The sequence below is a fragment of the Electrona antarctica genome, assembly GCF_951216825.1.
Source record: "Electrona antarctica genome assembly, chromosome: 12".
In the NCBI taxonomy this organism is placed as follows: Eukaryota; Metazoa; Chordata; class Actinopteri; order Myctophiformes; family Myctophidae; genus Electrona; species Electrona antarctica.
Window position 1 is genome coordinate 2,212,689 of NC_136793.1, and position 72,089 is coordinate 2,284,777.

Genomic DNA, 72,089 nt, shown 5'->3' on the forward strand with positions numbered 1-72,089 from the left:
AATCACTATTTGTGTTAATCACTATTATTGATGTGACAACGAATCGTCAAGTAAAATGATGGTGACAACAACACTTAAAGCCTAACAGCCGATGTGTGAGCTTGTAGTTCGGCTAACATAACATACGGTTTATTTGGCCTCCGAAGTAGTGACGACTAAATGACGAAAACTAAATAAAAACTAAGCTATGGTGACTAAAACCGAGACTAAGTATATTGACAATTTTGCCAAACTAGACTAGAAAATGTCAGGGAGGGACTTGTGGAGAAGAGATCCAGTAGAACTAAAAGACTAGTGGTTTGATGTTGCTGTAGCCCCTCCTATAGAGATCCAGTAGATCTAAAAGACTAGTGGTTTTATGTTGCTGTAGCCCCTCCTATAGAGATCCAGTAGATCTAAAAGACTAGTGGTTTTATGTTGCTGTAGCTCCTCCTATATTCAGCTATAGTGTAGATTTTTGTCCTATCACAGACATTGAATGCCGTTGACAATTAATGGAGAATTTACGTCACATTTGGACGAGCAAATCGTTATTTTTGACATGTTACGTCATGATGATGTACGATGATAAGAGCGCCCCTCACTTCACACGGGTGTGATTTTTCTATAGGTACATGTTTTCCCTTGTTTTCTAAGTTTTTCTTTTTGCGTAGAAATGTATATCTGTGTCTTTAAATTTAATTGAAAATGGAGGACCCTTATGTAAACAATTCTTAGTGCTTGTTCTGGTTTTATCCTCTTTTTTTGTATTTTCATTGAAATGTTCATTCTACAAACTGTTTTGTAAAAAAAACTAATTTGAAAACTAATTTCCAATCGATCAATCAATCAATTAGTTAGGAAATCCCAACCATAGCTGTTTTAAGTCCAATTGTATAAGCTTATAATGATGCCTAATAACAGCTAGGTCTCACCTGGGCTTAAAATGAGACGTGTTATCACTTTGTATTATTTATTTGATCAAAGGTGGGAGTATTTTTTCTAATTTATATGCTCCTTTATCTTATTTTAATTGTATCTATTATAATCGATTCATTTTTTAAGTGCACTGTTGCACTCTATTTGTTTTTAGTCTGTAAATCACTTTGAATTGCCTTGTTTATGAAAGGTGCTATAAAAAATAAAGTTACCTTGCCTGTGGGTATTGTGGGTATTGTGTTTATGTTTGCTACATATGTCTGTCCCTGTTATTGTTTTGTTTTTATTGTTACAGAGTTGTGTTACATTATTTTGTCTCTTCTCTTGGTCACAAAACTGTATATCTCAGTATAGTTGCTTAGAATCTATCCCACAAAAATATAGTCTACATTTAACCGCTACTTTTAACTTAAACTTCATAATGAAATTGTCATAATAAATATAATATAACAGAATTGTTAATATTGTAAGCATAATGATATAATGCGTTTTAATTGGTATTTGGCCATAACTCCCTTCTCTGAGGTTGTTGCCCAGACTGGTGAACCGTGGGTCATGTGGTTGATCCTGACTTGGGGCGATGCACTTCTTAGCCATTGGTGTGCAATGTTACAATGGTAATATGTTGTATAATAACGAGTAATGCTAACATGTATCTAACTTTTACAAAAAATAATAATAACAGGATGTAGGCCTATTTGACTCTTCTTAACCACTTGCAGCCCAGCAAACCTATTCTGGGAGAACATTCGCAAAAAGTAGCTGATCTACAAGCTCACAAGCTGTCATGATGAGGTTGATCTACAAGCTCACAAGCTGTCATGATGAGGTTGTGCAGCCTATATATTGTGGCTCTTTCATTTTGTATATAGGGCTAAAGTTAGTCCTTTATGGCAATGTGTAACACTATTATGTTTTAATGTATATTAATAAAATTAAGGCAACATAAACACATAATAATTGATAAAGTGTGGAAGAAATATTGGTTTTGAACAGTAAAGACATCAGGATTATGTTAAACCTGGCTGTTATCCTGGACCAGATCAGGCTAAGCATTATTCACAGCATTATTTTCCATGGTAACTAGTGTGGCATTCATTGCTTTCATGAAACCGAATCAAGCCTCAACATATCCAGGTCAACTGGCTATCAGCTTTCATGAAACCGGTTAATCGCTGATCCAGGATATATTAAGCCAGGGTATGTGTTAAATCCCGGCTTTGGCGGCTTAATACATTTCATGAAATAGGCCCCTGCTTGTATTGACCTATGTATGGAAAACATATTAATATAATTTATATCTGACATGGATGTACAGACCTATGTATTTAATGGACAGACATCATAGCCTATATTGTTTTTTAATTCAGAAAACTAAAGTGCTTAGGTGTGTCTATAGATGTTTATTTTCTTCTTTTTTACTTGTTAGGCCTACTAAATAATTGGACCAAATTATTATTGTTTACAGCATAAACATAAATGGTTAAACAGTGACACTTGCTGGATATAAACACTTACTGCAGTCATTCTCAAAGACACCCAGCTTGATATTGATCAGGACAAAAGGGACCCTGTTTGATACAATAATTTTCCTCTGGGACTAATTTTACTCTGACAAAAGGAACCAACCAAATGGACCCTTACGTGTGTCTGATGAATTGAAATTGGTGGGCCCTGTTGTAAACAGTCTTTGTATTGAGTTGTGCTTTCATGTAAAATGTACCCATTCTGCAAACTGCTAATAAATTCAGACTTTTATGGAGGCCAGTTTCGAATTGCAGCCGTCCGGGGGGGGGGGGGGGGTACCCTGTGAGTGCTGTAGCAGTGGGTGGAGTTTAGTCAGGAAGCAGAGCAGAGGACTGAGTCTAGACCACAACAACATTATGCCGCTGCGACGGTAAAAGAAGGACCTCATTTAAACGTGGACCATCAGAGACTTCAGAGTGGACCGAAGGAGGAGATGAACTATTTGGGATTTTCAGCTGCAGCGGAGAAGGAACAGATCTACCAGGCAGCCATGCTGAAGGAACAGATCTACCAGGCAGCCATGCTGAAGGAACAGATCTACCAGGCAGCCATGCTGAAGGAACAGATCTACCAGGCAGCCATGCTGAAGCAGCCTGTGATAAAGTTACACAGAATAGGTATGTGCATGTTTTCACGTCACTGTATACACTTTGATTTAATCTGCAACAGAAAGTACATGTACACAAATGTCGTCGCTACTCGGTGGAGAAACGGAGTAATGCTTCTAACTAGCACTGTATATTAGAGCAATTCAATTTCAATTCAAAGGAGCTTCATTGGCATGAGAAAACATACGATTACATTGTCAAAATACAATAAAAAACAGTTGAAAATGGGGGAAGTATATACAGTCACTTTGGGACAAATTGCAGCATTTTCTTCTCAAGACTATTTCAATAGTATAGAAATGTAAAGGTAGCAGCTCTGTTTCCGTGTGCAGTACTGGGTCTAAATGTACAGATAGTAGTCCTTAGGGTGGTTGTATTCCATTAGCTGACTTTATTTTGTCGCAACAGTTCACAAACTTCACACATCTTGTGGTTGTTAAGACAGGAGAGTAAGATAAAAGATCACTATCATTGTCTGCACAACAGGCTACCCACCCCCCACCACCCCTCCCCCCCCCCCCCACCACCCCTCCCCCAGCCAGACCTGAGCCGAGCCAGGAAAACCTCTCCATTGTCCCCCATCACAGCAATTTACAATTTAGGCATTTAGCAGACGCTCTTAATCCAGAGCGATTTACATTAGGCAAGAACAAAAGCATGGGAATACATCACATATATAAAAAGCATTTATCATGAAACATGCGTAAGCTAAGAACGTAACTAGAACATATCTACTGACACTATACATATACAGCTAATCATTAAACAGGGCAGGACATCCCACTGAGGATAAGACAGAAGTTCAAGTGGTCAGGAGGTGAACGCACATCCTGGGTAAATTCAACGGGTGCTCGAACAAAAAAAGAACAGACTCGGAAAAGGAAGAATAAATCTGCACACAGTTTTGAAAGCTCCCCAAAAACGTTATTTACCAAGGCGGGTTAAAACACAACGTTTCGGCCTCTGTGGCCTTCGTCAGGTATATTGGATAACAATGGATATAGTACAGGTGTGTATATATAGGTATAATTGGGCAGGTACAAATCAGTGACAAGCAGTCACACCTGTGGACAGTCCTTATTTGGACTTTAACTCGGCTGTGACACTCAGGACAGAGAATGCAGCCATAAGACAGAAGTTCTCATAATCGGTTCTAGAGCAGAAATAATCAATAAGCAGACGTGGCAACCTGACTGTAGAAAGTAACGGTACAGTAAAGTACTTGGGGGCCATTTTATTGATTCTGAATTGAATTTTAATTCACACATTAATCATGTTACCAAGATTGCCTTTTTTCACCATAGAAATATTGCACGAATCAGAGCCTATTTGTCATTGGACGATGCAAAAACGCTCATCCAGCCTTTGTTTTGTTCTCTGCTTGATTACTGCAATGCACTTTTTTCAGATTACAATTTATCCAAAATGCAGCAGCCAGAGTTTTAACTAAAACTAAGATGAGAGAACAAATTACTCCAGTTTTGGCTTCACTGCATTGGCTTCCGGTTGTTTTTAGGATTGATTTTTTTAAATTATTGTACTTGTTTATAAAGCTCTCAATGGTCTCGCACCTTAATCCTACCTACATGACTGCCTGCCTAAATATGTCCCAAACCGCCCCCTAAAGTCTTCCACTGCTGGCCTGCTCGCTTTGCCTACAAAAATGGCAACTAAAAAATACGGTGAAGCATGGCCGTGGGAAGATATTTACAGTAGGAGGTGCTGTTTTTGATTGATTGATTGAAATATTTATTAACAGTTTGCAGAATTACAGTACATTTCAAGCACAAACTCAATACAATGTTTACAAGAGGGTCCACCTTGTTCAATTCATCAAAACATTTAGAGACGTACAAATAGACACTCAGAATGTTCTGAACTGTATGTCCAGCAGGGGGTGCGCACGCATCAGTGCGCACCGCAAAATGCATCTTCGTGCATTTTCATGCGGAAAAGTGGCTTAAACTTTCCCTCTCCACACGCATGAGCAAAATAACACACTGGTGGCAGTGATACGGTTAAGCAATTTAAATTGGGATTGGCATCTAAAATTGTAAATGCAGCTTTGCCCTCGATGCCCTCAGTGCACGCATACCTGACTAACTAACAACGACCTGGTACCACCCACTTTTAAAACAAACATGGGTTCTCCTTCTACAGCACTGCCACTCAAGTGTGGAATGTCCTTAAAAAATGCAAAACAGACAGAAATGACAAAATCCACCTTTCAGCCAAAGGGAGATGATTGCTCCTCCCTTAGTCAAGTGACTACCCCCATGTCTTTTGTATTTATTTATATATATTTTGTTTTTGTGATGATTTGAATTTTGTGATTTTTGAGGGGTGCCAGCTACATCATAGTGTAAATTGATGATGAAGGGGTGAGTATTATTGAAGATGTATGATGATAAGAGCGCCCCTCACTTCACACACCCGTGGACTTTCCCCCCCTCCTTTTAGACTAACGGCCCTATCTTACCTTTCGCCTTACCCCTACACTTATTTGCCACATTTAAAATAGTTCAACTAGTTGATCTACATCGACACGTTGTGAGCTTGTAGATCTGATCTACATCGACACGTTGTGAGCTTGTAGATCGACTATTTGATCTATCTTAAAAAGGTTTTTAAATAGTTCAACTAGCTGATCTACATCGACACGTTGTGAGCTTGTAGATCGACTATTTGATCTATCTTAAAAAGGTTTTTCAAAATAGTAAAAAATGGCAAATAAGTTTCCAGCAAGGGCGAGTTCCAAAATACAGACTGCCGTAGTCGGTCGGTAACTCCCGTAGTGTCTGTGAGTATCACTAACCTTACCTCTGGTGTAGTGTCTGTGTGTATCACTAACCTTTGAAAAGTAGTCACTGAAATATTTGGGTGCTACATTATTTCTAATCAATCAATCAATCAGTCATGTCTGAGACAGAGTCAGGCCAGGAATGTTCCAACAGCCAATCTGACAGTTGCTGCTGTCGTCCTAAATTTAGACCATTATCAGTTGGTAATAATACAACACAGCTTGCATGTTATTTTAAAACATTCTATTGTGTTTTGTCCTCTCCACATTCTCCATCCCAGATGTCTTTCCGGTCCAACTCAAACATGTCTACAGCAGAAATAGACATCTCAACCAACACCAGAGAATCCATACTGGAGAGAAGCCCTACGCCTGTGACCAGTGTGGGACTAGATTCAGCCTGAAAGGTAATCTGAAACTTCACCAGAGAATTCACACTGGAGAGAAGCCCTATGCCTGCGACCAGTGTGGGAAACGGTTCAGCCAGAGCAGTGCTCTCAAACTTCACCAGAGAATTCATACAGGAGAGAAGCCTTACGCCTGTGACCAGTGTGGGAAACGGTTCAGCCAGAGCAGTGCTCTCAAACTTCACCAGAGAATTCATACAGGAGAGAAGCCTTACGCCTGTGACCAGTGTGGGAAACGGTTCAGCCAGAGCAGTGATCTCAAAGTTCACCAGAGAATTCATACAGGAGAGAAGCCTTACGCATGTGACCAGTGTGGGACTAGGTTCAGCCACAGCATTGCTCTCAAACATCACAAGATAATTCACACAGGAGAGAAGCCATACGCCTGTGACCAGTGTGGGAAACGGTTCAGCCAGAGCAGTGCTCTCAAACTTCACCAGATAACTCATACAGGAGAGCAGCCCTATGCCTGTGACCAGTGTGGGAAACGGTTCAGCCAGAGCAGTGCTCTCAAACTTCACAAGAGAATTCATACAGGAGAGAAGCCCTACGCCTGTGACCAGTGTGGGAGACAGTTCAGCCTCAGCAGCAATCTAAAAAAGCACCAGATAACTCATACAGGAGAGAAGCCCTACGCCTGTGAGCAGTGTGGGTCTAGGTTCAGCATGAAAAGTACTCTCCAAAGTCACCAGAGAATTCATACAGGAGAGAAGCCCTACCAATGTGACCAGTGTGGGACTAGATTCAGCACGAGCAGTCATCTCAAACATCACAAGAAGATGCATACAGGAGAGAAGCCCTACGCCTGTGACCAGTGTGGGTCTAGGTTCAGCATGAAAAGTACTCTCCAAAGTCACCAGAGAATTCATACAGGAGAGAAGCCCTACGCCTGTGACCACTGTGGGACTAGGTTCAGCCACAGCAGTACTCTCAAACATCACAAGAGAATTCATACAGGAGAGAAGCCCTACGCCTGTGACCAGTGTGGGAGACAGTTCAGCCTCAGCAGCAATCTAAAAAAGCACCAGATAACTCATACAGGAGAGAAGCCCTACGCCTGTGAGCAGTGTGGGTCTAGGTTCAGCATGAAAAGTACTCTCCAAAGTCACCAGAGAATTCATACAGGAGAGAAGCCCTACCAATGTGACCAGTGTGGGACTAGATTCAGCACGAGCAGTCATCTCAAACATCACAAGAAGATGCATACAGGAGAGAAGCCCTACCACTGTGACCAGTGTGGGTCTAGGTTCAGGCAGAGCAGTGATCTCCAAAGTCACCAGAGAATTCATACAGGAGAGAAGCCCTACGCCTGTTACCACTGTGTGAAACGGTTCAGCCACCGCAGTAATCTCAAAAGTCACCAGAGAACTCATACAGGACTCTCTAAAGATGTCATGTAGTCAGAGAGCAGGTATCACTGGTGTAGCTGATCTACAAGCTCCCTCGTGACACGTTGAGAGCTTGCAGATCAGCTATTTGCAGTAGTTAAAACAACATTTTGAGTATACAGTAAATGTATTTAATATGGCCTATTTTAGCCACGATACATTATTTATATTTGATTGAGTTTTTAGTTAATAAAGCCTACAAGAAAACCAGAAATGTCATTTTAGATTACATTTCAATGCTACCATGTTCTTTACCAGTGAAATCACTATTTGTGTTAATCACTATTATTGAATCGTCAAGTAAAATGATGGTGACAACAACACTTAAAGCCTCTAATATGCACCCATTACAAAGAAACAGCCGATGTGTGAGCTTGTAGATCGGCTAACATAACATACGGTTTATTTGGCCTCCGAAGTATTGACGACTAAATGACGAAAACTAAATAAAAACTAAGCTATGGTGACTAAAAGCGGGACTAAATATATTGACAATTTTGCCAACGAAAAAAACTAGACTAGAAAATGACAGGGAGGGACTTGTGGAGAAGAGATCCAGTAGATCTAAAAGACTAGTGGGTTTATGTTGCTGTAGCCCCTCCTATAGAGATCCAGTAGATCTAAAAGACTAGTGGTTTTATGTTGCTGTAGCCCCTCCTATAGAGATCCAGTAGAACTAAAAGACTAGTGGTTTTATGTTGCTGTAGCCCCTCCTATAGAGATCCAGTAGATCTAAAAGACTAGTGGTTTTATGTTGCTGTAGCCCCTCCTATAGAGATCCAGTAGATCTAAAAGACTAGTGGTTTTATGTTGCTGTAGCTTTTTGCTGTAGATTTTTGTCCTATCACAGACATTGAATGCCGTTGACAATTAATGGAGAATGTATGTCATAGCAAATTGACAAATTCGACATGTTACGTCATGATGATGTACGATGATAAGAGCGCCCCTCACTTCACACGGGTGTGATTTTTTTGTACATGTTTTCCCTTGTTTACTAAGTGTTTTTTTTCCTTTTTTGCGTAGAAATGTATATCTGTGTCTTTAAATTTAATTGAAAATGGAGGACCCTTATGTAAACAATTCTTAAGGCTTGTTCTGGTTTTATCCTTTTTTGTATTTTCATTGAAATGTTCCCATTCTACAAACTGTTTTGTAAAAAAACTAATTTGAAAACTAATTTCCAATCAATCAATCCCTATAGAGCGTCGCAGTCCCGCCCCCTTTCAGAACGACGAGTAGCCAAGGAAATAATTCCCCGTTTATTTTCCTCAGACTTTTCAAAAAGTATTTATATAAAGTCGTTTATACGCCGCGGACAAAGACAACTCGGATCGTAATAAACACAATGTTTTGGGACGATCAAATAATTATAAAGAAGAAAATAAAGGCAGGACACAACACTATTTTGTTTTGTTTTTCTTCTTATAAATGATTTGATACCACCTGGAACCCAACATTTCCTATATTTTGTTTTTAATTATTATGTATTATTTAAAAGCATTAAAAAAACATTCCCAAAAAAGCTAAGTTTTTCATGAATTAAAAACAAATTAAATGTTTTTTTCCTCTCTTTTTTTCCAGTAATATCATGACGAAATATAAGAAAAAGTGAAAATTGCCGATCTACAAGCTCACAACGCTGCACGAAGCGATGCGTTGTGAGCTTGTAGATCTGCTATTTTAACTAGTTTGGGTCCCGGGGCAAATGTCTAATTTCTCTTTCGGGTCTGAAGTAGAGCCTAGAGGTGCACAATTATGAAATTATGACAGGGTCATATCTGCCGATACCGATTCTGATCGATTCCAATATTCTACAGAGGACCACAATGGAAACAAGCCTATAGGCCCTATTACCCAGGGGGCAAACCACCCTTTTTTTAGGAAACCTGCATTTGTCATAACATACAAAGTTGTCCACCAGAAATAATATCTATGACCCCATAGGATCACAACCTATATGGACAACTCCGTCAATTTTGTTGCGAAAGTCCAATATGGCCGCCCCCAATATTAGCCCCCATTAGTTATAATGGGGGGTGAATAGGGCAAAAATTTAAACTGCGAGATATTTCCACAAAACTTCACAGGTTGATCAATGATATGAATACCATCATTTTTTGTATTGGAAGTTTCCATGATATCCAATATGGCCACCACAATACTAGCACCCAGAAAATAGGTTTGGCTCTAAATTCTGAACCAGATGAGCTAGAAATACAAACTCATGGTTTCTAACCACAAAATATATTATTGTTCTGGGGTGTTTCTTTGCAGAAAGACATCCCTCTGGCTGTATTTTGGTTTTGTTCTACTGTTTGTTGGCATTTCCTCTGTTTATGTTGACAATCATCCCTGGCAGGGACGTGCATCGCCAAGCCGGACATCCCTTCCTTCACTGAGTCTGGATGGTCTCTCAGTGACGGGAATGCAGTCCCCTGTCCATCTACAGAGCCAGCCTGGCCTATGTCAATGAACAAGACAATATCATGTAGCTGTATCAAAGGCTGCCAGAAAATCTGTTCATGTGCCAGGGACTGGAGACAAGATGCAGCAGGAGCTTCACTCCATTCCTGACTGGGAATGTCTCAGATGCATGCATCATTCTGTGTGCTCTTTATGGGCCCAAAACCACTGGCTCAACTCCAGTCCGCTCCTCTGACAAGTGTCCTGCTCACTGACAAGAGTGACATCCTAGCACACTGGGAAGAGCACTTCAGTGAGGTCTTAAACAGAGATTCCTCAATTTCCGAAGAGGATATTGCCACGATACCCCAGCTGCCAATCAAAGCTGATCTGGCTGACCCCCCCCCCCCCCCACCAGTGCAGAGACAGTGAAAGCACTCCAACAAACCACTTCTGGAAAGGCACCAGGAGGTGATGGGTTGCCCGCAGACATCTACAAGAATGGAGGCATGGCACCTGTACCAGGTAATCTGGAAGAGGGGGAAGTCCCTCAAGACTTCAAGGACGCATCCATAGTAGGAAAGGGGACAGGGCATACTGCGATAACCATCATGGTATAGCCCTCCTGAGTCCTGAACATCACAGGAAAGATCTTAGCAAGAATCGTCCTCAACCGGCTAATCAGCCATGCTGAGAATGTTGTCCCTGGATCCCAATGTGGTTTCCAATGAGGCAGAGGTACCTGTAACATGATCTTTTCCATTTGCCAGCTGCAAGAAAAGTGCAGAGAGCAGAAGGGTCTCTATATGGTGTTTGTCGACCTCACCAAGGCCTTTCACACAGTCAATCGTGAGGGCCTGTGGCAGATCCCTGGCAAGTTTGGCTGTCCAGGGACATTGATCTCTCTCATCGCGTCCTTTCATGACAGGATGCCAGCCAGAGTCTAAGATAATGGTGATGCATCCCCAGTCAGGAATGGAGTGAAGCTCCTGCTGCATCTTGTCTCCAGTCCCTGGCAGATGAACAGATTTTCTGGCATAGGCCAGGCTGGCTCTAGATGGACAGGGGACCATCACTGAGAGACCATCCATACTCAGTGAAGGGATGTCCGGCTTGGCGATGCACGTCCCTGCCAGGGATGATTGTCAACATAAACAGAGGAAATGCCAACAGAAACAGTAGAACAAAACCAAAATACAGCCAGAGGGATGTCTTTCTGCAAAGAAACACCCCAGAACAATAATACTTAATAGAGGGAAATTATGGCTAAAATATTTATATATCTCTCGTGGTTAGAAACCATGAGTTTGTATTTATAGCTCATCTGGTTCAGAATTTAGAGCCAAACCTATTTTCTGGGTGCTAGTATTGTGGTGGCCATATTGGATATCATGGAAACTTCCAATACAAACCATTATGGTATTCATATCATTGATCAACCTGTGATCAATGATATGAAAATGTTGCCCTATTCACCCGCATTATAGGCTAATGGGGGCTAATATTGTGGTGGCCATATTGGATTTCCAGCAAAGAAATTGACCGGTGTGTCCACATAGGTTGTGATTCTATTGGGTCATAGATATTTCTGGTGGACAACCTTTGATGTTATGGCAAATGCAGGTATCCAAAAAGGGGTGGTTTGCCCCCCTGGGTAATAGGATCTGACAGGAAATGTAATGTCTCTTTTCTTTTTCTTGTTTGCAGCCATTTTGACAATATGCAAGCTCAAGAAAATATGTTCCTTCTTTGCCATGAATCTTAGCCAATGGATTAATATTGCTTGTGTTTGCCAAAACAGTCAACAATCATGGTAGAAAGTTTATTTTTACTTAAGATTTTACATACTATTTGATTTGGCTTTTGTGGTACTAGACACTTTTGATTTATATTGATCTCATTGATGATTTTTTTAAATATTTTTAATTTAAAAACATTTTTGCTGGTGGTGCTTGAGACCGTTCCGATACCGATATGGCATTTTTATGGTTACGCTACCGATTAATCGTGCATCCCTAGTTTCTGAAGGTAAAAGGTCCACTGCATTAAGCTATGCTTTTACAATTTACAATTTCTTCAATTTCAAATTTATCCTAATCCAGAGCGCACAGGACGAAGTTCACTGTCCTTTCAATTAGTAGCGCCCAGGACGAAGATTAATCAAAAAGACGGAGGTTATTGATATCAAAACCGTCCTAAAGTCGGCTCTTCGGTGCTACTGAAAATTTCTGACGAGCCGAAATCATTTCGGCACTACAGCGGTAAAATAGGAGTATGAATCGGCCCTAACTGTTCAGGAGAGGAGAAAAACTCCGCACACCGTTCTTTAAGCTTTAAGCTCCCATTTCATTATGGGAATCAGGAATCAACGTTCCGACGCCTCCATGCAGGTCTTCATCAGGACGCCTCCATGCAGGTCTTCATCAGGAATCACCGTTCCGACGCCTCCATGCAGGTCTTCATCAGGAATCACCGTTCCGACACCTCCATGCAGGTCTTCATCAGGACGCCTCCATGCAGGTCTTCATCAGGACGCCTCCATGCAGGTCTTCATCAGGACGCCTCCATGCAGGTCTTCATCAGGACGCCTCCATGCAGGTCTTCATCAGGACGCCTCCCTGCAGGTCTTCATCAGGACGCCTCCATGCAGGTCTTCATCAGGACGCCTCCATGCAGGTCTTCATCAGGACGCCTCCATGCAGGTCTTCATCAGGACGCCTCCATGCAGGTCTTCATCAGGACGCCTCCATGCAGGTCTTCATCAGGACGCCTCCATGCAGGTCTTCATCAGGACGCCTCCATGCAGGTCTTCATCAGGACGCCTCCATGCAGGTCTTCATCAGGACGCCTCCATGCAGGTCTTCATCAGGACGCCTCCATGCAGGTCTTCATCAGGACGCCTCCATGCAGGTCTTCATCAGGACGCCTCCATGCAGGTCTTCATCAGGACGCCTCCATGCAGGTCTTCATCAGGACGCCTCCATGCAGGTCTTCATCAGGACGCCTCCATGCAGGTCTTCATCAGGACGCCTCCATGCAGGTCTTCATCAGGACGCCTCCATGCAGGTCTTCATCAGGACGCCTCCATGCAGGTCTTCATCAGGACGCCTCCATGCAGGTCTTCATCAGGACGCCTCCATGCAGGTCTTCATCAGGACGCCTCCATGCAGGTCTTCATCAGGACGCCTCCATGCAGGTCTTCATCAGGACGCCTCCTTGCAGGTCTTCATCAGGACGCCTCCATGCAGGTCTTCATCAGGACGCCTCCATGCAGGTCTTCATCAGGACGCCTCCATGCAGGTCTTCATCAGGAATCATTTATGGAAGTTATCCAAAATGAGTCAATAGCACAGGCTGTGTGTGTGTGTGTGTGTGTGTGTGTGTGTGTGTGTGTGTGCGCGTGCGCATGCGTGTGCACGTGCATGTCCGCACCGACAGAAAAGTATCTAACATGCATGTAATTATGCTAATTATGTCCCCCGTTATTTTATAATTAAAAATTTAAATGTGTTCTACTCTCATGTGGTGTGATTTATTCTGTTATCGCATCTCATTAAGCCACTATTATCCCCAGATAAATTCTACTTAGGAACCAAATGGACCCTTACTTACGGGTCTGTAACTCAGAGAGTGTACAAATGGAACCAAATGGACCCTCATGGGTCTGTAACTCTGAGAGTGTACAAATGGAACCAAATGGACCCTTATGGGCCTGTAACTCTGAGAGTGTACAAATGGAACCAAATGGACCCTTATGGGTCTGTAACTCTGAGAGTGTACAAATGGACCCTTATGGGCCTGTAACTCTGAGAGTGTACAAATGGAACCAAATGGACCCTTATGGGTCTGTAACTCTGAGAGTGTACAAATGGAACCAAATGGACCCTTATGAGTCTGTTACTCTGAGAGTGTACAAATGGAACCAAATGGACCCTTATGGGCCTGTAACTCTGAGAGTGTACAAATGGAACCAAATGGACCCTTATGGGCCTGTAACTCTGTAGACTAATTCAGGTCAAACTGGGGGCCCTTGAAATGAAAATGGTTGAGAATCACTGCTAGAGCCGTAAACAATCTTCTCTCATGGGGGTCCCTGGTATATCTTTTCTAATTGTGGGGGTCCTTGACATGAAAAGGTTTGTGAACCAGTGTTGTAGATAATTAGGTTAGTCCATTGGATAGAATAGACTCTATTCTATCCAATGGACTAACCTAATTATCTAATATACCTGTAACAGCCAAATGGGTGAAACTAATGTCTAATGAATTTGTGTAACCATGGGGTGGCGCTGTGGTCTACATAGGCACTAGGTTCACAGGAGTTGGTAGGGAGGCTTGACCCGGAAGGGCAATGGTTTTTGACCGCAGGTACATCACCGCTGTTTAAACAATGTAGAGCGAAATGTTTGTGTCTGAAATATATTCATTTGTCTCAAATTATCTGTTTGTGTTTCTAACTATGGGTTATTTGAAATCACGCAGACGCTGTACTGTACGATGAACGGGTGAAGCAATACATCGTTACAAGCATGAAGAGCTGCCTGTGTGTGTATTATCATTGGAGCACTGACACAGCGAACAGTACAATTCTAACATCAGCGCGTCAGCCAGGTCCAACCACGGGATCAATCCCCTCAGCCAGGTCCAACCACGGGATCAATCCCCTCAGCCAGGTCCAACCACGGGATCAACCCCCTCAGTAGCTCCAGGTCAGCCAGGTCCAACCACGGGATCAACCCCCTCAGTAGCTCCAGGTCAGCCAGGTCCAACCACGGGATCAACCCCCTCAGTAGCTCCAGGTCAGCCAGGTCCAACCACGGGATCAATCCCCTCAGCCAGGTCCAACCACGGGATCAATCCCCTCAGCCAGGTCCAACCACGGGATCAATCCCCTCAGCCAGGTCCAACCACGGGATCAATCCCCTCAGCCAGGTCCAACCACGGGATCAATCCCCTCAGTAGCTCCGTATAAGACGGAGCCACTTTAATACCTATTATAACCTAATCAATAGACCAGTGCTTTTCAACCTTTTTCACATCAAGGCCCATATTTTGTATTCGGCATTTGAGCCACGGAACCACCGTTTGACCCACTGGGCTAAATACAGAACCACCGTTTGACCCACTGGGCTAAATACAGAACCACCGTTTGACCCACTGGGCTTATACAGAACCACCGTTTGACCCACTGGGCTAAATACAGAACCACCGTTTGACCCACTGGGCTAAATACGGAACCACCGTTTGACCCACTGGGCTGAATACAGAACCACCGTTTGACCCACTGGGCTGAATACAGAACCACCGTTTGACCCACTGGGCTAAATACAGAACCACCGTTTGACCCACTGGGCTAAATACAGAACCACCGTTTGACCCACTGGGCTGAATACAGAACCACCGTTTGACCCACTGGGCTGAATACAGAACCACCGTTTGACCCACTGGGCTAAATACAGAACCACCATTTGACCCACTGGGCTAAATACAGAACCACCGTTTGACCCACTGGGCTAAATACAGAACCACCGTTTGACCCACTGGGCTAAATACAGAACCACCGTTTGACCCACTGTGCTAAATACGGCCATATCCACTGTGCTGACCTCATCACATTTGTGATGACGGCTATGGCTGTTTTCCTCCCAAGGAGTGTTTTTTTGTGCAAAAGTAATGCTTGGAATGGATTCAGAATCATGAGAACACCCTAGTTTGGGGTGCATACTTAGTTTAGACTAGTCATTGGTTAGACATGGGTTAAGGTTAGGTTTAGGTGTGCTGCCCCGTGGGAGGTTAGGTTTAGGTGTGCTGCCCCGTGGGAGGTTAGGGTTAGGTGTGCTGCCCCGTGGGAGGTTAGGTTTAGGGACCCCATCTGAACATTATGTTGTACCAGGGACCCCCATCTGAACATTATGTTGTACCAGGGACCCCCATCTGAACATTATATTGTACCAGGGACCCCCATCTGAACACTATGTTGTACCAGGGACCCCCATCTGAACATTATGTTGTACCAGGGACCCCCATCTGAACATGTGTTGTACCAGGGACCCCCAGATCAGAGAAGAATTATTTTTAGAAATTCAATATTATTCAAACTTTTCCAAACATTTTTCGACATTTTTCAAAACGTTTCAAACCACAAGTGGATGAAATGGTTTCATAATGTGTGACGCTGTATTCAATCACTTTACTGATGAGACCCCCTGGAACCTCCCCAAGGACCCCCTGGAACCTCCCCAAGGACCCCTGCTGGGGACCCCCTGGAACCCCCCCAAGGACCCCCTGGAACCTCCCCAAGGACCCCTGCTGGGGACCCCCTGGAACCTCCCCAAGGACCCCCTGGAAACCCCCAAGGACCCCTGCTGGGGACCCCCTGGAACCCCCCCAAGGACCCCCTGGAACCTCCCCAAGGACCCCTGCTGGGGACCCCCTGGAAACCCCCCAAGGACCCCTGCTGGGGACCCCCTGGAACCTCCCCAAGGACCCCCTGGAACCTCCCCAAGGACCCCCTGGAACCTCCCCAAGGACCCCTGCTGGGGACCCCCTGGAACCTCCCCAAGGACCCCTGCTGGGGACCCCCTGGAACCTCCCCAAGGACCCCCTGGAACCTCCCCAAGGACCCCATGGAACCTCCCCAAGGACCCCTGCTGGGGACCCCCTGGAACCCCCCCAAGGACCCCCTGGAACCTCCCCAAGGACCCCTGCTGGGGACCCCCTGGAACCTCCCTAAGGACCCCCTGGAACCTCCCCAAGGACCCCTGCTGGGGACCCCCTGGAACCTCCCTAAGGACCCCCTGGAACCCCCCCAAGGACCCCCTGGAACCCCCCCAAGGACCCCTGCTGAGGACCCCCTGGAACCTCCCTAAGGACCCCCTGGAACCTCCCCAAGGACCCCTGCTGGGGACCCCCTGGAACCCCCCCAAGGACCCCCTGGAACCTCCCCAAGGACCCCCTGGAACCTCCCCAAGGACCCCTGCTGGGGACCCCCGGGAGACCCCCTGGAACCTCCCCAAGGACCCCCTGGAACCTCCCCAAGGACCCCCTGGAACCTCCCCAAGGACCCCCTGGAACCTCCCCAAGGACCCCTGCTGGGGACCCCCGGGAGACCCCCTGGAACCTCCCCAAGGACCCCCTGGGACCTCCCCAAGGACCCCTGCTGGGGACCCCCTGGAACCCCCCCAAGGACCCCCTGGAACCTCCCCAAGGACCCCCTGGAACCTCCCCAAGGACCCCTGCTGGGGACCCCCTGGAACCCCCCCAAGGACCCCCTGGAACCCCCCCTAGGACCCCTGCTGGGGACCCCCTGGAACCCCCCCAAGGACCCCCTGGGACCTCCCCAAGGACCCCTGCTGGGGACCCCCTGGAACCCCCCCAAGGACCCCCTGGAACCCCCCCAAGGACCCCCTGGGACCTCCCCAAGGACCCCTGCTGGGGACCCCCTGGAACCCCCCCCAAGGACCCCCTGGAACCTCCCCAAGGACCCCTGCTGGGGACCCCCTGGAACCTCCCCAAGGACCCCTGCTGGGGACCCCCTGGAACCCCCCCAAGGACCCCTGCTGGGGACCCCCTGGAACCCCCCCAAGGACCCCCTGGGACCTCCCCAAGGACCCCTGCTGGGGACCCCCTGGAACCCCCCCAAGGACCCCCTGGAACCCCCCCAAGGACCCCTGCTGGGGACCCCCTGGAACCCCCCCAAGGACCCCCTGGGACCTCCCCAAGGACCCCTGGAACCTCCCCAAGGACCCCTGCTGGGGACCCCCTGGAACCCCCCCAAGGACCCCCTGGAACCCCCCCAAGGACCCCTGCTGGGGACCCCCTGGAACCTCCCCAAGGACCCCTGCTGGGGACCCCCTGGAACCCCCCCAAGGACCCCCTGGAACCCCCCCAAGGACCCCCTGGAACCTCCCCAAGGACCCCTGCTGGGGACCCCCTGGAACCCCCCCAAGGACCCCTGCTGGGGACCCCCTGGAACCTCCCCAAGGACCCCTGCTGGGGACCCCCTGGAACCCCCCAAGGACCCCCTGGAACCCCCCCAAGGACCCCTGCTGGGGACCCCCTGGAACCCCCCCAAGGACCCCCTGGAACCCCCCAAGGACCCCCTGGAACCCCCCCAAGGACCCCCTGGGACCTCCCCAAGGACCCCTGGAACCTCCCCAAGGACCCCTGCTGGGGACCCCCGGGAGACCCCCTGGAACCTCCCCAAGGACCCCCTGGGACCTCCCCAAGGACCCCCTGAAACCTCCCCAAGGACCCCTGCTGGGGACCCCCGGGAGACCCCCTGGAACCCCCCCAAGGACCCCCTGGAACCTCCCCAAGGACCCCTGGAACCCCCCCAAGGACCCCCTGGAACCCCCCCAAGGACCCCCTGGAACCTCCCCAAGGACCCCTGGAACCTCCCCAAGGACCCCCTGAAACCTCCCCAAGGACCCCTGCTGGGGACCCCCGGGAGACCCCCTGGAACCCCCCCAAGGACCCCCTGGAACCCCCCCAAGGACCCCCTGGAACCCCCCCAAGGACCCCCTGGGACCTCCCCAAGGACCCCTGCTGGGGACCCCCGGGAGACCCCCTGGAACCCCCCCAAGGACCCCCTGGAACCCCCCAAGGACCCCCTGGGACCTCCCCAAGGACCCCTGCTGGGGACCCCCGGGAGACCCCCTGGAACCCCCCCAAGGACCCCTGCTGGGGACCCCCTGGAACCCCCCCAAGGACCCCCTGGGACCTCCCCAAGGACCCCTGGAACCTCCCCAAGGACCCCCTGGAACCCCCCCAAGGACCCCCTGGAACCTCCCCAAGGACCCCCTGGAACCCCCCCAAGGACCCCCTGGGACCTCCCCAAGGACCCCTGGAACCTCCCCAAGGACCCCCTGGAACTCCCCCAAGGACCCCCTGGGACCTCCCCAAGGACCCCCTGGAACCCCCCCAAGGACCCCCTGGGACCTCCCCAAGGACCCCCTGGAACCCCCCCAAGGACCCCCTGGGACCTCCCCAAGGACCCCCTGGAACCCCCCCAAGGACCCCTGGAACCTCCCCAAGGACCCCCTGGAACCCCCCCAAGGACCCCCTGGGACCTCCCCAAGGACCCCCTGGAACCCCCCCAAGGACCCCTGGAACCTCCCCAAGGACCCCCTGGAACCCCCCCAAGGACCCCCTGGAACCTCCCCAAGGACCCCCTGGAACCCCCCCAAGGACCCCCTGGGACCTCCCCAATGACCCCTGGAACCTCCCCAATGACCCCTGGAACCCCCCCAAGGACCCCTGGAACCTCCCCAAGGACCCCCTGGAACCCCCCCAAGGACCCCCTGGAACCTCCCCAAGGACCCCCTGGAACCTCCCCATCATGACTCCATCATGTGTCCATTGTTTTAACTAAGTGGACCATATTTATTCAAATAATTATAACCTACAAAAATGCATGAAACATATCTGTCTGTCTGTCTGTCTGTCTGTCTGTCTGTCTGTCTGTCTGTCTGTCTGTCTGTCTGTCTGTCTGTCTGTCTGTCTGTCTGTCTGTCTGTCTATTTATTTATTTATTTATTACTAAGCTAAATGAGAATAGATGGTCTTCCTTGTTGTAACAGAGTATAATATAGGCTGTGTTTATTATCTGTTAGTTTTGGTTTCTTGAATCAATAAAGCTGAATCAATAAAACGTTTATAATTTATTCATGCATAATTCAATTTAATATAAAACGTTGCCACTCGCCTCCCTGCGTGTGTGTGCGTGCGTGTGTGCGTGTGCGTGTGTGCGCGCGCGTGTGTGCGTGTGTGTGTGTGTGTGTGTGTGTGTGTGTGCGTGCGATGATCCAATCACTCGGATGTGACGTAAAAATTGAACAGGCCAAATCCAGTGGGCGGGGCTTTAGATTTAAGTAGCGTGCGCACAGCTGCTGTTTGTGTTTGGGGCAACTTGCTGTTCAAGGTATGTTTGTTTGAGCGGTTTTATCTACTATTAACACTTGTTATTGTTTAAACATTAGTGGTTTTACCTTCCATTAACACTGCTATTGTTTAAACAGGTGTGTTTTCATCAGACTGTTGGTTGTCTATAGTGGGAGAAATGTACAACAATATGTCCTTTTTGAGAAGGAAGCAAACACTAAACATTGTTCTAAACCAGGGGTGCCCATGCATTTTTTATTTTTATTTTGAGAGCTACTTTAAAAATGACCAGCTCAACAAGATCTACCCACCGAGTACCATTACTGAAAATAGTCTAAAAATGTCATGGAATAGGTTGAGTTTTCTTTTTTTGTAATGCTACCTAGTTTGTGCACAGCAACACTCTTGAAACTATAACATTGCATTGTGGGTTTGAGCTGACAGGCCCTTTTTTTATGGCAGATGCAAAAAATATATTTTATATTTAAATTAAATATTCTTTAGGGTGCGGGGCATGTGATCTACCTGCACAGCCTTTGATCTACCTTTTGGGCACCCCTGTTCTAAACGGTGGAAAGTCAATCATTTAATTAACTAGTTAAATGTGTAGATTTGGATTATTACTAAACATACTAGCCTCCTGTCATTTACTACTACGGCCATATTTTGGCCATTTGGAAATGTCTGATCTACAAGCTCACAATGCATTGTGATGCGACGTGTTGTGAGTTTGTAGATCTGCTAGTGTTGCAAATTGCGGCTAACCTACATTGTGATACAGCCATATTTTCACCATTTGAAAGTGGCTGATGTGACACATTGTTAGTTTGTAGATCTGCTATTTGCAATTTTTTTGTCATGCCAATACCTTTTTTTTGTGTAAATCTAGATTAGGTTTTTTTTAATCCTTTATAATCTTAATATTATATGAATTCTACAATGTATAAAATCTGGGGGAAAGGAGTGTAATGTTGGTTTATGTATGTCTTACAGGTTAATCATGTGACCTTGGTGTCATGTGGTGACCTTGGCTGCAGTCATCAGGAGATAGCTGGTAATAGAGTGTCTACTCGGCTGAGCTGAAACGTATAACGGTGTCAACGAACGCTCTCCCTGAGATTACGAGGTGTACGGTGCTCGGGACGTTTGTGCCATACAACCTACACGGCTCTATTAATACCGGCTATCTTCAACCCGAGCGACGGAAGGCCCCCCACGGTACGTACCTGGATTACATGTGGCTGGAGTAGAAACTAGGGCTGTGTCACCATTACATGTTAAGTCGACCATTCATTGTCATTTGATTGAAATATTTATTAACAGTTTGCAGAATTACAGTACATTTCAAGCGCAAACTCGATACAAAGGCTGTTAACTGTGAGTGGACGACCCAATTAAGCACTACACATGTTTACAAGAGGGTCCACCATGTGGTGCGGTGGGGGATTCAGATTTTACCGGGGCCAGTTTCGAATTGCAGCCGTCCGTAGGTGCCCTTTGAGAGCGGTTTTGAAGGAGTCAAGGGATTCGCATGTCTTAATGACAGTTGGTAGGGCGTTCCACATTTTGGTGGCATAGGAGCGAAAATAATTTAGTCCCTTGTTTGTGCCGAATCTGGGTTGTACATGGTTCGTTGCACTCCCTCTGGTGTTGTGGGTGTGGACTTCGTTAACATTAAGGTAGTATCTAGACAGGTACATGGGTATCTTGGTGGTGTATCGAATCTTGTGGACCAGACCCATTGCAAGATGCTGTACTCTAATTATTGCGATTAACAATTTGAATTGTGTTTGATGAACATATGAATACATGCATGGCTTTAAGGCTTCATTAAAAAAAAGTTGCACGAGGCAGATATGACTAATTATATGCATTAATTGCATTTATACTTTTCCAAAAATAATTTAAGGGGCACTTCACAACCTTTTGCAACCAGATCTTTTTTTTAATGATTCTTGGGGGAAACACTTTCCTGGGGCTTTTATGTGGGTAATGTGTCCATGATGTCATGGACACTGGGCTCACTTCCTTCCCGGACTACAATTCCCATGATGCTTTGCCTTTGGTGAACTGCTCCTTATGGATGTGTGGGGGGGGGGCTAGGCTGTCTTACTGAGACAACATGTAGTCCAAGGTTAATTAAATATGGTTAGGAAGCGAAGACCGTACGGTGGACTCCATGTTGTTCCCTGGAAGGAAATAAACATGTGCAATTGAGACCAAGGAAGCTGAACGTGGAAGTGTTGGCTGCATATAGCCCACTGCGCATGTTTCTTTCCTTTCATGGAGTCCACCGTACGGTCTTCGCCTCCTGTCCTCATTTAATAGTCCTTGAAGTAGTCAGGAAGTAAATGAGCCCAGTGTCTATGACATCATGGACACTTTGAAATACTAAAATATCTAAAGACACATTACCCAGGAAAGTATTTCTTGTCTCCCAAACATTAAAATAAGATCTGGTTGCAAAAGGGGTGTGAAGTGGCCCAATTGACCTCATTCAGACTGCAGCCATCTTGCCAGCAAGATGCTAACTAGGTGCAACTTCCCATAGACAGCCCATTCATCCAATCAGAAAAGTCCTCTAATTGTATTAAACATCAAACTCACCAACATTGCAGCTGTACGAAAAGCTTGAATTATCCTCTATCTGCAAAGTGTTTATTTCGTAAAAATCCACCGTAGACATGTTATGATCTACTTCTTTCAAGAAATTCCTTGTATGTGATTTTTTTTTTTCTCCAAGTGTTGGAGTTTGGAAGCGCTTGTTGAATATCACTCAACGGCCCATGCGTACCACCTGTTTTGACTGTGCACATCATGCAGGAGGCAGCAGGAGGTTGCTTTACTGATAACGAGTGCTTCCAAACTCTGACACTTAGAAAATAATCATCTGCAAGGAATTTATTGACAAGAAGTAGCTCATAACATGTCTATGGTGGATTTTTTTGTAATGAAACACACTTTGCAGATGGAGTATAATTCAAGCTTTTTGTACAGCTGCAATGTTGGTGAGTTTGTTGTTGTTTAATACAATTGGATAGGACTTTTCTGTTTGGATGAATGGGCTCTCAATGGGAAGTTGCATCTACTCAGCACCTTGCTGGCAAGATGGCCACGGTCTGAATATAGTCAAATTAGCTGAGTGGAAATGGCCGATGTACAAGCTAAAAACTTGAGCGGGTAGATCTTCTATTTCCATTCATGAAATGTTTGAGAATACCTTGCGTGTAATTCGGAGTATACAAGTGTAACCACAGGTCTGTAACTCTCGGTATACAAACGGAACAAAATTACGGGGGGGGGGGGGGGGGGGGGGGGCTGCATGGAGGTGTGAATTTGTAGTCCAGGAAGGAAGTGAGACCACATTTTCATGACAGGTGTTTGGTCATGAACATGTCATCATGGTACAGTTAAACATATTGCACACATAAAACCCCCAGGAAAGTGTTTCTTGTGATCTATCTCTTGTGTCTATTTGTACGTCTCTAAATGTTTTTGATGAATTGAACATTGTGGACCCTATTGGAAACAAGTGTAATGCTTAATTGGGTCGTCCACTCACAGTTAACAGGCTTTGTATTGAGTTCGTGCTTGAAATGTACTGTAATTCTGCAAACTGTTAATACATTTTTAAATCAATCTAAACGTCATTAAAATAAGCTCTGGTTGCAAAAGGGGTGAAGTGGCCCTTTAATGGGTTGAATTGTTAATCACAATTGATGTGACAATGTTCAAGTAAAATAATGGTGACACAGCCCTGTCAGTGACTGTTAATACAGTAATATAATGGTGACACAGCCCTGTCAGTGACTGTTATTAATACAGTAAATGGTGAAACAGCCCTGTCAGTGACTGTTATTAATATAATGGTGACACAGCCCTGTCAGTGACTGTTATTAATACAGTAACATAATGGTGACACAGCCCTGTCAGTGACTGTTATTAATATAATGGTGACACAGCCCTGTCAGTGACTGTTATGACTTCCAAAATGTCATCCTGTAGGCCGACAACTAATCATTTTTTTTCCCCCTGTCATTTCAGAACATGAAGCTAACAGAGTTTGTACCTTCATCCTGATGTCTTCCTCTCCTGCTGCTGCTGCTGCTTACTGTTAGCAGTGAAGGTTAGTAATTTAACCTTTTGATTCCTGCTGCTTGTGTAAGTGGGCTACATGCTACCATACCATATGTTGTATTCGTGCCATGTATCGTTTCACACGTGTGTGTGTGTGTGTGTGTGTGTGTGTGTGTGTGTGTGTGTGTGTGTGTGTGTGTGTAATGCCAGTCCAATTCTAGTGTTTTTCATCTTTTCTACGCTATTCTTTGCTTTTAATAAAGTTATTTATTTTTGTTGTCTCAGAGTTTTTAATCGCATTTCGCTTTATTTTATTTTTTTAGTCATTTCTTCTTTCTTCTTGCCTATCTATTGCCCTAGTTCTTCACTAGTGGACTTTGTGTGTTGTGGAGTTATGTGATTTATGTCTGGTATCATTATGGTAGCATGTAGCCTGCTTAACACTGTTTACTAGGGGTGTAACGATATAGTAACGGCATCGAAAAATCGATTTTAATTTCAAGAATCTAAGCATATCGAAATGAAAACGGCAACATTGACTATGTATCGTTTTGCTATGCAATTAATCGATTGTATCAATACTACATTTTTGTGGTATTTAGCCATTTTTAGAAGAGTTTAATTAGTTGATTTAAAAAAAAAAAAGTATTTTAAATAGTTGCTGTATCGATTTCAAATCATTGTATCGATTTCAAATCATTGTATCGTATCACCATAATGAACAAATATCATCCATGTATCGTTACACCCCTACTTTTTACAGCCTTCTATGCTGTAGATCTGTGAAAACTAACAGGAAGAAAATGATGGCCGATGTGTCCTTTTCTTTGGTTAGTGTGTGTTTTGAGTTTACTGGCTGATATTGAAGGTAAGTGGTGTAGTTTATTATCTTTGGCTGTCTGGCAGAAACCTTGTATATCCATAGTTCAACCTTTTGTAAATGTCCTTACTTGGTCATGCTACAGTGTAAATGTCCTTACTTGGTCATGCTACAGTGTAAATGTCCTTACTTGGTCATGCTACAGTGTAAATGTCCTTACTTGGTCATGCTACAGTGTAAATGTCCTTACTTGGTCATGCTACAGTGTAAATGTCCTTACTTGGTCATGCTACAGTGTAAATGTCCTTACTTGGTCATGCTACAGTGTAAATGTCCTTACTTGGTCATGCTACAGTGTAAATGTCCTTACTTGGTCATGCTACAGTGTAAATGTCCTTACTTGGTCATGCTACAGTGTAAATGTCCTTACTTGGTCATGCTACAGTGTAAATGTCCTTACTTGGTCATGCTACAGTGTAAATGTCCTTACTTGGTCATGCTACAGTGTAAATGTCCTTACTTGGTCATGCTACAGTGTAAATGTCCTTACTTGGTCATGCTACAGTGTAAATGTCCTTACTTGGTCATGCTACAGTGTAAATGTCCTTACTTGGTCATGCTACAGTGTAAATGTCCTTACTTGGTCATGCTACAGTGTAAATGTCCTTACTTGGTCATGCTACAGTGTAAATGTCCTTACTTGGTCATGCTACAGTGTAAATGTCCTTACTTGGTCATGCTACAGTGTAAATGTCCTTACTTGGTCATGCTACAGTGTAAATGTCCTTACTTGGTCATGCTACAGTGTAAATGTCCTTACTTGGTCATGCTACAGTGTAAATGTCCTTACTTGGTCATGCTACAGTGTAAATGTCCTTACTTGGTCATGCTACAGTGTAAATGTCCTTACTTGGTCATGCTACAGTGTAAATGTCCTTACTTGGTCATGCTACAGTGTAAATGTCCTTACTTGGTCATGCTACAGTGTAAATGTCCTTACTTGGTCATGCTACAGTGTAAATGTCCTTACTTGGTCATGCTACAGTGTAAATGTCCTTACTTGGTCATGCTACAGTGTCACACACTAAAGTAGCAAAAATAGCCGATCTACAAGCTCGCGATGCAAAGATAATCCAATATTGAATATTTTGTTTTTATTTAATATAACATAATTGTATTTACTATATTGACCCGGTGAAGTATCAACAAGAGCTTGTAACTAAATAAAAGTAAAAAACAAAAGTAACTGTTTTGGACATGCATGGTTTCTACCCCACCTTCATCTTTTCTCGTCTCTATTCTTTGCTTTAATAAAGTTATTTGTTTTTGTGGTCTCAGAGTTTTTAATCGCATTTCGCTATTTTTTTCTTTTTTTATAAAGTAATTTCTTCTTTCTTATCTATCGCACTGGTTCTTCACTAGTGTATGTGGTGCGTGATTCGGGTCGTGTCTCGCGTACAGTTTCTCATTTGATTGGAGCTGTACACGTTTCACATCTGCGTTGCGTCATTTGCCGGTAAAGCGTCATCACGTCAGTTCACATCACATATGAAGACAGGCCCCGTATGTGATGTGCATTTATGTGATTTTTTTTTTTATGTGATTATTTCACAGCAATTGCAGATTGCGCGTCATTCACGTCGGTCGGCCTCATTTTATTTAGGTGAGGTACACACTGTTGCGTTCAGAACAGGAAGTGATGTAGGCGCATCGTTCACGCCATACGAATTTTGTTTATTGCTGTTGTATGTTGTGTTCTAATGTCATCCATAGTGTTGTATGTTGTGTTCTAATGTCATCCATAGTGTTGTATGTTGTGTTCTGATGTCATCCATAGTGTTGTGTACTAATTTTCATTGTATTGCTGACATACTGGGGCGCAAAGAACATGAAGCAAAGAAGAATGCTGCTGCCATTGCATAATTTGCACCTCATAATGTTTTAAATGTAAAATTCTTTGGAAAACACTATCTGTGACTGTTATATTAAAATTGACGTTATGTAGGAAACATGGACAACTGGCTGGAAAAAAATACTCGCGCCATGAAAACCTAAGGCCAACTGCTTGGGCGGAGACAATCTATTTTGTTCATGATCATAAAGTGCAGCAGCAAACATCTAGGTCATAAGACCATTGTTGCTGCTATATTATCAGATCTAATTTGTGAGTAAAGCTTCATTATGTAAGCCCACATCACATATGAACACAGGCCCGGTATGTGATGTGTGTTTATGTCTCGTCTCCTTTCACATTTGTGAGTAAGGCTTCATCTCGTCATCCCCACATCACATAATGAACATAGGGTTAGGTTAGGTATGTGATGTGGATTGATGTGATGTATGTCTTTTATAATGTGCGAGTGAAGTTTCATTGCGTCAGTTCAGATCACATTATGTGGTGTGTATTGATGTGATGTCTTTATGCTGCCATTTGCAGCTAAAACGTCGTCATTCATGCCGGTCAGTAGGCGAGGCATTGACGATGGGCCGATGACCCAAACGTTTTCTGCTGCACTTTTCACTTCTTGCACTTTATGAGCGTGAGAATATATATTTTCTTAGTTTGTCAGGAGTTTTCCTTAATGTATTTGTGGAGTGAGTAAAGACATAATCATGGCTATCATTCATAGTCTGTTATGATTTGAATTTCTAAGTAGGCTATAAAGGACTTTTTCTTTTTAAATAAATCATCAAATGATCTTGCCGTGGGAGGTCGGCAAGTAAGTTTAAAGAAATATTTAGCAAATTTGAAATGTTAGCTTTTGCTTCTGTATTCTTTTCTACAATGTAAATTGTGAAATGATTACTGTTGTAATGAATGTGATTGCTTTTGGACCTGTAAATTACAAAACAAACTAAGGCACTGGTGTGGTACTCCTGTTTTACCAGAACGGGGTTCAACTCCCTGCGGTGCCTCAATTTGTATTTACAACATGGTTCATTTTCTGCTCCTTGTGTTTCCTTTTCATAGATGATAACCCCCAGGTTCTTTACTGTGTTTGTACTCTCTACAGTTAGGATGATAACCCCCAGGTTCTTTACTGTGTTTGTACTCTCTACAGTTAGGATGATAACCTCCAGGTTCTTTACTGTGTTTGTACTCCCTACAGTTAGGATGATAACCCCCAGGTTCTTTACTGTGTTTGTACTCTCTACAGTTAGGATGATAACCCCCAGGTTCTTTACTGTGTTTGTACTCTCTTACAGTTAGGATGATAACCCCCAGGTTCTTTACTGTGTTTGTACTCCCTACAGTTAGGATGATAACCCCCAGGTTCTTTACTGTGTTTGTACTCTACAGTTAGGATGATAACTCCCAGGTTCTTTACTGTGTTTGTACTCCCTACAGTTAGGATGATAACCCCCAGGTTCTTTACTGTGTTTGTACTCTCTACAGTTAGGATGATAACCCCCAGGTTCTTTACTGTGTTTGTACTCTCTACAGTTAGGATGATAACCCCCAGGTTCTTTACTGTGTTTGTACTCTCTACAGTTAGGATGATAACCCCCAGGTTCTTTACTGTGTTTGTACTCCCTACAGTTAGGATGATAACCCCCAGGTTCTTTACTGTGTTTGTACTCTCTTACAGTTAGGATGATAACCCCCAGGTTCTTTACTGTGTTTGTACTCTCTTACAGTTAGGATGATAACCGCCAGGTTCTTTACTGTGTTTGTACTCTCTTACAGTTAGGATGATAACCCCCAGGTTCTTTACTGTGTTTGTACTCCCTACAGTTAGGATGATAACCCCCAGGTTCTTTACTGTGTTTGTACTCCCTACAGTTAGGGTGATAACCCCCAGGTTCTTTACTGTGTTTGTACTCCCTACAGTTAGGATGATAACCCCCAGGTTCTTTACTGTGTTTGTACTCTCTTACAGTTAGGATGATAACCCCCAGGTTCTTTACTGTGTTTGTACTCCCTACAGTTAGGATGATAACCCCCAGGTTCTTTACTGTGTTTGTACTCTACAGTTAGGATGATAACCCCCAGGTTCTTTATCTTTACTGTGTTTGTACTCCCTACAGTTAGGATGATAACCCCCAGGTTCTTTACTGTGTTTGTACTCTCTACAGTTAGGATGATAACCCCCAGGTTCTTTACTGTGTTTGTACTCCCTACAGTTAGGGTGATAACCCCCAGGTTCTTTACTGTGTTTGTACTCCCTACAGTTAGGATGATAACCCCCAGGTTCTTTACTGTGTTTGTACTCCCTACAGTTAGGATGATAACCCCCAGGTTCTTTACTGTGTTTGTACTCTACAGTTAGGATGATAACCCCCAGGTTCTTTACTGTGTTTGTACTCCCTACAGTTAGGATGATAACCCCCAGGTTCTTTACTGTGTTTGTACTCCCTACAGTTAGGATGATAACCCCCAGGTTCTTTACTGTGTTTGTACTCCCTACAGTTAGGATGATAACCCCCAGGTTCTTTACTGTGTTTGTACTCCCTACAGTTAGGATGATAACCCCCAGGTTCTTTACTGTGTTTGTACTCTCTACAGTTAGGATGATAACCCCCAGGTTCTTTACTGTGTTTGTACTCTCTTACAGTTAGGATGATAACCCCCAGGTTCTTTACTGTGTTTGTACTCTCTACAGTTAGGATGATAACCCCCAGGTTCTTTACTGTGTTTGTACTCTCTACAGTTAGGATGATAACCCCCAGGTTCTTTACTGTGTTTGTACTCTCTACAGTTAGGATGATAACCCCCAGGTTCTTTACTGTGTTTGTACTCTCTACAGTTAGGATGATAACCCCCAGGTTCTTTACTGTGTTTGTACTCTCTACAGTTAGGATGATAACCCCCAGGTTCTTTACTGTGTTTGTACTCTCTACAGTTAGGATGATAACCCCCAGGTTCTTTACTGTGTTTGTACTCCCTACAGTTAGGATGATAACCCCCAGGTTCTTTACTGTGTTTGTACTCTACAGTTAGGATGATAACCCCCAGGTTCTTTACTGTGTTTGTACTCCCTACAGTTAGGATGATAACCCCCAGGTTCTTTACTGTGTTTGTACTCCCTACAGTTAGGATGATAACCCCCAGGTTCTTTACTGTGTTTGTACTCTCTTACAGTTAGGATGATAACCCCCAGGTTCTTTACTGTGTTTGTACTCCCTACAGTTAGGATGATAACCCCCAGGTTCTTTACTGTGTTTGTACTCTCTACAGTTAGGATGATAACCCCCAGGTTCTTTACTGTGTTTGTACTCTACAGTTAGGATGATAACCCCCAGGTTCTTTACTGTGTTTGTACTCTACAGTTAGGATGATAACCCCCAGGTTCTTTACTGTGTTTGTACTCTACAGTTAGGATGATAACCCCCAGGTTCTTTACTGTGTTTGTACTCTACAGTTAGGATGATAACCTCCAGGTTCTTTACTGTGTTTGTACTCTCTACAGTTAGGATGATAACCCCCAGGTTCTTTACTGTGTTTGTACTCCCTACAGTTAGGATGATAACCCCCAGGTTCTTTACTGTGTTTGTACTCTCTACAGTTAGGATGATAACCCCCAGGTTCTTTACTGTGTTTGTACTCTACAGTTAGGATGATAACCCCCAGGTTCTTTACTGTGTTTGTACTCTACAGTTAGGATGATAACCCCCAGGTTCTTTACTGTGTTTGTACTCTACAGTTAGGATGATAACCCCCAGGTTCTTTACTGTGTTTGTACTCTACAGTTAGGATGATAACCCCCAGGTTCTTTACTGTGTTTGTACTCTCTACAGTTAGGATGATAACCCCCAGGTTCTTTACTGTGTTTGTACTCTCTTACAGTTAGGATGATAACCCCCAGGTTCTTTACTGTGTTTGTACTCTACAGTTAGGGTGATAACCCCCAGGTTCTTTACTGTGTTTGTACTCCCTACAGTTAGGATGATAACCCCCAGGTTCTTTACTGTGTTTGTACTCCCTACAGTTAGGATGATAACCCCCAGGTTCTTTACTGTGTTTGTACTCTCTACAGTTAGGATGATAACCCCCAGGTTCTTTACTGTGTTTGTACTCCCTACAGTTAGGATGATAACCCCCAGGTTCTTTACTGTGTTTGTACTCTCTACAGTTAGGATGATAACCCCCAGGTTCTTTACTGTGTTTGTACTCCCTACAGTTAGGATGATAACCCCCAGGTTCTTTACTGTGTTTGTACTCCCTACAGTTAGGATGATAACCCCCAGGTTCTTTACTGTGTTTGTACTCCCTACAGTTAGGATGATAACCCCCAGGTTCTTTACTGTGTTTGTACTCTCTACAGTTAGGATGATAACCCCCAGGTTCTTTACTGTGTTTGTACTCTCTTACAGTTAGGATGATAACCCCCAGGTTCTTTACTGTGTTTGTACTCCCTACAGTTAGGATGATAACCCCCAGGTTCTTTACTGTGTTTGTACTCTCTTACAGTTAGGATGATAACCCCCAGGTTCTTTACTGTGTTTGTACTCGCTACAGTTAGGATGATAACCCCCAGGTTCTTTACTGTGTTTGTACTCTCCTACAGTTAGGATGATAACCCCCAGGTTCTTTACTGTGTTTGTACTCGCTACAGTTAGGATGATAACCCCCAGGTTCTTTACTGTGTTTGTACTCCCTACAGTTAGGATGATAACCCCCAGGTTCTTTACTGTGTTTGTACTCTCTACAGTTAGGATGATAACCCCCAGGTTCTTTACTGTGTTTGTACTCTCTACAGTTAGGATGATAACCCCCAGGTTCTTTACTGTGTTTGTACTCCCTACAGTTAGGATGATAACCCCCAGGTTCTCTACTGTGTTTGTACTCTCTACAGTTAGGATGATAACCCCCAGGTTCTTTACTGTGTTTGTACTCCCTACAGTTAGGATGATAACCCCCAGGTTCTTTACTGTGTTTGTACTCTCTTACAGTTAGGATGATAACCCCCAGGTTCTTTACTGTGTTTGTACTCTCTTACAGTTAGGTTTACAAGTCTATTTAGGGACCAAGCCCGAAGGGTCCCTCGTGTTTTGTTTTGTACAAAACATATAGCTACAAGCAGCAATAACTAGCACTTTAACAGGCATAACTCATGTATGCCGTTGATGATTTGAGGGCAAAAGTGACACAAAAATGACATACTGTAATATGTGTGGGTTTACTATATTTACTACAAACTGTAGTCATGTCAGAACCTGGAAGGACCACAGACGAGGGTTTTTCAGACCCCTGGTCTGAGCTGTGACGCTGTCCAACTCCCTGGGGAATGCTTGGCTGACCGCTGACGATATTCAAAGTTAGTCTCTTGGTCAGCTGTCGGCAGAGCGAGGTGGACGATCACACAGCTAACTCCCCCTGTCTGTCTACAGGAGACCACATGGGTAGTCTCTCCTCCTGCTATATTAACAGCTAACTCCCCCTGTCTGTCTACAGGAGACCACATGGGTAGTCTCTCCTCCTGCTATATTAACAGCTAACTCCCCCTGTCTGTCTACAGGAGACCACATGGGTAGTCTCTCCTCCTGCTATATTAACAGCTAACTCCCCCTGTCTGTCTACAGGAGACTACATGGGTAGTCTCTACTCCTGCTATATTAACAGCTAACTCCCCAGCCCTGTCTGTCTACAGGAGACCACATGGGTAGTCTCTCCTCCTGCTATATTAACAGCTAACTCCCCCCTGTCTACAGGAGACAACATGGGTAGTCTCTCCTCCTGCTATATTAACAGCTAACTCCCCCTGTCTGTCTACAGGAGACCACATGGGTAGTCTCTCCTCCTGCTATATTAACAGCTAACTCCCCAGCCCTGTCTGTCTACAGGAGACCTCATGGGTAGTCTCTCCTCCTGCTATATTAACAGCTAACTCCCCCTGTCTGTCTACAGGAGACCGCATGGGTAGTCTCCCCTCCTGCTATATTAACAGCTAACTCCCCAACCCTGTCTGTCTACAGGAGACCACATGGGTAGTCTCCCCTCCTGCTATATTAACAGCTAACTCCCCCTGTCTGTCAGTAACGTAATCCGAGTACCACAATTTAAAAAGTAGGGGGTTACTTTCAGTTACTTTTGGATTACTTTTAAGCAAAACTCTTATTTAATTAGATAAAACACGTTTTACCATTGATAACCAGACAAGAATGTTGAGCTTATGAAATTAAGAAAAGGACAACAGAAATATGGTTAAATCAGTGGTTCTCAACCTTTATACAACAAGCAGAACCTCCTCAGAAAATATTTGGCTCTCAAGTTCCAACCTTATTATGATTCATGTTAAAATACAGTCCTATTCGGCTAGGCAATTAAGCCACGTGTTCACACAAAAGGCTAATTCATTCCAAATCATAATATATACAAATATAAAGAATATAGGCCCTAGCCAAAGTCATGCTGTAGGGCACTGTAGACTACAAAATGATATTGATTAAAACAAAAGAAGGAAAACACTAGCACTTTAACACTAAGTTGTCACAGACACAGACAGGCAGGCAGGCAGACAGACAGGCAGGCAGACAGACAGGTACACACACACACACACACACACACACACACACACAGCTTTCTAGCGCAACGTTACGGAGCTGATGAGTTTCAGACTGTTTCACTTTGCAATGCGCGACCCAGCGCATTGCAAGGCATCTCGATCTATTGGTCACAGCTGAAATTAATCGCAGATTTAATTACAACTGATTCAACTGAAACTCTTTGGATTTGTATCCCGTTTGAACATATACCACCCCCACACTGTGAAACTGTTGAGGAGGCCTGCATGTTATTTCCACAGAGTTATGGTTTTTAGCGAGCCTACAGTGGTAAAGTGTCATTTGAACGGTGTCTTTTATATCATTTTTCCACTCCCCGTCAAAATCTAAGGCTTCGTACACACAAAGAACAACTGTGCTGTGCTCTGCCTGTGTTTCATGGCCGCCCCAATGGAAGTCACGTGGTTTGACCAAACACTTGTGTTTGATTGCCCCCCCTCCCCCATCACACACAAGTGTTTGGTCAAACCACGTGACTTCCATTGGAAAAGCATTGAGGCGGCCATGAAACACGGACAGCACAGAGCATGTTCGTCTGATATGTGCGACCGATGTGGCTCGTGTTGGAGCCGAGCCGCGCGAGCCTGTGTTCACTGCGCAGTGAGCAGCAGCAGCAGCAGCAGCAGCAGCAACACACACACACAGCGCATCATGTGCCATGCATGCGTACTAGTATTAAGACTTGATTATTTTATTGTTTGGTGTTTTAACTTATTTGTAGCCCTAAAATTGATGAGGGGAAGGGGAGATTTAGTGCAGGAAAAAACCCTCTAAAAGAGGCTTAGTTTTTGAGGTACCCCTTCCCGAGGTATAACAAAACGGGACAACGTTTTTTCATATCTTTAGGATGTCCCCTTCATGAAATGGATTGTCCCGAGATTTACTTTTACTGCAAAAGTCATGAAATTAATCCATGAAGTGACTCACCACATAGGCAAAAAAACGCCTATCCTAAAAGAGGGAGTTCCAAGTAAATCCTCTGTCATTTTCTACCTGCTGATTGTTTTTACATCATACTTGCACAGATGGTCTACAGGTAGTGTGCCTACATCCCAGCACAATCAGAATGCCAATATCTGGTTCTATTGTGAATCAGCAGCCTTTTATATAAGGTATTAAATAGGCGGAAATAGCAAAAAGTTTTTTTTCTGAGCAACATTCACTTGTCCTACTCTTTATCAGGGTTAGAACTAAATGGGACATAGTTTTTTCATATCTTTAGGATGTCCCCTTCATGAAATGGATTGTCCCAAGTTTAGAATCATAGGTGTTACACTCAAGAGTACAGGTCTCCGCCAGACCAATTACAGGTTATTGTGGGCTGGAAGTCAATCTTAGCCAGTCAGGATGGAATATGAAAAATCTGAAAGAACTGTTTCTTTATTGTACAGATGACGGTCACACGCGGACGGACAGACGGGGTGAAAAACATAGAGATGCCATGCCTTTCGTCCTGGTGGAGACAATATGTTTTTACCCAGCCACTTCATATTCATATAGAATCTATTATTCTCAGATGGACCTAATATCGCTACACCTGAAAGCATCAAGAATGACACATTATTGATGTTGTATTCTATAGGTCCATATAGCCTAAATGCAATATGGTTTAATGCTGTAGAATTCACAGCTTTGTGTGTGCCATTCTTTTCTTTTTTAAATATTTTTTATCCCACGATTTTGTAACCCATTTTTCACCCCTGTGTCAATTATCTAATGTGATCCTGGGCTCTACACACCCTCCGCCAACCTAGTCCCCATATATGGGGGACATGGGGAGAGCAACGGACTTGAACTCATGCTTCCTTCATGCCTGAGTGTCCAAGTTGCTCCTTTACACCTGACAGTGGGAGTTTCCCTGGTTGGACGTAGCGCGTGGAAGGAACACGTTATTCCAACCAGTTCCTTTCCCCTCCATCAGGCACCCCGGCTGGCCAGGGGGAGGCAGTTTAGAGACCAGGATTACTGCATGTTTTTTGTGAGGGTACCTACCCTAGGGGACACGGGGAGAACATGCAAACTCCACACAGAAAGCCCCTTTCGCCAACCCCGCCTTGGGTATGGGCACTGATGATGCGGAGGAGGAAACACGCCGCCAGCACCCACAGCGCCCTGAGCGGGAATCGAACCCAGGACCTTCTAGCTGTGAGGCGACAGCACTACCAACTGTGCCACCGTGCCCCCGTGTGTGCCATTATTAATGAATAATCAACAATCAGCAGCTTATGGAAACCAATTTGGCCCCAGTCAGTCAGTTCCCCCCACAATGCTCAAGATGACATTGAGAATAAGCTGCTGATTGATAAGTAGTACCATAGAAGACGTTAGGCCTCACTCACACCTATACATCTAGCATACAACAATGTTGCCTTATATAACAATATTTTGTCATTCCAGCTGTTTTGAGGCATAGGCTCAAGACAGAAACACCCTTAGATTCCACATGAATGTGAGTAAACTAAAAACATGGCATCAAAATATATTTCCTGTTATTAAGTTTGTATAGGCCTTTTACAGTATTAGATCAGGATTAGAACATTTAGAAGTAACTCTTGAAAAGAAAACTGTTAGATAGATAGATAGATAGATAGATCGATCCACTTATAACCAGTAAGACGCCTAGCGACCGCGTCATAAAGGGCGAGGTGACGTGCACGCATCCACCTGGGTGACTGCTGGGCGAGCGCTGGCGCTTTGGCATGGGGGGTAAGATCAACATATGGAATGAATTCTGTACTGGCCATATATGGAGCATGTCTTGAGTGTACAGGGTTTGATGAGGTCAGATCAACATATGGAATGTCAGAACAGGTCAGCTCCATATAGATCTAAGGGTGGCAGCGGGGGCAGTGTCTTGAGTGTAAAGGGTTTGATGAGGGCCCATGAGCTGGGCCTTCATTTTCAGGCCTGTTGAGAACTCTAGTTTTCGCCGACTGCCGGGCGCGGTTTGAGGTCAGATGTAGAGTTGCTGGCCAATATTGATACATCAGGGATCTCCATATACTGTATGGGCTTAATTGCGACATCAGGTTGTATTTACTATGACATCAGGGATCTCCGATGCCACGTGATGTTATGAGACCTGGGCACCATATATTGGGGCTTTAGTGTGTTGTGTCTGACGGACAAAAATGTACGATTTCATAGTAAACGCGACCTGTGGTCACAATAAGGCCTTATATAAACGGTTGCTTATTCACAATAGAACCAAATATTGGCATCCTGGGGGCAGAGAGCACTGAGGGGGAAGGTGCCCAACCCCCAGAAAAGGGCACCATTTTGGGGTGGACTTTTTGTGGGGGTCCCTTGTGCCATTTCACATCAGAAATATCCAACTAGGATGTTCCACAATAACTTGGCCTGTGTCATTTGACAGTAAAATAATACATTCTAATTTCCATGTAAACATAAAAATATATAGTGTGTGTGTGTGTGTGTGTGTGTGTGTGTGTGTGTGTGTGTGTGTGTGTGTGTGTGTGTGTGTGTGTGTGTGTGTGTGTGTGTGTGTGTGTGTGTGTGTGTGTGTGTGTGTGTGTGTGTGTGTGTGTGTGTGTGTGTGTGTGTGGTGGGGGGTAGGCGTTTCTTTCAGTGGGGATCACTTCATGGATGCATTTAATGACTTTTGCAGTAAAAGTAAAACTTCTGACCATCCATTTCATGAAGAGGACATCTTAAAGATATGAAAAAACAATGTCACATTTTGTTGATAAATAGTAGGACCAAAATTACAAGTGAATGTCAGAAAAGTAAACTTTTTGCTATTTCCGCCTATTTAAGGCCTTATATAAAAGGCTGCTGATTCACATTAGAACCAAATATTGGCATTCTGATTGTTCTGGGATGTAGGCACACTACCTGTAGACAATTTGTGCAAGTATGATGTAAAAACAAACAGCAGGTAAAAAATGACAGAGGATTTACTTGGAACTCTCTCTTTCAGATAGGTGTTTTTTATTGCCTATGTGGTGAGTCACTTCATGGATCAATTTTAAGACTTTTGCAGTAAAAGTAAATCTCGGGACAATCCATTTCATGAACGGGACATCCTAAAGATATGAAAAAACTATGTCCCGTTTTGTTATACCTCGGGGAGGGGTATAGTCAACTTTTGGGGCTTTTGTTCCTGCACTAATTGTAATCAAGCATGTAACCCCCGTTACTACGGCCGTTACTGTAATCCAGATTAAACATTTTAAAATGTACCCTAAAACGTTAGTTACCGTTTTTGTTGTACTCTGATTACGTAACGGCGTTACATGTAATCCGTTACTTCCCAACCCTGGGCATAGGCCATGGTTTCGGACCGCATGCCGTTTTTCATGATTTTGCAGGATTTGAGAAAAGATGAAAATAATTGACCTGTAAATTACAACAAAATAAACTAAGGCACTGGTGTGGTACTCCTGGTTTACCAGAACGGGGTTCAAGTCCCTGCAGTGCTCTGCTCAATTTGTTGTATTTACATGGTTTATTTAAAATTTCTGCTCATTGTGTTGCCTTTTCATAGATGGTAACCCCCAGGTTCTCTACTGTTTGTAAAAATGCCACCCTGTAGCATGTGCTCCGAGACCATGGACTATAGCCTGTCGCTTTTCAGTGATTTTCACCTTTTTTTCAAATCCTCCGAAACCGTGAAAAATGCCACCCTGTAGCATGTGCTCCGAGACCATGGACTATAGCCTGTCGCTTTTCAGTGATTTACACCTTTTTTTTTCCAAATCCTCCGAAACCGTGAAAAATGGCACCCTGTAGCATGTACTCCGAGACCATGGACTATAGCCTGTCGCTTTTCAGTGATTTACACCTTTTTTTTCAAATCCTCCGAAACCGTGAAAAATGCCACCCTGTAGCATGTGCTCCGAGACCATGGACTATAGCCTGTCGCTTTTCAGTGATTTTCACCTTTTTTTCAAATCCTCCGAAACCGTGAAAAATGCCACCCTGTAGCATGTGCTCCGAGACCATGGACTATAGCCTGTCGCTTTTCAGTGATTTTCACCTTTTTTTCAAATCCTCCGAAACCGTGAAAAATGCCACACTGTAGCATGTGCTCCGAGACCATGGACTATAGCCTGTCGCTTTTCAGTGATTTACACCTTTTTTTTTTCAAATCCTCCGAAATCGTGAAAAATGGCACCCTGTAGCATGTACTCCGAGACCATGGACTATAGCCTGTCGCTTTTCAGTGATTTACACCTTTTTTTTTCAAATCCTCCGAAACTGTGAAAAATGCCACCCTGTAGCATGTGCTCCGAGACCATGGACTATAGCCTGTCGCTTTTCAGTGATTTACACCTTTTTTTCAAATCCTCCGAAACCGTGAAAAAAGCCACCCTGTAGCATGTGTTCCGAGACCATGGACTATAGCCTGTCGCTTTTCAGTGATTTTCACCTTTTTTTCAAATCCTCCGAAACCGTGAAAAAAGCCACCCTGTAGCATGTGCTCCGAGACCATGGACTATAGCCTGTCGCTTTTCCGTGATTTACACCTTTTTTTTTAAATCCTCCGAAACCGTGAAAAATGCCACCCTGTAGCATGTGCTCCGAGACCATGGACTATAGCCTGTCGCTTTTCAGTGATTTTCACCTTTTTTTCAAATCCTCCGAAACCGTGAAAAAAGCCACCCTGTAGCATGTGCTCCGAGACCATGGACTATAGCCTGTCGCTTTTCAGTGATTTTCACCTTTTTTTCAAATCCTCCGAAACCGTGAAAAATGGCACCCTGTAGCATGTGCTCCGAGACCATGGACTATAGCCTGTCGCTTTTCAGTGATTTACACCTTTTTTTTTCAAATCCTCCGAAACCGTGAAAAATGGCACCCTGTAGCATGTGCTCCGAGACCATGGACTATAGCCTGTCGCTTTTCAGTGATTTACACCTTTTTTTTTCAAATCCTCCGAAACCGTGAAAAATGGCACCCTGTAGCATGTGCTCCGAGACCATGGACTATAGCCTGTCGCTTTTCAGTGATTTACACCTTTTTTTTCAAATCCTCCGAAACCGTGAAAAATGGCACCCTGTAGCATGTGCTCCGAGACCATGGACTATAGCCTGTCGCTTTTCAGTGATTTACACCTTTTTTTTTTAAATCCTCCGAAACCGTGAAAAATGGCACCCTGTAGCATGTGCTCCGAGACCATGGACTATAGCCTGTCGCTTTTCAGTGATTTTCACCTTTTTTTCAAATCCTCCGAAACCGTGAAAAATGCCACCCTGTAGCATGTGCTCCGAGACCATGGACTATAGCCTGTCGCTTTTCAGTGATTTTCACCTTTTTTTAAAATCCTCCGAAACCGTGAAAAAAGCCACCCTGTAGCATGTGCTCCGAGACCATGGACTATAGCCTGTCGCTTTTCAGTGATTTTCACCTTTTTTTCAAATCCTCCGAAACCGTGAAAGATGGCACCCTGTAGCATGTGCTCCGAGACCATGGACTATAGCCTGTCGCTTTTCAGTGATTTTCACCTTTTTTTCAAATCCTCCGAAACCGTGAAAAAAGCCACCCTGTAGCATGTGCTCCGAGACCATGGACTATAGCCTGTCGCTTTTCAGTGATTTTCACCTTTTTTTCAAATCCTCCGAAACCGTGACAAATGCCACCCTGTAGCATGTGCTCCGAGACCATGGACTATAGCCTGTCGCTTTTCAGTGATTTTCACCTTTTTTTCAAATCTTCCGAAACCGTGAAAAATGGCACCCTGTAGCATGTGCTCCGAGACCATGGACTATAGCCTGTCGCTTTTCAGTGATTTACACCTTTTTTTTCAAATCCTCCGAAACCGTGAAAAATGGCACCCTGTAGCATGTGCTCCGAGACCATGGACTATAGCCTGTCGCTTTTCAGTGATTTACACCTTTTTTTTCCAAATCCTCCGAAACCGTGAAAAATGGCACCCTGTAGCATGTGCTCCGAGACCATGGACTATAGCCTGTCGCTTTTCAGTGATTTACACCTTTTCTTTTTTAAATCCTCCGAAACCGTGAAAAATGGCACCCTGTAGCATGTGCTCCGAGACCATGGAGCACACTGAAAAGCGACAGGCTATAGTCCATGGTCTCGGAGCACACGCTACAGGGTGGAATTTTTCACGGTTTCGGAGGATTTGAAAAAAAGGTGAAAATAACTGAAAAGCGACAGGCTATAGTCCATGGTCTCGGAGCACATGCTACAGGGTGCCATTTTTCACGGTTTCGGAGGATTTGAAAGAAAAGGTGTAAATCACTGAAAAGCGACAGGCTATAGTCCATGGTCTCGGAGCACATGCTACAGGGTGCCATTTTTCACGGTTTCGGAGGATTTGAAAAAAAAGGTGTAAATCACTGAAAAGCGACAGGCTATAGTCCATGGTCTCGGAGCACAAGCTACAGGGTGCCATTTTTCACGGTTTCGGAGGATTTGAAAAAAAAGGTGTAAATCACTGAAAAGCGACAGGCTATAGTCCATGGTCTCGGAGCACATGCTACAGGGTGCCATTTTTCACGGTTTCGGAGGATTTGAAAAAAAAAGGTGTAAATCACTGAAAAGCGACAGGCTATAGTCCATGGTCTCGGAGCACATGCTACAGGGTACCATTTTTCACGGTTTCGGAGGATTTGAAAAAAAAAGGTGTAAATCACTGAAAAGCGACAGGCTATAGTCCATGGTCTCGGAGCACATGCTACAGGGTGCCATTTTTCACGGTTTCGGAGGATTTGAAAAAAAAGGTGTAAATCACTGAAAAGCGACAGGCTATAGTCCATGGTCTCGGAGCACATGCTACAGGGTTGCATTTTTCACGGTTTCGGAGGATTTGTAAAAAAAAAGGTGTAAATCACTGAAAAGCGACAGGCTATAGTCCATGGTCTTGGAGTACATGCTACAGGGTGGCTTTTTTCACGGTTTCGGAGGATTTGAAAAAAAAAAGGTGTAAATCACTGAAAAGCGACAGGCTATAGTCCATGGTCTCGGAGCACATGCTACAGGGTGGCATTTTTCACGGTTTCGGAGGATTTGAAAAAAAGGTGAAAATCACTGAAAAGCGACAGGCTATAGTCCATGGTCTCGGAGCACATGCTACAGGGTGGCATTTTTCACGATTTCGGAGGATTTGAAAAAAAGGCGAAAATCACTGAAAAGCGACAGGCTATAGTCCATGGTCTCGGAGCACATGCTACAGGGTACCATTTTTCACGGTTTCGGAGGATTTGAAAAAAAAAGGTGTAAATCACTGAAAAGCGACAGGCTATAGTCCATGGTCTCGGAGCACATGCTACAGGGTGCCATTTTTCACGGTTTCGGAGGATTTGAAAAAAAAAGGTGTAAATCACTGAAAAGCGACAGGCTATAGTCCATGGTCTCGGAGCACATGCTACAGGGTGGCATTTTTCACGGTTTCGGAGGATTTGAAAAAAAAGGTGTAAATCACTGAAAAGCGACAGGCTATAGTCCATGGTCTCGGAGCACATGCTACAGGGTGGCATTTTTCACGGTTTCGGAGGATTTGAAAAAAAAGGTGTAAATCACTGAAAAGCGACAGGCTATAGTCCATGGTCTCGGAGCACATGCTACAGGGTGGCATTTTTAACGGTTTCGGAGGATTTGAAAAAAAAAGGTGTAAATCACTGAAAAGCGACAGGCTATAGTCCATGGTCTCGGAGCACATGCTACAGGGTGCCATTTTTCACGGTTTCGGAGGATTTGAAAAAAAAAGGTGTAAATCACTGAAAAGCGACAGGCTATAGTCCATGGTCTCGGAGCACATGCTACAGGGTTCCATTTTTCACGGTTTCGGAGGATTTGAAAAAAAGGTGAAAATCACTGAAAAGCGACAGGCTATAGTCCATAGGCTCGGAGCACATGCTACAGGGTGCCATTTTTCACGGTTTCGGAGGATTTGAAAAAAAAGGTGTAAATCACTGAAAAGCGACAGGCTATAGTCCATGGTCTCGGAGCACATGCTACAGGGTGCCATTTTTCACGGTTTCGGAGGATTTGAAAAAAAAGGTGTAAATCACTGAAAAGCGACAGGCTATAGTCCATGGTCTCGGAGCACATGCTACAGGGTGGCATTTTTCACGGTTTCGGAGGATTTGTAAAAAAAAAAGGTGTAAATCACTGAAAAGCGACAGGCTATAGTCCATGGTCTTGGAGTACATGCTACAGGGTGCCATTTTTCACGGTTTCGGAGGATTTGAAAAAAAAAAGGTGTAAATCACTGAAAAGCGACAGGCTATAGTCCATGGTCTCGGAGCACATGCTACAGGGTGGCATTTTTCACGGTTTCGGAGGATTTGAAAAAAAGGTGAAAATCACTGAAAAGCGACAGGCTATAGTCCATGGTCTCGGAGCACATGCTACAGGGTGGCATTTTTCACGGTTTCGGAGGATTTGAAAAAAAGGTGAAAATCACTGAAAAGCGACAGGCTATAGTCCATGGTCTCGGAGCACATGCTACAGGGTGGCATTTTTCACGGTTTCGGAGGATTTGAAAAAAAGGCGAAAATCACTGAAAAGCGACAGGCTATAGTCCATGGTCTCGGAGCACATGCTACAGGGTACCATTTTTCACGGTTTCGGAGGATTTGAAAAAAAAAGGTGTAAATCACTGAAAAGCGACAGGCTATAGTCCATGGTCTCGGAGCACATGCTACAGGGTGCCATTTTTCACGGTTTCGGAGGATTTGAAAAAAAAAGGTGTAAATCACTGAAAAGCGACAGGCTATAGTCCATGGTCTCGGAGCACATGCTACAGGGTGGCATTTTTCACGGTTTCGGAGGATTTGAAAAAAAAGGTGTAAATCACTGAAAAGCGACAGGCTATAGTCCATGGTCTCGGAGCACATGCTACAGGGTACCATTTTTCACGGTTTCGGAGGATTTGAAAAAAAAAGGTGTAAATCACTGAAAAGCGACAGGCTATAGTACATGGTCTCGGAGCACATGCTACAGGGTGCCATTTTTCACGGTTTCGGAGGATTTGAAAAAAAAAGGTGTAAATCACTGAAAAGCGACAGGCTATAGTCCATGGTCTCGGCGCACATGCTACAGGGTGGCATTTTTCACGGTTTCGGAGGATTTGAAAAAAAAGGTGTAAATCACTGAAAAGCGACAGGCTATAGTCCATGGTCTCGGAGCACATGCTACAGGGTGGCATTTTTAACGGTTTCGGAGGATTTGAAAAAAAAAGGTGTAAATCACTGAAAAGCGACAGGCTATAGTCCATGGTCTCGGAGCACATGCTACAGGGTGCCATTTTTCACGGTTTCGGAGGATTTGAAAAAAAAAGGTGTAAATCACTGAAAAGCGACAGGCTATAGTCCATGGTCTCGGAGCACATGCTACAGGGTGCCATTTTTCACGGTTTCGGAGGATTTGAAAAAAAGGTGAAAATCACTGAAAAGCGACAGGCTATAGTCCATAGGCTCGGAGCACATGCTACAGGTTGCCATTTTTCACGGTTTCGGAGGATTTGAAAAAAAAGGTGTAAATCACTGAAAAGCGACAGGCTATAGTCCATGGTCTCGGAGCACATGCTACAGGGTGCCATTTTTCACGGTTTCGGAGGATTTGAAAAAAAAGGTGTAAATCACTGAAAAGCGACAGGCTATAGTCCATGGTCTCGGAGCACATGCTACAGGGTACCATTTTTCACGGTTTCGGAGGATTTGAAAAAAAAAGGTGTAAATCACTGAAAAGCGACAGGCTATAGTACATGGTCTCGGAGCACATGCTACAGGGTGCCATTTTTCACGGTTTCGGAGGATTTGAAAAAAAAAGGTGTAAATCACTGAAAAGCGACAGGCTATAGTCCATGGTCTCGGCGCACATGCTACAGGGTGGCATTTTTCACGGTTTCGGAGGATTTGAAAAAAAAGGTGTAAATCACTGAAAAGCGACAGGCTATAGTCCATGGTCTCGGAGCACATGCTACAGGGTGGCATTTTTAACGGTTTCGGAGGATTTGAAAAAAAAAGGTGTAAATCACTGAAAAGCGACAGGCTATAGTCCATGGTCTCGGAGCACATGCTACAGGGTGCCATTTTTCACGGTTTCGGAGGATTTGAAAAAAAAAGGTGTAAATCACTGAAAAGCGACAGGCTATAGTCCATGGTCTCGGAGCACATGCTACAGGGTGCCATTTTTCACGGTTTCGGAGGATTTGAAAAAAAAGGTGAAAATCACTGAAAAGCGACAGGCTATAGTCCATAGGCTCGGAGCACATGCTACAGGGTGCCATTTTTCACGGTTTCGGAGGATTTGAAAAAAAAGGTGTAAATCACTGAAAAGCGACAGGCTATAGTCCATGGTCTCGGAGCACATGCTACAGGGTGCCATTTTTCACGGTTTCGGAGGATTTGAAAAAAAAGGTGTAAATCACTGAAAAGCGACAGGCTATAGTCCATGGTCTCGGAGCACATGCTACAGGGTGGCATTTTTCACGGTTTCGGAGGATTTGTAAAAAAAAAAGGTGTAAATCACTGAAAAGCGACAGGCTATAGTCCATGGTCTTGGAGTACATGCTACAGGGTGCCATTTTTCACGGTTTCGGAGGATTTGAAAAAAAAAAGGTGTAAATCACTGAAAAGCGACAGGCTATAGTCCATGGTCTCGGAGCACATGCTACAGGGTGGCATTTTTCACGGTTTCGGAGGATTTGAAAAAAAGGTGAAAATCACTGAAAAGCGACAGGCTATAGTCCATGGTCTCGGAGCACATGCTACAGGGTGGCATTTTTCACGGTTTCGGAGGATTTGAAAAAAAGGCGAAAATCACTGAAAAGCGACAGGCTATAGTCCATGGTCTCGGAGCACATGCTACAGGGTGGCATTTTTCACGGTTTCGGAGGATTTGAAAAAAAGGCGAAAATCACTGAAACGCGACAGGCTATAGTCCATGGTCTCGGAGCACATGCTACAGGGTACCATTTTTCACGGTTTCGGAGGATTTGAAAAAAAAAGGTGTAAATCACTGAAAAGCGACAGGCTATAGTCCATGGTCTCGGAGCACATGCTACAGGGTGCCATTTTTCACGGTTTCGGAGGATTTGAAAAAAAAAGGTGTAAATCACTGAAAAGCGACAGGCTATAGTCCATGGTCTCGGAGCACATGCTACAGGGTGGCATTTTTCACGGTTTCGGAGGATTTGAAAAAAAAGGTGTAAATCACTGAAAAGCGACAGGCTATAGTCCATGGTCTCGGAGCACATGCTACAGGGTGGCATTTTTAACGGTTTCGGAGGATTTGAAAAAAAAAGGTGTAAATCACTGAAAAGCGACAGGCTATAGTCCATGGTCTCGGAGCACATGCTACAGGGTGCCATTTTTCACGGTTTCGGAGGATTTGAAAAAAAAAGGTGTAAATCACTGAAAAGCGACAGGCTATAGTCCATGGTCTCGGAGCACATGCTACAGGGTGCCATTTTTCACGGTTTCGGAGGATTTGAAAAAAAAGGTGTAAATCACTGAAAAGCGACAGGCTATAGTCCATGGTCTCGGAGCACATGCTACAGGGTGGCTTTTTTCACGGTTTCGGAGGATTTGAAAAAAAGGTGAAAATCACTGAAAAGCGACAGGCTATAGTCCATGGTCTCGGAGCACATGCTACAGGGTGGCATTTTTCACGGTTTCGGAGGATTTGAAAAAAAGGTGTAAATCACTGAAAAGCGACAGGCTATAGTCCATGGTCTCGGAGCACATGCTACAGGGTGGCATTTTTCACGGTTTCGGAGGATTTGGAAAAAAGGTGAAAATCACTGAAAAGCGACAGGCTATAGTCCATGGTCTCGGAGCACATGCTACAGGGTACCATTTTTCACGGTTTCGGAGGATTTGAAAAAAAAGGTGTAAATCACTGAAAAGCGACAGGCTATAGTCCATGGTCTCGGAGCACATGCTACAGGGTGCCATTTTTCACGGTTTCGGAGGATTTGAAAAAAAAGGTGTAAATCACTGAAAAGCGACAGGCTATAGTCCATGGTCTCGGAGCACATGCTACAGGGTGGCATTTTTCACGGTTTCGGAGGATTTGAAAAAAAAGGTGTAAATCACTGAAAAGCGACAGGCTATAGTCCATGGTCTCGGAGCACATGCTACAGGGTGGCATTTTTCACGGTTTCGGAGGATTTGAAAAAAAGGTGAAAATCACTGAAAAGCGACAGGCTATAGTCCATGGTCTCGGAGCACATGCTACAGGGTACCATTTTTCACGGTTTCGGAGGATTTGAAAAAAAAGGTGTAAATCACTGAAAAGCGACAGGCTATAGTCCATGGTCTCGGAGCACATGCTACAGGGTGCCATTTTTCACGGTTTCGGAGGATTTGAAAAAAAAGGTGTAAATCACTGAAAAGCGACAGGCTATAGTCCATGGTCTCGGAGCACATGCTACAGGGTGGCATTTTTCACGGTTTCGGAGGATTTGAAAAAAAAAGGTGTAAATCACTGAAAAGCGACAGGCTATAGTCCATGGTCTCGGAGTACATGCTACAGGGTGCCATTTTTCACGGTTTCGGAGGATTTGAAAAAAAAAGGTGTAAATCACTGAAAAGCGACAGGCTATAGTCCATGGTCTCGGAGCACATGCTACAGGGTGGCATTTTTCACGGTTTCGGAGGATTTGAAAAAAAGGTGAAAATCACTGAAAAGCGACAGGCTATAGTCCATGATCTCGGAGCACATGCTACAGGGTGGCATTTTTCACGGTTTCGGAGGATTTGAAAAAAAGGTGAAAATCACTGAAAAGCGACAGGCTATAGTCCATGGTCTCGGAGCACATGCTACAGGGTACCATTTTTCACGGTTTCGGAGGATTTGAAAAAAAAAGGTGTAAATCACTGAAAAGCGACAGGCTATAGTCCATGGTCTCGGAGCACATGCTACAGGGTGCCATTTTTCACGGTTTCGGAGGATTTGAAAAAAAAGGTGTAAATCACTGAAAAGCGACAGGCTATAGTCCATGGTCTCGGAGCACATGCTACAGGGTGGCATTTTTCACGGTTTCGGAGGATTTGAAAAAAAAGGTGTAAATCACTGAAAAGCGACAGGCTATAGTCCATGGTCTCGGAGCACATGCTACAGGGTGGCATTTTTAACGGTTTCGGAGGATTTGAAAAAAAAAGGTGTAAATCACTGAAAAGCGACAGGCTATAGTCCATGGTCTCGGAGCACATGCTACAGGGTGGCATTTTTCACGGTTTCGGAGGATTTGAAAAAAAGGTGAAAATCACTGAAAAGCGACAGGCTATAGTCCATGATCTCGGAGCACATGCTACAGGGTGGCATTTTTCACGGTTTCGGAGGATTTGAAAAAAAGGTGAAAATCACTGAAAAGCGACAGGCTATAGTCCATGGTCTCGGAGCACATGCTACAGGGTACCATTTTTCACGGTTTCGGAGGATTTGAAAAAAAAAGGTGTAAATCACTGAAAAGCGACAGGCTATAGTCCATGGTCTCGGAGCACATGCTACAGGGTGCCATTTTTCACGGTTTCGGAGGATTTGAAAAAAAAGGTGTAAATCACTGAAAAGCGACAGGCTATAGTCCATGGTCTCGGAGCACATGCTACAGGGTGGCATTTTTCACGGTTTCGGAGGATTTGAAAAAAAAGGTGTAAATCACTGAAAAGCGACAGGCTATAGTCCATGGTCTCGGAGCACATGCTACAGGGTGGCATTTTTAACGGTTTCGGAGGATTTGAAAAAAAAAGGTGTAAATCACTGAAAAGCGACAGGCTATAGTCCATGGTCTCGGAGCACATGCTACAGGGTGCCATTTTTCACGGTTTCGGAGGATTTGAAAAAAAAGGTGTAAATCACTGAAAAGCGACAGGCTATAGTCCATGGTCTCGGAGCACATGCTACAGGGTGGCATTTTTCACGGTTTCGGAGGATTTGAAAAAAAAAGGTGTAAATCACTGAAAAGCGACAGGCTATAGTCCATGGTCTCGGAGCACATGCTACAGGGTGCCATTTTTCACGGTTTCGGAGGATTTGAAAAAAAAAGGTGTAAATCACTGAAAAGCGACAGGCTATAGTCCATGGTCTCGGAGCACATGCTACAGGGTGCCATTTTTCACGGTTTCGGAGGATTTGAAAAAAAAAGGTGTAAATCACTGAAAAGCGACAGGCTATAGTCCATGGTCTCGGAGCACATGCTACAGGGTGCCATTTTTCACGGTTTCGGAGGATTTGAAAAAAAGGTGAAAATCACTGAAAAGCGACAGGCTATAGTCCATAGGCTCGGAGCACATGCTACAGGGTGCCATTTTTCACGGTTTCGGAGGATTTGAAAAAAAAGGTGTAAATCACTGAAAAGCGACAGGCTATAGTCCATGGTCTCGGAGCACATGCTACAGGGTGCCATTTTTCACGGTTTCGGAGGATTTGAAAAAAAAGGTGTAAATCACTGAAAAGCGACAGGCTATAGTCCATGGTCTCGGAGCACATGCTACAGGGTGGCATTTTTCACGGTTTCGGAGGATTTGTAAAAAAAAAAGGTGTAAATCACTGAAAAGCGACAGGCTATAGTCCATGGTCTTGGAGTACATGCTACAGGGTGCCATTTTTCACGGTTTCGGAGGATTTGAAAAAAAAAAGGTGTAAATCACTGAAAAGCGACAGGCTATAGTCCATGGTCTCGGAGCACATGCTACAGGGTGGCATTTTTCACGGTTTCGGAGGATTTGAAAAAAAGGTGAAAATCACTGAAAAGCGACAGGCTATAGTCCATGGTCTCGGAGCACATGCTACAGGGTGGCATTTTTCACGGTTTCGGAGGATTTGAAAAAAAGGTGAAAATCACTGAAAAGCGACAGGCTATAGTCCATGGTCTCGGAGCACATGCTACAGGGTGGCATTTTTCACGGTTTCGGAGGATTTGAAAAAAAGGCGAAAATCACTGAAAAGCGACAGGCTATAGTCCATGGTCTCGGAGCACATGCTACAGGGTGCCATTTTTCACGGTTTCGGAGGATTTGAAAAAAAAAGGTGTAAATCACTGAAAAGCGACAGGCTATAGTCCATGGTCTCGGAGCACATGCTACAGGGTGCCATTTTTCACGGTTTCGGAGGATTTGAAAAAAAAAGGTGTAAATCACTGAAAAGCGACAGGCTATAGTCCATGGTCTCGGAGCACATGCTACAGGGTGGCATTTTTCACGGTTTCGGAGGATTTGAAAAAAAAGGTGTAAATCACTGAAAAGCGACAGGCTATAGTCCATGGTCTCGGAGCACATGCTACAGGGTACCATTTTTCACGGTTTCGGAGGATTTGAAAAAAAAAGGTGTAAATCACTGAAAAGCGACAGGCTATAGTCCATGGTCTCGGAGCACATGCTACAGGGTGCCATTTTTCACGGTTTCGGAGGATTTGAAAAAAAAAGGTGTAAATCACTGAAAAGCGACAGGCTATAGTCCATGGTCTCGGAGCACATGCTACAGGGTGGCATTTTTCACGGTTTCGGAGGATTTGAAAAAAAAGGTGTAAATCACTGAAAAGCGACAGGCTATAGTCCATGGTCTCGGAGCACATGCTACAGGGTGGCATTTTTAACGGTTTCGGAGGATTTGAAAAAAAAAGGTGTAAATCACTGAAAAGCGACAGGCTATAGTCCATGGTCTCGGAGCACATGCTACAGGGTGCCATTTTTCACGGTTTCGGAGGATTTGAAAAAAAAAGGTGTAAATCACTGAAAAGCGACAGGCTATAGTCCATGGTCTCGGAGCACATGCTACAGGGTGCCATTTTTCACGGTTTCGGAGGATTTGAAAAAAAGGTGAAAATCACTGAAAAGCGACAGGCTATAGTCCATAGGCTCGGAGCACATGCTACAGGGTGCCATTTTTCACGGTTTCGGAGGATTTGAAAAAAAAGGTGTAAATCACTGAAAAGCGACAGGCTATAGTCCATGGTCTCGGAGCACATGCTACAGGGTGCCATTTTTCACGGTTTCGGAGGATTTGAAAAAAAAGGTGTAAATCACTGAAAAGCGACAGGCTATAGTCCATGGTCTCGGAGCACATGCTACAGGGTGGCATTTTTCACGGTTTCGGAGGATTTGTAAAAAAAAAAAGGTGTAAATCACTGAAAAGCGACAGGCTATAGTCCATGGTCTTGGAGTACATGCTACAGGGTGGCATTTTTCACGGTTTCGGAGGATTTGAAAAAAAGGTGAAAATCACTGAAAAGCGACAGGCTATAGTCCATGGTCTCGGAGCACATGCTACAGGGTGGCATTTTTCACGGTTTCGGAGGATTTGAAAAAAAAGGTGTAAATCACTGAAAAGCGACAGGCTATAGTCCATGGTCTCGGAGCACATGCTACAGGGTGGCATTTTTCACGGTTTCGGAGGATTTGAAAAAAAAGGTGTAAATCACTGAAAAGCGACAGGCTATAGTCCATGGTCTCGGAGCACATGCTACAGGGTGGCATTTTTCACGGTTTCGGAGGATTTGAAAAAAAGGTGAAAATCACTGAAAAGCGACAGGCTATAGTCCATGGTCTCGGAGCACATGCTACAGGGTACCATTTTTCACGGTTTCGGAGGATTTGAAAAAAAAAGGTGTAAATCACTGAAAAGCGACAGGCTATAGTCCATGGTCTCGGAGCACATGCTACAGGGTGCCATTTTTCACGGTTTCGGAGGATTTGAAAAAAAAGGTGTAAATCACTGAAAAGCGACAGGCTATAGTCCATGGTCTCGGAGCACATGCTACAGGGTGGCATTTTTCACGGTTTCGGAGGATTTGAAAAAAAAGGTGTAAATCACTGAAAAGCGACAGGCTATAGTCCATGGTCTCGGAGCACATGCTACAGGGTGGCATTTTTAACGGTTTCGGAGGATTTGAAAAAAAAAGGTGTAAATCACTGAAAAGCGACAGGCTATAGTCCATGGTCTCGGAGCACATGCTACAGGGTGGCATTTTTCACGGTTTCGGAGGATTTGAAAAAAAGGTGAAAATCACTGAAAAGCGACAGGCTATAGTCCATGATCTCGGAGCACATGCTACAGGGTGGCATTTTTCACGGTTTCGGAGGATTTGAAAAAAAGGTGAAAATCACTGAAAAGCGACAGGCTATAGTCCATGGTCTCGGAGCACATGCTACAGGGTACCATTTTTCACGGTTTCGGAGGATTTGAAAAAAAAAGGTGTAAATCACTGAAAAGCGACAGGCTATAGTCCATGGTCTCGGAGCACATGCTACAGGGTGCCATTTTTCACGGTTTCGGAGGATTTGAAAAAAAAAGGTGTAAATCACTGAAAAGCGACAGGCTATAGTCCATGGTCTCGGAGCACATGCTACAGGGTGGCATTTTTCACGGTTTCGGAGGATTTGAAAAAAAAAGGTGTAAATCACTGAAAAGCGACAGGCTATAGTCCATGGTCTCGGAGCACATGCTACAGGGTGCCATTTTTCACGGTTTCGGAGGATTTGAAAAAAAAGGTGTAAATCACTGAAAAGCGACAGGCTATAGTCCATGGTCTCGGAGCACATGCTACAGGGTGGCATTTTTCACGGTTTCGGAGGATTTGAAAAAAAAAGGTGTAAATCACTGAAAAGCGACAGGCTATAGTCCATGGTCTCGGAGTACATGCTACAGGGTGCCATTTTTCACGGTTTCGGAGGATTTGAAAAAAAAAGGTGTAAATCACTGAAAAGCGACAGGCTATAGTCCATGGTCTCGGAGCACATGCTACAGGGTGGCATTTTTCACGGTTTCGGAGGATTTGAAAAAAAGGTGAAAATCACTGAAAAGCGACAGGCTATAGTCCATGATCTCGGAGCACATGCTACAGGGTGGCATTTTTCACGGTTTCGGAGGATTTGAAAAAAAGGTGAAAATCACTGAAAAGCGACAGGCTATAGTCCATGGTCTCGGAGCACATGCTACAGGGTACCATTTTTCACGGTTTCGGAGGATTTGAAAAAAAAAGGTGTAAATCACTGAAAAGCGACAGGCTATAGTCCATGGTCTCGGAGCACATGCTACAGGGTGCCATTTTTCACGGTTTCGGAGGATTTGAAAAAAAAGGTGTAAATCACTGAAAAGCGACAGGCTATAGTCCATGGTCTCGGAGCACATGCTACAGGGTGGCATTTTTCACGGTTTCGGAGGATTTGAAAAAAAAGGTGTAAATCACTGAAAAGCGACAGGCTATAGTCCATGGTCTCGGAGCACATGCTACAGGGTGGCATTTTTCACGGTTTCGGAGGATTTGAAAAAAAAAGGTGTAAATCACTGAAAAGCGACAGGCTATAGTCCATGGTCTCGGAGCACATGCTACAGGGTGCCATTTTTCACGGTTTCGGAGGATTTGAAAAAAAAAGGTGTAAATCACTGAAAAGCGACAGGCTATAGTCCATGGTCTCGGAGCACATGCTACAGGGTGCCATTTTTCACGGTTTCGGAGGATTTGAAAAAAAAGGTGTAAATCACTGAAAAGCGACAGGCTATAGTCCATGGTCTCGGAGCACATGCTACAGGGTGGCTTTTTTCACGGTTTCGGAGGATTTGAAAAAAAGGTGAAAATCACTGAAAAGCGACAGGCTATAGTCCATGGTCTCGGAGCACATGCTACAGGGTGGCATTTTTCACGGTTTCGGAGGATTTGAAAAAAAGGTGAAAATCACTGAAAAGCGACAGGCTATAGTCCATGGTCTCGGAGCACATGCTACAGGGTGGCATTTTTCACGGTTTCGGAGGATTTGAAAAAAAGGTGAAAATCACTGAAAAGCGACAGGCTATAGTCCATGGTCTCGGAGCACATGCTACAGGGTACCATTTTTCACGGTTTCGGAGGATTTGAAAAAAAAGGTGTAAATCACTGAAAAGCGACAGGCTATAGTCCATGGTCTTGGAGCACATGCTACAGGGTGCCATTTTTCACGGTTTCGGAGGATTTGAAAAAAAAGGTGTAAATCACTGAAAAGCGACAGGCTATAGTCCATGGTCTCGGAGCACATGCTACAGGGTGGCATTTTTCACGGTTTCGGAGGATTTGAAAAAAAAAGGTGTAAATCACTGAAAAGCGACAGGCTATAGTCCATGGTCTCGGAGTACATGCTACAGGGTGCCATTTTTCACGGTTTCGGAGGATTTGAAAAAAAAAGGTGTAAATCACTGAAAAGCGACAGGCTATAGTCCATGGTCTCGGAGCACATGCTACAGGGTGGCATTTTTCACGGTTTCGGAGGATTTGAAAAAAAAAGGTGTAAATCACTGAAAAGCGACAGGCTATAGTCCATGGTCTCGGAGCACATGCTACAGGGTGGCATTTTTCACGGTTTCGGAGGATTTGAAAAAAAGGTGAAAATCACTGAAAAGCGACAGGCTATAGTCCATGGTCTCGGAGTACATGCTACAGGGTGCCATTTTTCACGGTTTCGGAGGATTTGAAAAAAAAAGGTGTAAATCACTGAAAAGCGACAGGCTATAGTCCATGGTCTCGGAGCACATGCTACAGGGTGGCATTTTTCACGGTTTCGGAGGATTTGAAAAAAAGGTGAAAATCACTGAAAAGCGACAGGCTATAGTCCATGATCTCGGAGCACATGCTACAGGGTGGCATTTTTCACGGTTTCGGAGGATTTGAAAAAAAGGTGAAAATCACTGAAAAGCGACAGGCTATAGTCCATGGTCTCGGAGCACATGCTACAGGGTACCATTTTTCACGGTTTCGGAGGATTTGAAAAAAAAAGGTGTAAATCACTGAAAAGCGACAGGCTATAGTCCATGGTCTCGGAGCACATGCTACAGGGTGCCATTTTTCACGGTTTCGGAGGATTTGAAAAAAAAGGTGTAAATCACTGAAAAGCGACAGGCTATAGTCCATGGTCTCGGAGCACATGCTACAGGGTGGCATTTTACACGGTTTCGGAGGATTTGAAAAAAAAGGTGTAAATCACTGAAAAGCGACAGGCTATAGTCCATGGTCTCGGAGCACATGCTACAGGGTGGCATTTTTAACGGTTTCGGAGGATTTGAAAAAAAAAGGTGTAAATCACTGAAAAGCGACAGGCTATAGTCCATGGTCTCGGAGCACATGCTACAGGGTGCCATTTTTCACGGTTTCGGAGGATTTGAAAAAAAAAGGTGTAAATCACTGAAAAGCGACAGGCTATAGTCCATGGTCTCGGAGCACATGCTACAGGGTGCCATTTTTCACGGTTTCGGAGGATTTGAAAAAAAAGGTGTAAATCACTGAAAAGCGACAGGCTATAGTCCATGGTCTCGGAGCACATGCTACAGGGTGGCTTTTTTCACGGTTTCGGAGGATTTGAAAAAAAGGTGAAAATCACTGAAAAGCGACAGGCTATAGTCCATGGTCTCGGAGCACATGCTACAGGGTGGCATTTTTCACGGTTTCGGAGGATTTGAAAAAAAGGTGAAAATCACTGAAAAGCGACAGGCTATAGTCCATGGTCTCGGAGCACATGCTACAGGGTGGCATTTTTCACGGTTTCGGAGGATTTGAAAAAAAGGTGAAAATCACTGAAAAGCGACAGGCTATAGTCCATGGTCTCGGAGCACATGCTACAGGGTACCATTTTTCACGGTTTCGGAGGATTTGAAAAAAAAGGTGTAAATCACTGAAAAGCGACAGGCTATAGTCCATGGTCTCGGAGCACATGCTACAGGGTGCCATTTTTCACGGTTTCGGAGGATTTGAAAAAAAAGGTGTAAATCACTGAAAAGCGACAGGCTATAGTCCATGGTCTCGGAGCACATGCTACAGGGTGGCTTTTTTCACGGTTTCGGAGGATTTGAAAAAAAGGTGAAAATCACTGAAAAGCGACAGGCTATAGTCCATGGTCTCGGAGCACATGCTACAGGGTGGCATTTTTCACGGTTTCGGAGGATTTGAAAAAAAGGTGAAAATCACTGAAAAGCGACAGGCTATAGTCCATGGTCTCGGAGCACATGCTACAGGGTGGCATTTTTCACGGTTTCGGAGGATTTGAAAAAAAGGTGAAAATCACTGAAAAGCGACAGGCTATAGTCCATGGTCTCGGAGCACATGCTACAGGGTACCATTTTTCACGGTTTCGGAGGATTTGAAAAAAAAGGTGTAAATCACTGAAAAGCGACAGGCTATAGTCCATGGTCTTGGAGCACATGCTACAGGGTGCCATTTTTCACGGTTTCGGAGGATTTGAAAAAAAAGGTGTAAATCACTGAAAAGCGACAGGCTATAGTCCATGGTCTCGGAGCACATGCTACAGGGTGGCATTTTTCACGGTTTCGGAGGATTTGAAAAAAAAAGGTGTAAATCACTGAAAAGCGACAGGCTATAGTCCATGGTCTCGGAGTACATGCTACAGGGTGCCATTTTTCACGGTTTCGGAGGATTTGAAAAAAAAAGGTGTAAATCACTGAAAAGCGACAGGCTATAGTCCATGGTCTCGGAGCACATGCTACAGGGTGGCATTTTTCACGGTTTCGGAGGATTTGAAAAAAAAAGGTGTAAATCACTGAAAAGCGACAGGCTATAGTCCATGGTCTCGGAGCACATGCTACAGGGTGGCATTTTTCACGGTTTCGGAGGATTTGAAAAAAAAGGTGTAAATCACTGAAAAGCGACAGGCTATAGTCCATGGTCTCGGAGCACATGCTACAGGGTGCCATTTTTCACGGTTTCGGAGGATTTGAAAACAAAGGTGTAAATCACTGAAAAGCGACAGGCTATAGTCCATGGTCTCGGAGCACATGCTACAGGGTGCCATTTTTCACGGTTTCGGAGGATTTGAAAAAAAAGGTGTAAATCACTGAAAAGCGACAGGCTATAGTCATGGTCTCGGAGCACATGCTACAGGGTGCCATTTTTCACGGTTTCGGAGGATTTGAAAAAAAAAGGTGTAAATCACTGAAAAGCGACAGGCTATAGTGTTGGGATTGTGTGTTCTCATGTGTTGTGTTGTGCGGCCTGTGGCCAATCCTTTGTGTTGCACTTGTATTGTGGGTGTTAACCTCTGACGTATATTGTGTGAGACTGTGATTTTGCCCGCTCACTGGGATGAGTCCATTGAGAAAGAACAGCATGGCTGCACACAAGAACTGAAATAAAACTTCAAGTGAATACATGAGTCTGTGAGATTGATTTCAGTATGGCTGACGGAAATAGGAATCCTACAGGTTATGGGCCCAGACGTGATGGAGGCAGGTGGCAAAGATTAGTATTTGACGGACAAGAAGACAATTACGAACTCTGGGAAGTAAAATTCCTTGGTTACATGAGCACGATCGGCCTGAAAGACACGATCCTCTTCACGGGCGTACCTGCAGATCAAGTGTTAGACGCAACACAGAATGAAAAATGCTACGCAGAACTAATCCAATACCTTGACGACAGAAGCCTATCGTTGATAATGAGAGAAGCGTCAGATGACGGAAGAAAAGCCCTTGAAATACTACGGAGCCACTACGCCAGCCAGGGTAAACCCAGAATTATTGCCCTTTATACTGAACTGACGTCGCTAAGAAAGGAGCATGAAGAGACTGTAACAGACTACATCCTCCGAGCTGAAAAGACTGTGACAGCACTGAGAAATGCAAAAGAGACAATTGGTGATGGCCTGATAATAGCCATGATTCTTAAAGGACTCCCAGAGTCTTACAAACCGTTCGTTGTTCATGCTACACAGAGCAGCGAGGATATAACGTTCACCAACTTCAAAAGCAAACTACGGAGCTACGAAGAGACAGAAAAGTTTGACAACAAACCTAACACAGACAATGTGATGAAGGTGGATGTATCATCTGTAACTTGTTATAGATGTGGAAATCGCGGACACATGGTGAGAGACTGCCGCCAAAAGGGAGAACAACAACAAGCAAATAAATGGTGCAGTTACCACAAGAGCTCAACACACAGCGATGAGACATGCAGGAGTAGAAAATACATGCAAAAGGATGACGCAAAACAAGCTGCAGGGGGCGCAGACGTCCACAAGGAAGAACAACAAACGTTTGTATTCAAAGTTAGTCAAGAGGTACTACCAGACAACATTAAGAAGAATGGTCTCATGGTAGACTGTGGAGCAACATCCCACATCATAACAGAGAAAAACAACTTCAAGAGATTCGACAGGACATTCAACCCAAATCTACACTTCATGGAGCTTGCGGATGGAACCAGGAGGAACAACGTGGCATTGGAGCGAGGCGACGCAGAGGTGACACTTCAGGACATCAAGGGAAGAGACGTTGTGGTCACACTGAAAAAGGCTTTGTTCATACCATCATACCCGCAGAGCATCATTTCGGTGGAGTCTGTAGCAGCTGATGGAGCAAAAGTGATCTTCCAAAAGGGACAGAATGAACTAATAACCAGAGATGGGACAGTCTTCCGCATTGAGGAACAGGAGAGACTGTACTACGTGAAAACGGTAATTAACCATGATGAGCACTGTGCTGATGATTCAGTGAATGATATATTATCTAGTGACAAAGTGAACCTAACTTGTGATGTCAAAACATGGCATGAAATTTTGGGACACTGTAATGTTGATGATGTGTTGAAATTACCAGATGTGGTAGAAGGTATGAAAATCACAGGCAACACCAAACTAGACTGCAGTGTCTGCATTGAAGGAAAATTTACTAATAGCAGAAATAGGAAAATGGATGCTAAAGCAAAAACACCACTGGAATTGGTACATACTGACTTGGCAGGTCCCATTGACCCAACTGGTCAAGATGGGCATAGATATGCCATTTCATTTACAGATGATTTTTCTGGGGCAGTGGCTGTTTATTTCATTAAAAATAAAAGTGACGCAACACAAGCCACAAAGAAATTCCTATCAGACAGTGCACCTTTTGGTTCAGTAAAATGCATGAGATCAGATGGTGGAGGAGAATACACAGGTGAAGCTTTCCAGTCCCTCTTAAGAGATGGAGGTATAAGACATGAAACATCATGTCCCCATTCTCCACACCAAAATGGTACTGCTGAGAGACAGTGGAGAACCCTTTTTGAAATGGGAAGGTGCCTTTTATTAGAAAGCGGATTGCCAAAAATATTGTGGCCTTATGCAGTTCAGAGTGCAGCTCATATCCGCAACAGATGCTACAACGATAGAGTTAATAATACTCCATACTTCATGTTAACAGGAAGAAAACCAAATCTAGCAAACATGTGGGTTTTTGGGTCTGAATGTTATGCATACAAACATGTTCACAAGAAATTGGATCCCAGGTGTGAAAAGGGAATATTTGTGGGATACAGTAAGAACAGTCCAGCCTATCTGGTCTACAATCCACATACAGCAAAGGTGTCAAAACATAGGCTGGTGAAATTCATCAAAAAGAATAGTGTGGAACAACAAACACAAACTGATGATTATGAGACTGAGCCGGTCCAGGAATACACAAATGGAAAGCCTAAAAATGGAAGTGACACTGAGTTACAGCAGATAGAAGCAAACCTAGAGAATCAAAGCCTAGAAGAAAATGATGAACAGGCAGAAACAGATGGGTCACAAAATGGTGAAATTACAGAAACTGGTCACAATCAAAACCAACGCTACCCGAGAAGAGAAAAGAAACCCCCCAAATACTTGGAGGATTACATATCAGACTTTGATGATAAAGATGTGTCAAATGCAAGTGTTGATTATTGTTGCAGGGCAATATGTGGAGTGCCCCAGACCTATAAGGAAGCCCTGCAGTCACCAGAGGCGCCCGAATGGCAACGTGCCATGAACGAAGAGGTCGACTCACTTAAAGAAAATGACACATTTGAACTGACTTCTTTACCTGTGGGTAGGAATGTAGTGGGGGGGAAATGGGTTTATGCCCTTAAAGAAAATGCTGAAAAGGGAAATGTCTTTAAAGCTAGATACGTTGCTAAAGGTTACAACCAGACAGAAGGTATTGATTATAATGAGACGTTTGCTCCAACAGCAAGCATTACATCAGTACGGGCACTAATGCAAATAGCAGTCCAAGATGACCTCATTGTTCATCAAATGGACGTGAAGACTGCTTACTTACATGCTCCCATAGAGGAAGAAATTTACTTGGAACAACCCGAGGGTTTTGATAAAACATCTGAAAAGGGAGAAAAATTGGTGTGCAAGTTGAAGAAATCCCTTTATGGCCTGAAACAATCAGGAAGAAATTGGTACAAACTTCTAAATGATCATCTTGAACAAGATAACTTTGTGAGAAATATGTCTGACCACTGTGTGTATAGGAAGCAGATAGGACATGAGAAAATCCTTGTAATCATATGGGTGGATGATCTTATAATCGCAGCAAGCAGCAATGATCTACTAAACGGTTTCAAAGGTGCAATGAAAGCCAAATTCAACATGAAAGACCTGGGTAAAATATCGTATTTCTTGGGTATAAAGTTTGAACAAAATGAAGAGAAAATCATAATGAATCAAAGAAGGTACATCCTAAAAATGCTTGAAAGGTTCGGGATGTCAGACTGCAAAGCTAGATATACCCCATGTGAGCCAAAAGTAGAGTGTGTCAGCAACGATGAAGACAACAGCAATGCACTTGTGAACCCAAGAGAATACCGTGAGATAGTAGGCAGTCTGATTTATGCCATGACTTGTACCAGACCAGATATTAGTTGGATTGTCAGTAGGCTGTCACAAACATTGGCAAATCCAAAAGCAGAAAACTTGGTGGCTGCTAAACACGTTTTGAGATACCTAAAGGGTACTATTGACTATGAGCTATGCTTTAAGAAAAGTGATGAGGACTTGAACCTAATAGCATTCAGTGATTCAGATTGGGCATCTTCAGTCGAAGATAGGCGAAGCACTACAGGTTACTGTTTTAGCCTGACAAAACAAGGCCCTGCTATTTCATGGAAATCAAAGAAACAGGCTACAGTGGCACTATCGACATGTGAGGCTGAATACATGGGCTTAGCAGCCACAACTCAGGAAAGCCTGTATCTAAGTCAACTACTAAGTGGTATGGATAATAGAGATTACAGTGGCACCAACATCCATGGAGACAATCAGGGTGCCATTGCACTGAGTAAGAACCCTGTAAATAGGCAGAGGTCCAAACACATTGATGTGAAGTATCATTTCATCCGTACTACTCTAAGTGAAGGTAAAATAGATCTAACCTATTGTCCATCAGAAGACATGGTTGCAGACATATTAACAAAGCCTGTAGCAAGAGTCAGAATTATCAAATTCAAAAATTGGTTCTTTGGTAATTAAGAATAAAACTGTTTTTTGTGAACAGTTTTATTTGGTTTGTTATGATGAGAACAAGTGGGGGTGTTGGGATTGTGTGTTCTCATGTGTTGTGTTGTGCGGCCTGTGGCCAATCCTTTGTGTTGCACTTGTATTGTGGGTGTTAACCTCTGACGTATATTGTGTGAGACTGTGATTTTGCCCGCTCACTGGGATGAGTCCATTGAGAAAGAACAGCATGGCTGCACACAAGAACTGAAATAAAACTTCAAGTGAATACATGAGTCTGTGAGATTGATTTCAGTATGGCTGACGGAAATAGGAATCCTACATATAGTCCATGGTCTCGGAGCACATGCTACAGGGTGCCATTTTTCACGGTTTCGGAGGATTTGAAAAAAAAAAGGTGTAAATCACTGAAAAGCGACAGGCTATAGTCCATGGTCTCGGAGCACATGCTACAGGGTGGCTTTTTTCACGGTTTCGGAGGATTTGAAAAAAAGGTGAAAATCACTGAAAAGCGACAGGCTATAGTCCATGGTCTCGGAGCACATGCTACAGGGTGGCATTTTTCACGGTTTCGGAGGATTTGAAAAAAAGGTGAAAATCACTGAAAAGCGACAGGCTATAGTCCATGGTCTCGGAGCACATGCTACAGGGTGGCATTTTTCACGGTTTCGGAGGATTTGAAAAAAAGGTGAAAATCACTGAAAAGCGACAGGCTATAGTCCATGGTCTCGGAGCACATGCTACAGGGTACCATTTTTCACGGTTTCGGAGGATTTGAAAAAAAAGGTGTAAATCACTGAAAAGCGACAGGCTATAGTCCATGGTCTTGGAGCACATGCTACAGGGTGCCATTTTTCACGGTTTCGGAGGATTTGAAAAAAAAGGTGTAAATCACTGAAAAGCGACAGGCTATAGTCCATGGTCTCGGAGCACATGCTACAGGGTGGCATTTTTCACGGTTTCGGAGGATTTGAAAAAAAAAGGTGTAAATCACTGAAAAGCGACAGGCTATAGTCCATGGTCTCGGAGTACATGCTACAGGGTGCCATTTTTCACGGTTTCGGAGGATTTGAAAAAAAAAGGTGTAAATCACTGAAAAGCGACAGGCTATAGTCCATGGTCTCGGAGCACATGCTACAGGGTGGCATTTTTCACGGTTTCGGAGGATTTGAAAAAAAGGTGAAAATCACTGAAAAGCGACAGGCTATAGTCCATGATCTCGGAGCACATGCTACAGGGTGGCATTTTTCACGGTTTCGGAGGATTTGAAAAAAAAAGGTGTAAATCACTGAAAAGCGACAGGCTATAGTCCATGGTCTCGGAGTACATGCTACAGGGTGCCATTTTTCACGGTTTCGGAGGATTTGAAAAAAAAAGGTGTAAATCACTGAAAAGCGACAGGCTATAGTCCATGGTCTCGGAGCACATGCTACAGGGTGGCATTTTTCACGGTTTCGGAGGATTTGAAAAAAAAAGGTGTAAATCACTGAAAAGCGACAGGCTATAGTCCATGGTCTCGGAGCACATGCTACAGGGTGGCATTTTTCACGGTTTCGGAGGATTTGAAAAAAAGGTGAAAATCACTGAAAAGCGACAGGCTATAGTCCATGGTCTCGGAGTACATGCTACAGGGTGCCATTTTTCACGGTTTCGGAGGATTTGAAAAAAAAAGGTGTAAATCACTGAAAAGCGACAGGCTATAGTCCATGGTCTCGGAGCACATGCTACAGGGTGGCATTTTTCACGGTTTCGGAGGATTTGAAAAAAAGGTGAAAATCACTGAAAAGCGACAGGCTATAGTCCATGATCTCGGAGCACATGCTACAGGGTGGCATTTTTCACGGTTTCGGAGGATTTGAAAAAAAGGTGAAAATCACTGAAAAGCGACAGGCTATAGTCCATGGTCTCGGAGCACATGCTACAGGGTACCATTTTTCACGGTTTCGGAGGATTTGAAAAAAAAAGGTGTAAATCACTGAAAAGCGACAGGCTATAGTCCATGGTCTCGGAGCACATGCTACAGGGTGCCATTTTTCACGGTTTCGGAGGATTTGAAAAAAAAGGTGTAAATCACTGAAAAGCGACAGGCTATAGTCCATGGTCTCGGAGCACATGCTACAGGGTGGCATTTTACACGGTTTCGGAGGATTTGAAAAAAAAGGTGTAAATCACTGAAAAGCGACAGGCTATAGTCCATGGTCTCGGAGCACATGCTACAGGGTGGCATTTTTAACGGTTTCGGAGGATTTGAAAAAAAAAGGTGTAAATCACTGAAAAGCGACAGGCTATAGTCCATGGTCTCGGAGCACATGCTACAGGGTGCCATTTTTCACGGTTTCGGAGGATTTGAAAAAAAAAGGTGTAAATCACTGAAAAGCGACAGGCTATAGTCCATGGTCTCGGAGCACATGCTACAGGGTGCCATTTTTCACGGTTTCGGAGGATTTGTAAAAAAAAAAGGTGTAAATCACTGAAAAGCGACAGGCTATAGTCCATGGTCTCGGAGCACATGCTACAGGGTGGCTTTTTTCACGGTTTCGGAGGATTTGAAAAAAAGGTGAAAATCACTGAAAAGCGACAGGCTATAGTCCATGGTCTCGGAGCACATGCTACAGGGTGGCATTTTTCACGGTTTCGGAGGATTTGAAAAAAAGGTGAAAATCACTGAAAAGCGACAGGCTATAGTCCATGGTCTCGGAGCACATGCTACAGGGTGGCATTTTTCACGGTTTCGGAGGATTTGAAAAAAAGGTGAAAATCACTGAAAAGCGACAGGCTATAGTCCATGGTCTCGGAGCACATGCTACAGGGTACCATTTTTCACGGTTTCGGAGGATTTGAAAAAAAAGGTGTAAATCACTGAAAAGCGACAGGCTATAGTCCATGGTCTTGGAGCACATGCTACAGGGTGCCATTTTTCACGGTTTCGGAGGATTTGAAAAAAAAGGTGTAAATCACTGAAAAGCGACAGGCTATAGTCCATGGTCTCGGAGCACATGCTACAGGGTGGCATTTTTCACGGTTTCGGAGGATTTGAAAAAAAACAGGTGTAAATCACTGAAAAGCGACAGGCTATAGTCCATGGTCTCGGAGTACATGCTACAGGGTGCCATTTTTCACGGTTTCGGAGGATTTGAAAAAAAAAGGTGTAAATCACTGAAAAGCGACAGGCTATAGTCCATGGTCTCGGAGCACATGCTACAGGGTGGCATTTTTCACGGTTTCGGAGGATTTGAAAAAAAGGTGAAAATCACTGAAAAGCGACAGGCTATAGTCCATGATCTCGGAGCACATGCTACAGGGTGGCATTTTTCACGGTTTCGGAGGATTTGAAAAAAAGGTGAAAATCACTGAAAAGCGACAGGCTATAGTCCATGGTCTCGGAGCACATGCTACAGGGTACCATTTTTCACGGTTTCGGAGGATTTGAAAAAAAAAGGTGTAAATCACTGAAAAGCGACAGGCTATAGTCCATGGTCTCGGAGCACATGCTACAGGGTGGCATTTTTCACGGTTTCGGAGGATTTGAAAAAAAGGTGAAAATCACTGAAAAGCGACAGGCTATAGTCCATGATCTCGGAGCACATGCTACAGGGTGGCATTTTTCACGGTTTCGGAGGATTTGAAAAAAAGGTGAAAATCACTGAAAAGCGACAGGCTATAGTCCATGGTCTCGGAGCACATGCTACAGGGTACCATTTTTCACGGTTTCGGAGGATTTGAAAAAAAAAGGTGTAAATCACTGAAAAGCGACAGGCTATAGTCCATGGTCTCGGAGCACATGCTACAGGGTGCCATTTTTCACGGTTTCGGAGGATTTGAAAAAAAAGGTGTAAATCACTGAAAAGCGACAGGCTATAGTCCATGGTCTCGGAGCACATGCTACAGGGTGGCATTTTTCACGGTTTCGGAGGATTTGAAAAAAAAGGTGTAAATCACTGAAAAGCGACAGGCTATAGTCCATGGTCTCGGAGCACATGCTACAGGGTGGCATTTTTAACGGTTTCGGAGGATTTGAAAAAAAAAGGTGTAAATCACTGAAAAGCGACAGGCTATAGTCCATGGTCTCGGAGCACATGCTACAGGGTGCCATTTTTCACGGTTTCGGAGGATTTGAAAAAAAAAGGTGTAAATCACTGAAAAGCGACAGGCTATAGTCCATGGTCTCGGAGCACATGCTACAGGGTGCCATTTTTCACGGTTTCGGAGGATTTGAAAAAAAAGGTGTAAATCACTGAAAAGCGACAGGCTATAGTCCATGGTCTCGGAGCACATGCTACAGGGTGGCTTTTTTCACGGTTTCGGAGGATTTGAAAAAAAGGTGAAAATCACTGAAAAGCGACAGGCTATAGTCCATGGTCTCGGAGCACATGCTACAGGGTGGCATTTTTCACGGTTTCGGAGGATTTGAAAAAAAGGTGAAAATCACTGAAAAGCGACAGGCTATAGTCCATGGTCTCGGAGCACATGCTACAGGGTACCATTTTTCACGGTTTCGGAGGATTTGAAAAAAAAGGTGTAAATCACTGAAAAGCGACAGGCTATAGTCCATGGTCTCGGAGCACATGCTACAGGGTGCCATTTTTCACGGTTTCGGAGGATTTGAAAAAAAAGGTGTAAATCACTGAAAAGCGACAGGCTATAGTCCATGGTCTCGGAGCACATGCTACAGGGTGCCATTTTTCACGGTTTCGGAGGATTTGAAAAAAAAGGTGTAAATCACTGAAAAGCGACAGGCTATAGTCCATGGTCTCGGAGCACATGCTACAGGGTGGCTTTTTTCACGGTTTCGGAGGATTTGAAAAAAAAAGGTGAAAATCACTGAAAAGCGACAGGCTATAGTCCATGGTCTCGGAGCACATGCTACAGGGTGGCATTTTTCACGGTTTCGGAGGATTTGAAAAAAAAAGGTGAAAATCACTGAAAAGCGACAGGCTATAGTCCATGGTCTCGGAGCACATGCTACAGGGTGGCATTTTTCACGGTTTCGGAGGATTTGAAAAAAAGGTGAAAATCACTGAAAAGCGACAGGCTATAGTCCATGGTCTCGGAGCACATGCTACAGGGTGCCATTTTTCACGGTTTCGGAGGATTTGAAAACAAAGGTGTAAATCACTGAAAAGCGACAGGCTATAGTCCATGGTCTCGGAGCACATGCTACAGGGTGGCATTTTTCACGGTTTCGGAGGATTTGAAAAAAAAAGGTGTAAATCACTGAAAAGCGACAGGCTATAGTCCATGGTCTCGGAGCACATGCTACAGGGTGCCATTTTTCACGGTTTCGGAGGATTTGAAAAAAAGGTGAAAATCACTGAAAAGCGACAGGCTATAGTCCATGGTCTCGGAGCACATGCTACAGGGTGGCATTTTTCACGGTTTCGGAGGATTTGAAAAAAAGGTGAAAATCACTGAAAAGCGACAGGCTATAGTCCATGGTCTCGGAGCACATGCTACAGGGTACCATTTTTCACGGTTTCGGAGGATTTGAAAAAAAAGGTGTAAATCACTGAAAAGCGACAGGCTATAGTCCATGGTCTTGGAGCACATGCTACAGGGTGCCATTTTTCACGGTTTCGGAGGATTTGAAAAAAAAGGTGTAAATCACTGAAAAGCGACAGGCTATAGTCCATGGTCTCGGAGCACATGCTACAGGGTGGCATTTTTCACGGTTTCGGAGGATTTGAAAAAAAAAAGGTGTAAATCACTGAAAAGCGACAGGCTATAGTCCATGGTCTCGGAGTACATGCTACAGGGTGCCATTTTTCACGGTTTCGGAGGATTTGAAAAAAAAAGGTGTAAATCACTGAAAAGCGACAGGCTATAGTCCATGGTCTCGGAGCACATGCTACAGGGTGGCATTTTTCACGGTTTCGGAGGATTTGAAAAAAAGGTGAAAATCACTGAAAAGCGACAGGCTATAGTCCATGATCTCGGAGCACATGCTACAGGGTGGCATTTTTCACGGTTTCGGAGGATTTGAAAAAAAAAGGTGTAAATCACTGAAAAGCGACAGGCTATAGTCCATGGTCTCGGAGTACATGCTACAGGGTGCCATTTTTCACGGTTTCGGAGGATTTGAAAAAAAAAGGTGTAAATCACTGAAAAGCGACAGGCTATAGTCCATGGTCTCGGAGCACATGCTACAGGGTGGCATTTTTCACGGTTTCGGAGGATTTGAAAAAAAAAGGTGTAAATCACTGAAAAGCGACAGGCTATAGTCCATGGTCTCGGAGCACATGCTACAGGGTGGCATTTTTCACGGTTTCGGAGGATTTGAAAAAAAGGTGAAAATCACTGAAAAGCGACAGGCTATAGTCCATGGTCTCGGAGTACATGCTACAGGGTGCCATTTTTCACGGTTTCGGAGGATTTGAAAAAAAAAGGTGTAAATCACTGAAAAGCGACAGGCTATAGTCCATGGTCTCGGAGCACATGCTACAGGGTGGCATTTTTCACGGTTTCGGAGGATTTGAAAAAAAGGTGAAAATCACTGAAAAGCGACAGGCTATAGTCCATGATCTCGGAGCACATGCTACAGGGTGGCATTTTTCACGGTTTCGGAGGATTTGAAAAAAAGGTGAAAATCACTGAAAAGCGACAGGCTATAGTCCATGGTCTCGGAGCACATGCTACAGGGTACCATTTTTCACGGTTTCGGAGGATTTGAAAAAAAAAGGTGTAAATCACTGAAAAGCGACAGGCTATAGTCCATGGTCTCGGAGCACATGCTACAGGGTGCCATTTTTCACGGTTTCGGAGGATTTGAAAAAAAAGGTGTAAATCACTGAAAAGCGACAGGCTATAGTCCATGGTCTCGGAGCACATGCTACAGGGTGGCATTTTACACGGTTTCGGAGGATTTGAAAAAAAAGGTGTAAATCACTGAAAAGCGACAGGCTATAGTCCATGGTCTCGGAGCACATGCTACAGGGTGGCATTTTTAACGGTTTCGGAGGATTTGAAAAAAAAAGGTGTAAATCACTGAAAAGCGACAGGCTATAGTCCATGGTCTCGGAGCACATGCTACAGGGTGCCATTTTTCACGGTTTCGGAGGATTTGAAAAAAAAAGGTGTAAATCACTGAAAAGCGACAGGCTATAGTCCATGGTCTCGGAGCACATGCTACAGGGTGCCATTTTTCACGGTTTCGGAGGATTTGTAAAAAAAAAAAGGTGTAAATCACTGAAAAGCGACAGGCTATAGTCCATGGTCTCGGAGCACATGCTACAGGGTGGCTTTTTTCACGGTTTCGGAGGATTTGAAAAAAAGGTGAAAATCACTGAAAAGCGACAGGCTATAGTCCATGGTCTCGGAGCACATGCTACAGGGTGGCATTTTTCACGGTTTCGGAGGATTTGAAAAAAAGGTGAAAATCACTGAAAAGCGACAGGCTATAGTCCATGGTCTCGGAGCACATGCTACAGGGTGGCATTTTTCACGGTTTCGGAGGATTTGAAAAAAAGGTGAAAATCACTGAAAAGCGACAGGCTATAGTCCATGGTCTCGGAGCACATGCTACAGGGTACCATTTTTCACGGTTTCGGAGGATTTGAAAAAAAAGGTGTAAATCACTGAAAAGCGACAGGCTATAGTCCATGGTCTTGGAGCACATGCTACAGGGTGCCATTTTTCACGGTTTCGGAGGATTTGAAAAAAAAGGTGTAAATCACTGAAAAGCGACAGGCTATAGTCCATGGTCTCGGAGCACATGCTACAGGGTGGCATTTTTCACGGTTTCGGAGGATTTGAAAAAAAACAGGTGTAAATCACTGAAAAGCGACAGGCTATAGTCCATGGTCTCGGAGTACATGCTACAGGGTGCCATTTTTCACGGTTTCGGAGGATTTGAAAAAAAAAGGTGTAAATCACTGAAAAGCGACAGGCTATAGTCCATGGTCTCGGAGCACATGCTACAGGGTGGCATTTTTCACGGTTTCGGAGGATTTGAAAAAAAGGTGAAAATCACTGAAAAGCGACAGGCTATAGTCCATGATCTCGGAGCACATGCTACAGGGTGGCATTTTTCACGGTTTCGGAGGATTTGAAAAAAAGGTGAAAATCACTGAAAAGCGACAGGCTATAGTCCATGGTCTCGGAGCACATGCTACAGGGTACCATTTTTCACGGTTTCGGAGGATTTGAAAAAAAAAGGTGTAAATCACTGAAAAGCGACAGGCTATAGTCCATGGTCTCGGAGCACATGCTACAGGGTGGCATTTTTCACGGTTTCGGAGGATTTGAAAAAAAGGTGAAAATCACTGAAAAGCGACAGGCTATAGTCCATGATCTCGGAGCACATGCTACAGGGTGGCATTTTTCACGGTTTCGGAGGATTTGAAAAAAAGGTGAAAATCACTGAAAAGCGACAGGCTATAGTCCATGGTCTCGGAGCACATGCTACAGGGTACCATTTTTCACGGTTTCGGAGGATTTGAAAAAAAAAGGTGTAAATCACTGAAAAGCGACAGGCTATAGTCCATGGTCTCGGAGCACATGCTACAGGGTGCCATTTTTCACGGTTTCGGAGGATTTGAAAAAAAAGGTGTAAATCACTGAAAAGCGACAGGCTATAGTCCATGGTCTCGGAGCACATGCTACAGGGTGGCATTTTTCACGGTTTCGGAGGATTTGAAAAAAAAGGTGTAAATCACTGAAAAGCGACAGGCTATAGTCCATGGTCTCGGAGCACATGCTACAGGGTGGCATTTTTAACGGTTTCGGAGGATTTGAAAAAAAAAGGTGTAAATCACTGAAAAGCGACAGGCTATAGTCCATGGTCTCGGAGCACATGCTACAGGGTGCCATTTTTCACGGTTTCGGAGGATTTGAAAAAAAAAGGTGTAAATCACTGAAAAGCGACAGGCTATAGTCCATGGTCTCGGAGCACATGCTACAGGGTGCCATTTTTCACGGTTTCGGAGGATTTGAAAAAAAAGGTGTAAATCACTGAAAAGCGACAGGCTATAGTCCATGGTCTCGGAGCACATGCTACAGGGTGGCTTTTTTCACGGTTTCGGAGGATTTGAAAAAAAGGTGAAAATCACTGAAAAGCGACAGGCTATAGTCCATGGTCTCGGAGCACATGCTACAGGGTGGCATTTTTCACGGTTTCGGAGGATTTGAAAAAAAGGTGAAAATCACTGAAAAGCGACAGGCTATAGTCCATGGTCTCGGAGCACATGCTACAGGGTGGCATTTTTCACGGTTTCGGAGGATTTGAAAAAAAGGTGAAAATCACTGAAAAGCGACAGGCTATAGTCCATGGTCTCGGAGCACATGCTACAATTTACAATTTACAATTTAGGCATTTAGCAGACGCTCTTAATCCAGAGCGACTTACATTAGGCAAGAACAAAAGTATGGGAATACATCACATATATAAAATGCATTTATCAAGAAACATGCGTAAGCTAAGAACGTAACTAGAACATATCTATATAATGACACTATACATATTAAATATACATATATACTATACTATGCTATACATATGTACTATGATGTGCTATGACTACATACAATGCAATTATTGTGCTGTCTACATGACATGCTATAAGTCTGTTTCAAATGCTATCTAAGTCTAAAAAGTGCTATCTAAGGGGGTAGGATAAGTGCTATGGGCCATGATGGAGTCTGAAAAGGTGGGTCTTCAGACTACGGCGGAAGATTGGGAGTGATGCTGCAGTTCTGATTGCAACGGGGAGTGCATTCCACAGTTTTGGGGCCAGAAGGGAGAAGAGTTTGGGACGTGTGGAGCGTTGTCCCGGCGTTTTTAGTGAGGGTACTTCCAGCTTTCCTGCGTTGGCTGATCTGAGTGCGCGGGAGGGTTTGTAGGGTTCAATCATGCTTGCAAGATATGGGGGAGCCATACCTTTGGTTGCTTTGAATGCCAGCATCAGAGTTTTGTATTCTGTGCGGGCAGCGACTGGGAGCCAGTGCAGGGAGCGGAGCAGGGGGGAGACATGTGAGAATTTTGGCTGGTTGAAGACCAGACGAGCTGCGGCGTTTTGGATCAGTTGGAGAGGCTTAAGTGCACATGCCGGTAGGCCAGTAAGGAGCGAATTACAATAGTCAAGTTTTGACAAGACTGTTGTCTGGATTAGGAGCTGGGCTGATTCCTGGGTGAGGAACGGTCTAATTCGTCGTATGTTATAGAGTGTGAACCTACAGGATCGAGTGACAGCTGTGATGTGAGTTTTAAACGAGAGCTGACTGTCCAGGACAACACCAAGGTTCCTGGCTGTTGGGACAGACGTTACCAGGGCGTTGTCTACGGAAATAGTTAGCTCCCGCATAGGGCAGGACTTAGCTGGGAAGAAGAGAAGCTCAGTCTTGTCTGGGTTCAGCTTGAGGTGGTTGGAGGACATCCACTGTGAGATGTCAGCCAGGCATGCAGTGATGCGCTCTTCCACCTGAGTGGCAGAGGGGGGGAAGGATAGAAACAGTTGTGTGTCATCGGCATAGCAGTGATAGGATATATTGTGAGCAGAGATGATAGTGCCAAGGGATTTGGTGTACAGTGAGAAAAGGAGCGGACCAAGTACAGATCCCTGTGGGACCCCAGTTTGGAGGGTTCGGGGGGATGATAGCAGACCTTTCCAGGAAACCTGGAAAGGTCATGCTACAGGGTACCATTTTTCAAGGTCATGCTACAGGGTACCATTTTTCACGGTTTCGGAGGATTTGAAAAAAAAGGTGTAAATCACTGAAAAGCGACAGGCTATAGTCCATGGTCTTGGAGCACATGCTACAGGGTGCCATTTTTCACGGTTTCGGAGGATTTGAAAAAAAAAGGTGTAAATCACTGAAAAGCGACAGGCTATAGTCCATGGTCTCGGAGCACATGCTACAGGGTGGCATTTTTCACGGTTTCGGAGGATTTGAAAAAAAAAGGTGTAAATCACTGAAAAGCGACAGGCTATAGTCCATGGTCTCGGAGTACATGCTACAGGGTGCCATTTTTCACGGTTTCGGAGGATTTGAAAAAAAAAGGTGTAAATCACTGAAAAGCGACAGGCTATAGTCCATGGTCTCGGAGCACATGCTACAGGGTGGCATTTTTCACGGTTTCGGAGGATTTGAAAAAAAGGTGAAAATCACTGAAAAGCGACAGGCTATAGTCCATGATCTCGGAGCACATGCTACAGGGTGGCATTTTTCACGGTTTCGGAGGATTTGAAAAAAAGGTGAAAATCACTGAAAAGCGACAGGCTATAGTCCATGGTCTCGGAGCACATGCTACAGGGTGCCATTTTTCACGGTTTCGGAGGATTTGAAAAAAAAGGTGTAAATCACTGAAAAGCGACAGGCTATAGTCCATGGTCTCGGAGCACATGCTACAGGGTGGCATTTTTCACGGTTTCGGAGGATTTGAAAAAAAAGTGTAAATCACTGAAAAGCGACAGGCTATAGTCCATGGTCTCGGAGCACATGCTACAGGGTGCCATTTTTCACGGTTTCGGAGGATTTGAAAAAAAAAAGGTGTAAATCACTGAAAAGCGACAGGCTATAGTCCATGGTCTCGGAGCACATGCTACAGGGTGCCATTTTTCACGGTTTCGGAGGATTTGAAAAAAAAGGTGTAAATCACTGA

At 44.3% G+C, this 72,089-nt stretch overlaps 2 protein-coding genes and 1 long non-coding RNA gene across 3 annotated transcripts in view; all 3 read left to right on the forward strand.

Annotated features, from left to right (window-relative positions):
• LOC306934114 (uncharacterized protein) overlaps positions 1-822 on the forward strand; it is a 5,527-nt gene extending 4,705 nt beyond the window's left edge. Inside the window, exon 2 of the mRNA XM_079516594.1 lies at positions 1-822. This exon is cut by the window's left edge and continues 1,270 nt beyond it. The gene's annotated coding sequence lies outside the window, so the exon portion shown is untranslated.
• Positions 823-2,847: 2,025 nt separating this feature from the next.
• On the forward strand, positions 2,848-9,155 carry LOC306933977 (uncharacterized protein). Its single transcript, XM_079516366.1, has 2 exons — positions 2,848-3,062; positions 6,135-9,155. Exons 1-2 carry the CDS (start codon positions 2,879-2,881, stop codon positions 7,658-7,660), a joined length of 1,710 nt encoding a protein of 569 aa, XP_079372492.1. The 5' UTR covers positions 2,848-2,878; the 3' UTR covers positions 7,661-9,155.
• Positions 9,156-19,957: 10,802 nt separating this feature from the next.
• On the forward strand, positions 19,958-24,998 carry LOC306933261. Its single transcript, XR_013791205.1, has 3 exons — positions 19,958-19,976; positions 20,930-21,154; positions 23,981-24,998. It is a non-coding gene; the product is annotated as an uncharacterized lncRNA (long non-coding RNA).
• Positions 24,999-72,089: the final 47,091 nt, after the last annotated feature.

Coding starts and splice junctions, on each gene's coding strand:
- LOC306933977 (XM_079516366.1), top strand. CDS start 2,879: ATGAACTATTTGGGATTTTCAGCTGCAGCGGAGAAGGAACAGATCTAC. Junction 3,063..6,134: donor GATAAAGTTACACAGAATAG/GTATGTGCATGT, acceptor TCTCCATCCCAG/ATGTCTTTCCGGTCCAACTC.